General features: G+C 40.3%; 1 protein-coding gene and 3 gene segments (V, D, J or C); 3 read left to right on the top strand and 1 right to left on the bottom strand.

Moving 5' to 3' along the window:
• Window positions 1-15,751: 15,751 nt before the first annotated feature.
• Window positions 15,752-16,253, top strand: LOC105945045. The segment is given in 2 exon segments: window positions 15,752-15,800; window positions 15,907-16,253. Coding segments are annotated over 2 exon segments (396 nt in total).
• Window positions 16,254-33,528: 17,275 nt separating this feature from the next.
• LOC101599257 lies at window positions 33,529-34,319 on the top strand. The segment is given in 2 exon segments: window positions 33,529-33,577; window positions 33,988-34,319. Coding segments are annotated over 2 exon segments (381 nt in total).
• An 18,833-nt stretch (window positions 34,320-53,152) lies between these two features.
• On the bottom strand, window positions 53,153-60,349 carry LOC101607714 (putative speedy protein E7). Its single transcript, XM_004672527.1, has 7 exons — window positions 60,133-60,349; window positions 56,279-56,386; window positions 55,903-56,100; window positions 54,401-54,459; window positions 53,966-54,051; window positions 53,307-53,481; window positions 53,153-53,212 (listed from the first exon to the last, which is right to left on the bottom strand). The coding sequence occupies exons 1-7, from the start codon at window positions 60,347-60,349 to the stop codon at window positions 53,153-53,155; spliced, it is 903 nt and encodes a 300-aa protein (XP_004672584.1).
• An 8,961-nt stretch (window positions 60,350-69,310) lies between these two features.
• LOC101607419 lies at window positions 69,311-69,811 on the top strand. The segment is given in 2 exon segments: window positions 69,311-69,365; window positions 69,489-69,811. Coding segments are annotated over 2 exon segments (378 nt in total).
• Window positions 69,812-72,089: the final 2,278 nt, after the last annotated feature.

Below are 72,089 nucleotides of genomic sequence, written 5' to 3'. Positions count from 1 at the left end.
GAGTATGTAGTGGAGACGAAGTGGAATAGATTAGTGATTTTCTCACTGTTCTTATGAGGAATATACCCATAACCCATAGCATATCAGAAGTTATTATTGCTTTGATATATATTTTTATATAGACATATATAATGTATACATAGATAATAAGATCTAGTATATAATGCAAAATAAATTATGCAATATGTGAAACCATAAAATATTATATATAATAAATATAAAATCTCATATATAATATGATATAGACCACTAATGACTAAAACATTCCTGAGGATGAATTAAACCATCTAGCAAAAACATATGGCTTATCCCAGAACACAGGGCTCTTTCTTGCATTCCTTGCTGTTTTTCATTTTGTCCCCCTGTCATTAGGTCCAACACCCAGTAGCAGTATATTTGAAAATTTAAGTTCATTTATTTTATTATGTTTTGGCTTTTGTGTTAGTGTAGTGGGGTGAGTGTGTGTGTGTGTGTGTGTGTGTGTGTGTGTGTGTGTGTGTGTGTGGTCAAAGTGTATTTGACACTCCATATACTTGGAGGAGAGGGGCGCTGCTGGCCTGCCATGGCTGAAGAAGAACACTTGGTATCCATTTCACTGCTCTTCTGTGTGGCCTTGTTTTGAGCTGGAGTCTCCACTCTTTCCAGTACTTGTGGGGTTGGACCATTCTAGCCCCTGTGCACGGCTTTGGACTGGGGAATTATGTGGGACATGGAGATTCAAACTCAGCTTTCCCATGCTTCTTCCAGAAACACACTTATGCACTGAACTATCATGTCTACTGATTTTTCTTTAGTACAACCATCTGTGCAAGATAAGACTTTCTTAATCATTTCCCCAGAGGTCTTTGTCCACTGAGACTAATTACAAATATATGGAAAAATAAATAAAAGAAAGCTTATCTTGGAGTATGGCAACAGCCTGGAGGTGGTTTTCTGTAAGTAGGCCACATGTTAAGTCCCTTCCTCACAGTTCTCTGTTTTCATTGCTCCCTTTTGTATGTGGAGTTGCACTGTGTTTTTTTTTTAAACATGTTTTTGTTGACAACTTCTACAATTATAAACAACTGACTGTGAGAATACCTTTTCCTCTTCCACTTTCACCTTCATAATTCCATTCTCCATCATAGACCAAATGACTGAACAAGTGCAATAGTGTCATGTCTGCTCTGCAGGAAACCAGTGGCTCTCTAATTGGACTGAAGGTCCACTCTATGGGAGGAATACATGCTTCATACTGAAAACCTAATCAAAAGCCTATGGTGGCGAGGTTATGAGCCTTAGGGGTATAAAGCCTGCTCTTGTCTGGGAAAATGTATATATTACTCTCACCAAATTGCGCTGACAGAACTATACTTAATGTCCATACTCATATATTAATGCTACTCTCACTTCTGGTTACAGAAGCTTCTTTTTCAGATGGCAATGACCACTGGGATGAAGAATGTCCAGCACTGAAACATCTCATACCCACCAAGGCTCAGTATCCATTGTGGAAGAGGTGGCAGAAAGAATGCAAGAGCCAAAGGAAGGGTACCACTCCTTAGATACTACTGTCCACACAGAATTTGGCCTCTATATCCAAGACCTCTCAGTACCTAGCAATATCCCCACAAGACCCTCATAGTAGGAGAAAAAGATGATGACATCAAATTAAAAGAAAGACTAATGGAGAGAGGGAGGGGATATGACAGAGAGCAAAGTAAAAGAAGGTAGTGTGAGATGGGTGGGAAATACCATGGTTTTTTGTTTGTAAGTATAGAAGTATAGAAGTTGTCAATAAAAATAGAGATAGAGATAGATAGAATTGTAAAGCAAATGCTGTCTTTTCTCTGGGAGTTAAAAGAGCCTTCTCTATGATCCCGTGTTTAAAATATTCCAAGAAAGGGACAACAGTTTCTACCATATTCACAAAGCCCATGAGGATGGACACAAAGGACAGAGTGGTTTAGCAAGTTTGAGTTCCAGGCTAGGTAGGACCCCCATTCACCTGGACAAACTGCAGCTCCTGTTCCATGAACCCACTGATTGCTCCCAGGGTCTGGAACCTAGTAGGAGCCCTCATACATTGAGCTCCATACCCAGTGTTGTGGGTTCTGGTTCTGGACCTGAAATGAAATGAGCCCTGAAGGGTGAGCATAGTCTTAGTGCATGTCCTGGTATGTCCACCTTCAATTCTCCTGGCTGTCACAATGACTAATGTCCTCACACACATCAGGCTTGACCTAGGCTCAGTACTCCATTGCTTTAAAGAATTCTGTTGTCAGACTAAGAAATTCTTTGCACAAGCCTTTTCAGTGTTCCTGCCCAACAAAAGCTGGGTGGTGCTCACCTTGAAAATTGGATGAAATTCTTCCATATCATATGCTATTGTAACTATCATAGGAAAAGAAGTATGCTTGTCCTTAATTAAGTCTCCCAGCCTCAGGTAGGAAGGACAGGAATCGTTACAAGAGAGGAAGCACATGTTAAAGATAAGTTCTGTCAAGCCAGGCATGGTGGCACACATCATTATTCCCAGCACTTGGGAGGCAGAAGTACAAGAATCACCATGAGTTCAAGGCCACTCTGAGACTACATAGTGAGTTTCATGTCAGTCTTGGCCAGAGTGAGGACCTACCTGAAAAAACCAAAACCAACCAACCAAACAAACAAACAAAAAACCAGATATGTTATATGAATAGACTTTCTGTGGAGTGATCCATCTCTACAGGGCCACCAGATAGCATGGACCATGTGACTGTGGAACAACTGCTATGTGCCACATACAGCAATGGAATAAGATTTGTTTCTCTGTGGCTCCCTCCTTTAGGCACCTTTCTCACTAAAGAATTGGCAATGTTTCCTCACTGTTTTCATGATCTCAAGTCCCTTTCTTTCTGTCCACAGTTCATGGACCCTTTAAGGTTTCAAGTGCTCCATGGCAGTGAACCACGTTTTCTCATGATTCATGGCCCAGATGGAGTTTTTGAAGCTTCATAATTGGGAGTGTGGCCATAGTGACACCTACAACCCAGGGAGGCGCTCACAGGCCAAGAAAGAATTGAACTCTGTTGTAAACATGACCAGACGGCCCGACACAATTGAAGTACTCCACCGCCATGGAAAGGAGGTATTGTGGGAGACAGATGGCTGGTAAGAAGAGACAAGAAGAGAGCAGTAGGCAGAGGTCAGGTGATCTGTTTGACTTAGGAGCTTTCATGGTTCAATTACCACACCACCGTGGGTTCCTGGGTCCTTGCTCCATGACAGGCTGTGCTTCGCCTGAAGGCACCCAGGCAACTGGGGTGGGTGAGCATGCAAAAGACTTTGAGTGTGCAAAAGGGAAAGGTTTTCGGGAGGAGTTTCGGTGTGAACAGCTATCTCCATTTACTGTCAGGATAATAGGTTTATAAACATCTGAGGGCAGAGGGAAGGGTCCTAAGGGGATTGGTGGCTCTAAAAGCTGCTAGCTTATGCCTAGGGGTATTCTTTCCAGCATATAGGGAGTCAGGTGCAACACATAGGGAGAGAGTCACGTGATCTACAGAGGCTTGCAGGACTGTGTGAAGGCTGCTGCTTATCAGGAGATTTGTAGGCAACTGGCCAAAAGTCACAGGGCTATAGGCAAAGCCTAAGTTCAGGTGTGCCAGGTTTGGAGAGGGAGTGGCCTCCTGTAGCCCGGGGTTGTGTACATTTATGGGCATGATTTTCTAACTCACTTAGATCATCAGAAAAGCAGCTTCATGTGTCCTTTCATCAAGAATATTTAATGTAAGGACCAATAGGATTGCTGTATGTGTTTTAAGGGGAGAGGTGGCCTCCTGATCTTCAATGGTAAAGTTCTACTAATCTTTTTAAGAAATTAACTCTATAAGGAAGATCACTCATTCCACATAACCAGGGATGCCTCCATCTGTGTCACATGCACTTCACTAAGTCCTGGGTGACATTCGAACTAGTTTCCCACATTCCCCAATTCTCAGCATTTACTGGCTATGAGAACCCACCCAAAAAATTAGAGGAGTCTTCTAGATCCTCAGATACATAGCTGGGTTTTCTCTTTTAATACATCCATATATAAGTCCTCCAACTCTCCTCCACCTCCATGCTTTCACCACTTACCATTGCCACTGTATATCCAGATGATTTGAAGTCACTGCTGTTCAAGTTATTTCACACTAAAAAAAAGAGAGGTTTTTGACTCCTGTGAATTTTATGAAGCCACAATGACACTAGTAACTAAAGTAAACATACACACACACACACACACACATACACACGGTAAATATCTTATAATGAAGACATTAAATAAACTAGTACGACATAGAGGCCTTTTTATGTGTATGTACTATAGGGTATTGTGTAGTGTATGCGTGTGATATGTAGTGGAGCGTGTGTGTGTGTGTGTGTGTGTGTGTGTGCCAAAGGGGAATGTTGTTCCCTCCATATGGTTCACATTGCATATGACCCTCTTCTGTCTCTTTCTTCTACACATCATCATCTCTGAGACAAAATCTGATGCAGCTGCAGTGGGGGCCTGAGAACTGTTTTCCTGGGAAACTGCAGGAATAAAAGGCAAGTATGTCTTTCTACATGCCTATATCTTGGATTGTTCTTCCTATTTTTTTTTCTTCTAGTTGTTTTAGAGTTTCAAGTCTTATACTCAGACTGTTGATCCATTTGGACTTGAGTTTTGTATAAGGTGAGAGGAGAAGCACCAAATTCATTGTTCTGCATGTATCAATTCAATCTCTCCAATGCCATTTGCTGAAAATGTTATCTTTCCTCCACTGAGTGTTTTTGACTTTTTATCAGAGTAGTCAGCTGTGGTTTCTTACACTTATACCTGTATATTCAATTTCATTCCATTGATCTATGTGCCTGTTTTTATAGCATTATCATGATGTTTTAATTGGATTTCTATAATTAGTGAAGCTAAGATTGTCACCTTAAAATTTAGATATAGATCAGTTTAATTTCTCAAGGTCTGGTTTCTTATAATCCCAAAAAACACATATTTCAGTTGGATATCATGTTCCTCTATAATCAATTTTAGAAGCAAAGTAATAGTAAAAATATCACAATTTTGACACATTTTTGAAAAAAAATCTTTACTTGTTTAAGAAAGAAAGGAGAGAGAGGGAGAGGGAGAGAGAGCACACCAGAGCCTCTAGCGCCTGCAAAGAAACTTCAGGCACATGCACCACCTTGTGCACTGGGCTTACATGAGTGATGAGGAGTCAAACCTTGGCCTTTAGGCTTCACAGGCATGTGCCTTAACTGCTTAGCTATCTTTCTACATGTATTAAAGGCCTCAACATAAGACCTGAAACTCTTAACTGCCTGAAAGAAAAAATAAGGAGGGGGGCGGCAGGGAATCTCCAGATACAGGAGTGAGTAAAATCTTCCTGAATAATACCCTGGTACTTCAGGGAATTAAACCATCAATCAACTAGTAGAATCTTATGAAGCTTCAATGCTTTTGTACAGTCAAGCAATCTATTTAAAAAGTGGGACAGAGATTTGAATAGAGAATTCTCAATGGAAGAAATACAAATGGCCAATAATCACTTAAGAAAATTTTCAATGTTCTTTGCCATAAGGGAATTGCAAATTAAAACAACTACTGGAGTCCACCTTACTCCAGTCAGGATACAATCTTTAAAAATATAAAATGACAATAAATGTTGGCAAAGATGTGGGGAAAGAGGAACCCTCTTTCACTGATGGTGGGAGTACAAATTTGTATAATCACTAAGGAAATCAATATGGAGAGTACTGAAAAAGAAGAAAATAGCACTATCAACTGACCCACCCATTCCTCTAGTGAGCATCTACCATAAAGGCCCCACTCTTCACTGCAGAGAAATTTGTTCAAACATATTTATAGTTGCTCAATTCACAACAGCTAGGCAGTGGAATCAACACAGATGGCCATCATTTGGTGATTGGATAATGAAGATGTGTTACATATACACAATGAAATTCTACTCAGGAGAAAGGAGACATGATACAATGAGATTTGTAGGGAAATGAACATATTTGGAACAGATCATACTAAGCGAAGTCACACAAGCACCTGAAGATAAATGTTGCATATTCTCCCTCATCTGTGATTCCTAACCTGGAACTGGTTGAATTATAAGCATACCTTCTAGGCAAGTTGAGCATCAGATAATAGGAATGGAAGGTTGTCAGGGAAGAGGAATGAGAAGGCATGGTAAATACATACAAAACTAAATTAAAAAAAAAGTTCCATAGAAACTTTCTCTTGGATAGAAGACTAAATGTATAACTCTCAACAGGACTGTGCAGGAATTGTCTGCCAAGAAGGGTCCTGGGGAGGGTTGGATAAAGCCTAACCCTAAACCACTTGGCTCTGGCTTGCAGCTCCCAGTACCAGAAATCAGTTGTAATCCACACTGAGCTGTTGATCAAAGAGACCAACAAGGTTCCCCAAACAAGACAGTTCTTTCAAAGCACTTGATTACCCACTTGAGAAAAAATGTAAGATCCTGTTGCTGAAGATACCACATGCTGCTGACACAGAACATTGAGAGATCCAGATGGAATCTGGAAGGAAGCCAGTTCTCAAATAAGCTACCCTTATAGTACTGGAAAGCACTACATGAGCTCCTGAGGAAAAGTGGCCAATAGCCTGGTATTCTAACAGGGGACACAGCTACACAGAAGCAGTCAACCTGAAAAGATAGGCATTCCTATGCAATAGTGGCAGCCATCCTAGGTGGGTAATCAATGGGTCTCTGATTGGCTAAGTGATCTGCTCAGTGGAAAGAAACACTTAGTTGGAACATGGAACCAAGCCTAAATCCTATGGAGTCCAAGATCATGGACTCTAACAAGAAGCTACTACTAGTCTTTAGCTTAAAGAGAGCTAACCAACTTAAATCTCTCTTAATTAATAATACATATCCTTTTGGACCTATGCTAACCTCAGACTCCTTTGGATAATCTTTTTTTGTTTTCTTTTTCAGAAGAAAGCTACAATGAGGAGATAAATTACCCCTTGTACCTCAGCCAGGGCTCAGGTGAAACCACAGAGTAGTTGGTGAGATGAGCAAGAGTGCTGCTTCAATAGTAAGCCTGTCAACCAGCACCAGGGTTATGGAGACATAGAGGATACTCAAAATGCACCAAAAAAGAAATCCAGTACATGCGAAGAGCACAACACCAAAGTAGATTTAAAACACACCACCATGCTTCAGTGAATGTTGCAGAAGAGGGTGCAGAAAGAATGAAAGAGCCACAGAGTGGAAAGACATATCCAGAGCTACTTCCCTCCACTTACAGTGACTCACTCTTGTTCTTACATTTCATCAACTGCAACCCTAAGGGGAACACCAGCAATCCCACTGAGGTGGGTCCTAAGCAAAATGGGGGCAGCAAGGAAGGAAATGATGCTACTAACTTATGATGCATCCGTACAACTTTCAAATTAATAATAAACAACACTTATAGGATATTATTGTCTGATCTTTAGAGTCCTGTAGCACTCAGACCTCACTCTATGCATGGCCTTCGCTGCAATTAAGCTCAACCTGTATTGTTCCACTTATTGTGGACAGTACATGGTCTGACTGAGTTGACAAAGTATTTCAAGTATGGTAGTGACTATGAATTGGGTTGTATTCATAAGTTCATTAGGCATTTTGAAATATTGTACAAAGTTGGATGAGAATCTCAATTTTTAAAAAATTTTTATTTATTTATTTGAGAGCGACAGACACAGAGAGAAAGACAGATAGAGGGAGAGAGAGAATGGGCGCGCCAGGGCTTCCAGCCTCTGCAAACAAACTCCAGATGCATGCTCCCCCTTGTGCATCTGGCTAACGTGGGACCTGGGGAACCAAGCCTCGAACCGGGGTACTTAGGCTTCACAGGCAAGCGCTTAACCGCTAAGCCATCTCTCCAGCCTGAGAATCTCATTTTTAGTAGCGATTTATTTTGATAGGAGAAAGCTTGATCTTAGAAATATAATAAACAATGGTCTCTATAGTTTGGAAGTACATCCCCAGTGTGTGCTTACCCATCCCTCATTTGTACTCAACTGTGGCTGAGGTTTGCTAGAAAGGCCCATCTTTGCATCTACTTCTTATATTGTTCTTGCAGAGCATATCACAGTGCTTAACTGGGCTTTCTACTAATAGTATCCAATGACAAGTGATATTATTGGGCTCAGAGCTTCTTTAGGAATGGGAATTAGCTTGGTTCTTCTGTGATATTTGACTTTGTCATCCATGGTTAACTTAGCATATAGTTGGAACAGATACAGAACAGCTTCTCATTTCAATGAGAATAGAATGCTCAGGACCACTCTGTAGGTATCTGGATGTCTTCTGGGACATTCTGGATCTGCCTTCAGGAAGGAACCTTATGAATGGGGCAAAACCAATATCCCACTCAGAGAAGTCTCTGTGGAATCAAAAGTGTATTCATTACCTTTACTATTTCCTTAAAACTGAAGGTGGAGTAAGCCAGGCAGCCCTGAAAGGACCTTTGAGGAGAGCCTTGGTTCAGGTCATCTGCTATGCAAATGCTCTCCAAAGACACCTATGCTTATTTAAGTCCTAGATATCACTTGGATTTCAGAGCAGCCCTTACATATAACCAGTTGTCCACATCTACTCCTCTTGTCTTTAGGTTCAGAAACTGTGAGACCTGTGGAGATCCCAAAATGGGCTTATTGGCTATACTCCTCTATTTCCTGGTGATGGGTTTTCAGAGTAAGTATATTTTCTCTGCAGATATTGACCTGGTATATTATTTCCTGACCCAGAGATAGTGTTTCAAGTGTACCTGTGAAATCACAGTGTAATGTATGAAATTGTTTTGACTTAACTCTTATAAGTAAACAAAGGCTAACAAGGAGGCAGAGACACTAGCAGCAGTAAACTCATCCTCTTCCTCCTCAAGGGATCTGTGGTGCTTTGTTCTCTTCTAATTGTTTGAGATATGTTATGTATTATGTTGCTTGATTGGGATTGTTCTTGCAGGCTGCAGGGGACAGATCATCCTGACGCAGTCTCCAGAGACCTTAGCAGTATCTCGAGGTGTCTTTGTCTCCATCACCTGTCAAAGCAGCATGGAGCTAGGCACCTCCATGGCTTGGTATCAACAGAAACCAATGGAGGCTCCCCGGCTGCTCCTATTTGGAGCTTCTGCGCGGGCTGCTGGAACGCCTTACCGGTTCAGAGGAACTGGTTCTGGGCTTGATTTTTCCCTCTCCATCCATGGAGTGGAGGATGAAGACACTGGGGTGTATTACTGCCAGCAGCACTTCACTCAGCCTCTCACAGTGACAGATCCCCAAGCAAAAACATCTTTCCTGGACCATAGACAACTAATTCGCTGCAGAGACACTTTCTTCCTGCAGGAGGCACAAGTTGAGAGAAGACAAGAGCCACAATTGCAAATGAGCATATTCTCAGTGTGTTATCTGACTCTGTGGAGCAGAGGTAGGCGGAAGAGCTGTGTCCCCCTATTTCAACCAAGAGAAGATGGAAAGGGTTAGAGCTGAGCTGTGCTCTATGCAGAAGCTTTTCCTGAGTTAATGAACTAGGGTTTCCATGATCTTTTGTAGTGTAATTGAACCCCTCACACTTAGGGGGTTAAGATGATTTAGTATGTTTTGCAGTTTTGTGTTATGACTGAGTGATTGCTCTGCCCATTACACAGCTGAGGCAGCTAGGCCATGTGGGCTGGTGGTTTGTCATTGCCACACCCACCAGTCTTCAAGTTGGGTCTAGCAACTGGGCTACTTAAATTCTACTTTCATCTAGGCTGACTGTTTAGTTAGAGTTGACATTACTTATTGTTAGGGCTTTTATTGAAAGATATGTGCCAATCATTTTTTTATCATCATACTTGAGTGCTTTTATTGACACCTTACATAATTGTAAACAATGTCCCATGGTAATTCCCTTCCTACCCTCACTTTCCCTTTGAAACCCCACCCTCCATCATATCCCACCCCCCTCTCAATCAGTCTCTCTTTTGTTTTGATATCATGATCTTTTTCTTCTATTATAATGGTCTTGTGTAGGTAGTGTCAGGGACTGTGAGGTCATGGATATATAGGCCATTTTGTGTTTGGAGGAGCTCGTTGTAAGGAGTCTTACCCTTCCTTGGCTCTTATGTTCTTTCCACCACCTCTTTTGCAATGGACCCTGAGCCTTAGAAGGTGTGATAGAGATATTGCATTGCTGAGCACTCCTCTGTCACTTCTCAGTACCATGGTGACTTCTGAGTCATCCCAAGGTCACTGCTATCTGAAAAGAGAAGATTTTTTAACCAAAAGTGAAAGTAGCATTAATATATAGGTATAAACATTAAGAGAAGTGCTTAATGGGCAGTTTGTTGAGCATAATACACACATTCAGCCAGACAGCAGCAGACATTAAACCCTTAGGGCTCATGACTACTCCCTGTTGTGGGTTTTCAGTATCTGGGATGTATTCCCTCCAGTGGAGCAGGCCTCCAGTCAAATTAGATGGTGATTGCTTTCCCCTATAACAGAGTGCCACTATTGTACCCCCTGGCTCATTTGGCCTAGCTGGCTAAATATAAAGCTTGTAGTGTCTACTGTTGAGTACCTTCACTGGTTACTTCTATCTCTCCCTCCCATTGAACTGCATGTAGCTTTTTTCTAGCTTTCTGTCAGCTTGTCTACATTGAAGAGGTTTTAAGCTCAGCTCCAGAAGGATTTGTCAGTGACTTTGCAGCCCAGGAATTGGAGTCTTCAGCAATAGGGTCTTGCCATCTATTCCTGGTGGGAAACCAAGGGCTTCAGCAATGGCCTGTAATGTTTTGGGGGTATCAGAGATCTCCCTGGCCAACAACTCACTGGAAGGTATTCCATCCCTGGCACTGAAAATTTTCTATTAACAGTTTATGGCTCCTGAGTGTTCCATTGTCCCCCCCAAAATGTAGGTTTCCATATGACTTATTTATATCCTCTTCGATCTGATTAACCTCCTTCCACCTTTCCTTTACTCCATCTGTTACCCTGACCTCACTTAGGCCTTTTTACCCCCATTAATCTGCTCTTCTACTTACATATATATAATACCAGCCTATTAAATCCCCTATCCTGCATTTCTATTCCATTTATATCTCCTTTCCTGCTCACTGGCCTCTATTACTGAGCTTTTTCTTCCCTAATTGTTTCAAGCCTTGTGTTCCATTTTCCTCATACTTATAGTTGCCTGTGAACTGAATTTATAATAATATTTTTCCTCTCCCTCATTCATTGGCTTGTACAGTGAGGTTTGTTCTTTGTTATTGTGTCATGGAGGCACGTAGGATGACTGGGCCATGAAAATAAATGGAAGGGATGGTTTTGGGCATACCCTTGCAGTCTCTACATATTTGGAGATCAGAGCATAATCTGGCTTCTCCTTATCTCTTGGAAAGTCTGCTTTTCATAAACAACCTGAATTCCTCTGTAGGAAGGAGTTCCCATTTAAAAATTAAAGTTTAAATTGATTCTGGAATTCTGGATGGTTAAGCTTGGACCTAACCTTGGTGTCATGGCTGTTTACTTCTTGTGCCAGCCCCTAGCTCTGACCAATCAACCCTCTCTGACTCTCAGCTGAGTCTTTAGGTAAAGCCTACCACAATGAAGTTATAAATAGATCCTTACCAGGTGGTAAAACTTTCTTCTTAGATTTACACGTATTCTGAATTTTCAGGTTCCTGGTCTGGTAAGCCCAGGCTGAGAAGAGGGAGACCCCTAACCACTACTCTCATAGGGGCTCTTGACCCCTTCCTGCCTTCCACATGGAAGAAGCTCTCTGTACTTTCTTCTTTTTCCTCTAAATATCTCTTTTCATGTTTCTTCAAGGCCCAAGTTCACTTTCCACATGGACACTTGGAGCACTGGTGTATTCATTTCCCTTCCATTGATTCCATGCTTCCCTGAATAAATGTGATAATTTAGTAATTATCCTTACTGGTTTTGTTTTATCCTAATTTTCTTTTTTCTTTTCATTTTATTTATTTCTTTTTTTTAATGGACATAAACTCAGGGTTTGAAGTATAAGGACTCTTCCTGAACTGCTAAAACCCCATTACATCATGACTTTGTATGTGTTTATTCCTTTTCTATATTGCATACTTTTAAATATTCTGCAATGATAGCTTGGTGTCAGTTTGGTGGGCATGATTTTTTTTTATTTATGCTAATATTGAAAAGCCTTTATTTTTACATTGGTGTGATAATAATATTTTGGCTGGATATCATAATCTTGGTGAGTAATTCTTTTCTTTCAGAGCTTGAAATATATCATTACATGATCTCTTAGCTTTTGGGATTTCTCCTAAGAAGTTTGTTGCTTTCTGAAAGAAAATTACTTTGTAAGTAATCTGTCACTTCTCTCTTTCTCTGTCTCTGTGCATATATACTGTGGTTTATCCACATGATGCACCCATATGGCTTCCCATATACTCCCCGGCAGTTGGGTATGTGAGGAAACAATTCAAGGTAACATTCAAAACACCCACTTCACAATCATGCATATGCAATGATCCAGCAACGTCTGATTTGCTAACAGACATGTTATTAATAATGTTCAAAATCTTGCAATAATACTTTTTTCCTTCATAGTTCCATTATATATTTCACTAGGTGTGATTATAAAGTTTCTATGTTTACTAAGAAATTTAAAGATCTCAGTATCAATGCCTACTTTTTACCTATTAAGTATTACTTTTAAGTAGTACAGTGTTTTGTTTTTTTTTTAAGTTCATGGCTACCCTAAAATGTTTCAGTGTGGTATAATGGAAAGAGCCTGCATGCAGGGGTTAGAAAAAATAGGAGGAGAAACTAGTCTCAGGTGCTTTAAGACTTAATATATCCTCTGTGTGTCAAAGAATGCAAAGTGATGAGTTCTAGGGCTATTGAAAGCACAGCTGTGCTTTTGAAGAGATTGGACATCTATTATGGGAACTGAATTCCTTTTGACATTAAAGACCAGTTGAATATTTAAAGGCACAGTATAAATCTGGGGGTTTACCTAGTTAATTTTGTTTCCTTACTTTTATGAGAAAGAGTCTACCTATACTCTCTTAAACACAAAGACATATACGTACCAGAAAAATAAGAGCTTTTCTTGCAAGCACAGGGAAAAACTCCTCTGATGTGAATGTGGCACCAGATGGAACTGAAGCCTATGTAGACCACTGGCTCTTCACCTGGTAGGCCAGACATGCCCAACTCCTCACTGATTTCATATTTTCTTCAGAACTCATTTCTGCCTACCAATATCCTTATGAAGAGGCTTATCAGTACATCTGGCTAGAAAGAGACTCTACAGAGCCTGGATTAAACACAGGTGCCCTGCCTCCACTCTTTTGCCTTCTGCTGTTCTGGGTCACAGGTGAGGAAATGGACTACATGGAACACCCCTAGGTGATAGGAGGTCTTTCCCATTGATGGAATCTATACATGGTGTCCCATCAATGGAGGAAGGGTTCTGAGTTTAGGGGTCTGGGACATCCAAAGTCTGCTATAGGAAAATGGAATGGGCCTAGATATGCGGGTCAGAAAAATTGGAAAGCTAATAATGTCATTCTATTTTTCTTCCTTAGCTACCAGTGAAAGTCCTGTGCATCAGAACCATGTCAAAGGGCAAGTCAGGTTATTGTATAAGGTCTGGTGCCCACACAGTATATTAAATGCATCCATAGTGTGGGACTCAGAGGGAAGATGACCCTGTGCTGCGGTAGGTAGCATATAGAGCAGCAGGTATCTAGTCAGAGGAGCCTCCCCTCATCCACAAGACATCATCAGAGCAGAAAGATCAATAGAGTACTCACATGTATGGGGAACATTGGTGCCTATGTCATGGCTCTGACAAGTTTCAGAAGCCAAATGAAAAATGGGAAAAGTTCATAATACATTGGAAGGTGTATTAGTAGTAATGTAGGTGTGTGACATGTAAGGGGAATACTCTTCAAATAAACTGTGTTAACAAGGATAATAGGAGATTTATATTACAGAGGGGTTAATCAAATATTTAAATGCAATAATAATAATTGACAAAGTACATGCTAGAGAAAATTTATAAATGGTGAAAGAAGGAATGATAGAAAAATGTAGTTAAAATAGTATAAATTTCTCTCTTTATATAGATATAGATTGAAATTTGTTTGAGTAGATCACATACGTATATATAGATTAATAATTCTATAGATAGACTACAGAAGCATAGAAACATATATGATATGTAATATCAGATGTAATATGATATGTAAAAACGTAGCCAAAGTTCAAATATTTCTCTAAAATAATGTGTCACAAGACACAGTGAAAACATCTCATACACATGTTTCCTTTTGTAATATTTATGTCTATGAAAATACACTAATAATTCTTGGAGAAATAGTACATTTTAGGTCTAGGAAAGGAAAATAGCTGATGACCTTGGACAACCTACTGTTGGAAATTAAGGGAGTTCAGAGAATGCTTTGTAAAAAGAGCAAGTATTAGAATCATCATGAATGAGGACCCCATGAACAATGCTGGGGAATTTTGGCTATGACTATAAACTCTGGTGGATGATAGTTGAACCCATTTGGACATAACTCATTTCAAAGAGAAAACAAGTACAGGAAAGAAGCATGTCAAGGAGCACCTACAACCAGGATGAAACTGAATGTACATGATCACCTACATACACACACACACACACACACACACACACACACACACACACCACATATAAAAACATATGTTAAGCATGTTATTAATAACAGTTAACTTAATTTCTAATAACCTTGATATATACAAAGCTTCATGTTGGTTTCTATGTTAAGTACTGCAATCCTTAATATAGTAAGGATCAATTATTAATGATTGTGCTAACCATCTTTTTCATAAGAGAAAATATTGATCTATATGTCAAGCAATTTCTAAGATTTAGTTTTATCTGTTTTTCAACTTCTTCTAAATTTCATTTGTTTTTTACCATCAGTTTTCATACAATATATCTATCTATATGTGTGAATACTCAATATTTTGTAAGTCAATTTTTAAAATCCAAGGAGATGAGAGCATTTAGAATAGATCATAAAAATCTCTCATGAAGCAATGAGAGGTTTATCATGGTAGATGCTCAGTTTCTGAGCCCTTTCAGCTAAGACATGACATTTTAATATGTTTTATATTTTTACAATTTTCATATTTTCTTAAATCTACAAATGTATACTTGTATCTATAGTTGTCTGTGTATTAAGGTATGAATGTATTTGTCTGTCTGTCTATCTATGTCCCTATGCATCATGTTCATATCTTTTCTTATGCCTTGTGGATTATGCTAGTTATCCATTTCACAAAGGATTTCAGGATGTAAATCCAAAAGGATAATGAAATGTCTTTGGCCTCAAGAATTTCTATAGGTACCAAAAGCAGAAAGCTTCTCAAAGTTCCTATGGAATCTGAGGACATGATTCTCTAATATGTCACATTCGATGGAATATTAGGAAGAAAAACATGCATGGAACCATATGAGGAAGAGCACTGTATAGTTAATTCATTTTATTCTGTAGTGCCCAGCAGGAAATCTCTGCTTTTTAGATAAATCTGTCCTATTTGTCTCAGGTCTGGGATACTTTGTAGCTCAGCCCCGATGATAAGTAAACCAGCCCCTGCTGATTTGCATGGAAGCAGGTCACAGCTCACTGAACTGATAACTTCTTAATATATGGGATACACCCTGAAAGGGGTCATTCTCAGTGAGGACCAAGCAACAGCATGAGGGCCTCCACTCAGCTCCTGGGTCTCCTGCTGCTCTGGCTTCCAGGTAAGGAAGTATAATATATTACTGCCCAGTGTGATCACTACATAGTCCTTCAGAGAAGTCCTATTATAACATGGTTATAAGTGTGGATTTGTGTGTCCAATGTCAGGTGCCAGATGTGACATCCAGCTAACACAGTCTCCATCCTTCCTGTCTGCATATCTGGGAGACAGAGTCACCATCACGTGCCAGGCAAGTGAAGACATTAGTATCAGTTTAAATTGGTACCAGCAGAAGCCAGGAGAAGCTCCTAAGATCCTGATCTATTCTGCAACAGAACTGGCAAATGGTGTTCCATCAAAGTTTAGTGGTGATGGACATGAAACAGATTTTACCCTCAGCATCAACAATGTGGTGCCTGAAGATGCTGCAACTTATTACTGTCAGCAACGTTATGACACCCCTCCCACAGTGATACAAGTCATAACACAAAACACCTGGGTAGGGGCAGTGTGAGGCTGGGGTGCCAAGCTTTTCTAAGTGGTTTGTGCATAGGCTGAGAACATTTCTCAGATGTGGCTAGGCTTTGAGTTTCTTGGTGGTTTTGTGGTAAGAGGACACTGATGGTCTTCTGTTTTCTTGGTCCCTAGGCTTTAGGACTATGACATGCATTTCTGTTTGTCACGCAAAGATAAGTCACCGTGGGTATTTTGCAAGTGAACATTGTGTTCATCAGAAAATGAGAATTTAAGCCATAACTTTTGTGAAAATGTAATGGCTATACAATCAATGAGACACAACATGTTTAAGTACATGTATATATGGTGGAAACAGCAATATGTGCTGTTATCGAATCTGTGAACTAAAAACTCATCATTTCTTTGTGGTGAGCCTTCAGAGATTGGGTGTTCTTGCTGACAAATATGGAGATAAAAGAAGCGTTGGATTCTGGTCCTCCAGCAGCAGCAATGTGCTCTGTTGCAGATGGGAAGATCTCAACATTGTGCTCAGAACTGTCTAGAGTAGCCGCAGGTAAAAGAGCAGCCAGAAACAGCTCACAGGTGACTCGCCATGCTCTCCCCTCTGCATATGCTCCCCGCAGCAGCTGACAGATGGCAAAGAATCCTCTCCTCCCGACTCCTGCATGCCAAGTAGGTTTCAAGCAGGCTCACTACTACAGCTTGAAGCAGTTATGTCTTCTACAAATCCATGCATTGCAGCCGGCTGGTGCTGTTACAGAGAAGTTGTGGGAAACTGCTGCATGTGACATCTGGTTGAAGGAAGTAAGTCACTAGGAGAATACTCTTGAAGGTTATACTGGGATGTCTGTTTTCTAGCCATGAAACAAAGCCTCTGAAAACATGAGAAATATTAAATGTGTTATCTCCTTATCTATTGTCTAGTAAGTAATTGGTCACAAAAATCATTAACACATACACACAGAGAAGGAAGATCTGCATTTAGTCAAGATAACAAAGTTCCCTAAGTGATAAAGAAATATGCTTTAAAATTTATTTCAGCTAATAAGATCTTTAAGAAAAAATTATTTCAATTTATATAACCATATATTAATGATATTATATCATCCTTTTAATATTAAATGTAGTAATAATTATTAGAAACTTTAGTTCAATAAATATTTTGTGTACATGTGATAGTTTTTTTGATGCCTCAGTTTGCTTATGTATGATGGGTAGAAACATCCTAAACCAGGAGCCAAAACAAGCAATTTCTTACTTTCAGGTGCTGTTCTTGATTATTTATCATGCCAATACAAGCCTACTTACAAATCCTTTATAAACTATGTCTGACCTATAGAAGAAGGCAGATGTTCTAATTAATAGGTTTGACTTCCCCATATGCGGTTGAGATAAATAATGACTTGCAATGGAATAATTGGTGAAATGTTGGAGGGTATTGTGGTCTGAAGGTAAAATATCCTCCATGGACTCATGTGATGGAGTACAGATGAGGGGCTGGCAGGGAGGTTTGTCTAAACTTTAAGAGGTGGTACTCTACTGAAGGAAGTGGGTCACTCCAGGACACATCTTACAATTGTATAGTCTAGCCCCACGACCTGCGAATTCTCTGCTTCCTGACTTTGTTTACAATGTAAAAAGTCAGCCTGCCTTTCCTTCCCAACCATGGTGGAAAGTATACCCCTGAAAGTATAAGCAAAAACAAACTCCTATCCTTCAGTAAGTTGTTTCTCATCAGGTTTTCCTCTTAACAATAGAAAGTGGCTAATACAGACCACAAGATACCGCTGTTTAATTTTTCAAAATATGAGATTAAACATGGCAAATGTGTATTAGTGGTGGAAATGCAGAAGGGTAGATGGGGAAATACAAGCTCCTCTCTCCATAGAGCATAAATCCTCAAGACACCAGAGAAGGAGTTGAATTTCTCAGGGAGTTGCAAGAAGTCATGTTTTTAGTACGTAGTGACAGGATGTTGTATTTCTTAGAGCAGCAATAAGAGGTGCTCACTTCTCTGCAGGAGACAGTAGGTGTGTAGAGTCTGCAACAGTAAGCTCTCCTTCCACAGGCTGCATGAGCAGTGTACATTTGGAATTGCTTCCAAGGGTTGACTTGCTCCCATTCCTTTACCAACATGTTCCGCACAATTTAAACACACACACACACACACACACACACACACACACACACACGTACATAAATACATATGTAGGTTTTTCAAGGTAGGGTGTCATGCTAGCCCAGGTGATCTGGAATTCACTATGTAGTCTCATGGTGTCCTTGAACTCATGGTGATCCTTCTACCTCAGCCTCTGAGTGCTGAGATTAAAGGTGTGTGCCACCACACCTGGCCCAATTAAATACTTTTATCCTAAGTGCACATAACTTGGCAAGAAAAATTAACAGTCCATGCTTAAGGTATCATACAGCCTCCTGTAGTTAACAAATAGTGATATTTTCTCAATAGACCTACCATAGGAAGTCAACATGAAAACATACCCTATCATCAAGTCTTAAGCCAAACAAGCACAAGGGGTTTGCCACATGTCTCCTGATGAATTAATAAGAGAAAAAATAGATTTTCCTTCAGTAGTTTAGTATCCTCCCCCTTTTTAACTTTTGTCTAGGTTCTGTGCTTGCGTATACTGACTAAGTAATGTGTTGATTACGTAGACTGACTCAAAAAAGAAATTGAGGAGGACTTGAGAAGATGGAAAGATCTCCCATGCTCCTGGATAGGCATTATTAATATTGTGAAGATGACAATCTTACCAAAGGCAATATATAGATATAACGCAATTCCAATTAAAATCCCTACAGTGTTCTTCACAGAGATAGAGAAAATGATCGCAAATTTCATATGGAAAGGCAGAAGGCCTCACATACCCAAACATATCCTCAGCAAAAGAAATACCTATGGTGACATCACCATACCTGATCTAAAGCTATACTACAAAGCCATAGTAATAAAAACAGCATGGTACTGGCATAAAAACAGAGTATAGACCAATGGAATAGACTTGAAGACCCAGATTTTGGGTCAAGCAACTATAGCTACTTGATATTCGACAAAGGCTCGAACGTTATAGGCTGGAAAAAAGATAGCATCTTCAACAAATGGTGCTGGACAAACTGGATAACCACATGCAGGAAACTAAAACTTGATCCACACATTTCACCATGCACTACACTCAAATCCAAATGGATCAAAGACCTCTACATAAGACCAGAAACTCAAATACTACTGGAAGAAAATTTAGGAAGTACTTTCCATGATATAGGAATGGAAAAAGACTTCCTGAACAAAACCCAAGTGGCTCAAGTTCTTAAACAGTCACTCAACCATTGGGATCATATGAAGCTGAAGAGTTTCTTTACAGACAAGCATATAATAAGCAAAGCCAATAGATTACCAACAGAATGGGAGAAAATATTTGCGGGTTATCCAACTGATAGAGGCCTAATCTCTAGAATCTACAAAGAACTCAAAAGTCTAAACTATAAGAAGACAAATACCCCACTCACAAAATGGGGTGCAGAGTTGAACAGGCAATTCACAGAGGAAGATATACAAATGGAAAACACTTAAGAAAATGTTCATCATCCCTAATCATCAGAGAAATGCAAATTAAAACAACTATGAGATCCCACCTTACCCCAATAAGGATAGCCAACATCAAAAATCAAATGAAATAAATGCTGGCGAGGATGTGGAGGAGCAGGAACACTCATTCACTGTTGGTGGGAATGTAGGATGGTACAACCACTCTAGAAAGCAATATGGAGACTCCTGAAAAAGGTGACTATAGAAATAGCAACAGACCCAGTTATACCCTTACTGGCCATCTACCCTAAAACCTTCAAACCAAAGGCCAGAGAGATTTGCTCAACCATGTTTGTAGTAGCTCAATTCGTAACAGCTAAAAGCTGGAATCAACCCAGATGTCCATCATTAGAAGAATGGATAATGAAGATGTGGTATATCTACACAATGGAATTCTATACAGCAGTAAGAAAAAATGACACAAAGAAATTTGAGGAAAAATGGTGGAACCTGGAACAGATCATTCTCAGTGAACTTACCCAATCACAGAAAAAAAATTCGACGCATAGTCTCACTCATCTACAATACCTAACCTGAATGTACCCAAGATACCTTACATACCTAGTAAGCACCTCATGGACTAGACAATAGGATGGATGGGGAGGGCAGGGAGGGCATCGAAGGGTGGAAAACAGTAATCTGGACCCAAATGGTAATGGTACCATGAAATTCTACTTCCTAAAAGACAGACCAAATGGCTGAACCTTCACTAGACCCTTACAGGAAACACCTGAACCACAAGACACTGGAGAGGGTAGGATCAAGACTAACCTAAATCTTCTACATCTTCCCTCCCTCCCTCTCCCCCCCCACACTCCTCTTTAACTCTGGTATATTAGTTATGTTTTTCCTCAATTTCTTAGTGGGCACTGACCTGTAACCCCCACTACCAGCTTGGGGCTACCACCCACAATGAGCTTTTGATCAGAGAAACCTACATGGTTTCCCAAAACAATGACAGACTTCTTTCAGAGTACTTGATGACCCACCAATGGCCAGTGGCAAGACCCTATTGCTGAAGACTCCATACACAGCTGACATGGAAAATGGAATGGCATGGCTGGAAGCCAGGAGACAGTCAGTCCCCAGACAGTCAGCGTGTCTAGTGCCAGAAGTTGCTACATGGGAGACTGGGGGAAATGACCAATAACTGTCCAAGCAACTCATTGTCTAACCTAATTAGCAACAAATAACCTGATGTGATGCCGACTCAAGTGCAATAGTGGCACACAGCCATGGTGGGGAACCAACTGCTCTTGATTTGGCTAACTGATCCCCTCAGTGGTACAGAACCCATAGTTGGAGCTGGGAAACAAGTCAGGACCATATCCAAACATAAACCCACTCTCCAATATCAAGCTACCATCTATCATGGGGTACAAGAGGGCCTACACCTATCAAACTCTCTATCAAAAAAGTAAGTGTTATCTCAATTTTCCGGGTGCTAACTTACTCTCCGTTGGAGAATCTGCTTCTCTTTTGCAGATAGATGCAGATCCTAAGGAGAGAGCTGCCCCAACATACCTCAAAAGGGGCCCGACCAAAACTAAGGACAATTGGTGAAACAAGCAAGGTTGATGTTTTCCTGATGAACCGGATACCAGCACAAAGGGGAAGGAAACCAACACAGAGAAAATTCAGCTCCTACCAAATCAGAGAGACAGAGCTCAGAGGCCCCCAACACCTCAGCACTGAAGCAGACCAAAAAATGAACCCAACATGGCGCTTGGAAATTTTGCAGAAGAGGGGGCATAAAGAATGTCAGAATCACATGTTGGGTCATGATATGCAGAGACATTTATCATACCAATAGCTGTGGGCTAACTCCACAATGCATGACCCCTTTACATCAACAAGGAGTGTCCAATGGGAGGGGTAGATCATGGATGAGGCTAAACAATGGTACCAAACTGCTTGTATTTTCTGAAAAGAAAACTAATAAATTAAATTTTAAAAAATAACTGCCTAGCATCTTTTGTAATATACACAAGCAAGAATGCAGGTAAGTTTCATTCTGTTCATTTTGGCAATAGCTGAATTTATGAAAGTTCATATCTGAATTGTAGCATGATTCTGCTACTTGGAGTTCTGGATAACAAGTCTTCATCTTGGTTAGATTCTGGTTAGGTGTTGTAGATGAGTGAGACTATGTGTCAATATTTTTTTTCTGCGATTGGGAAAGTTCACTGAGAATGATCTGTTCCAGGATCAACCATTTTTCCTCAAATTTCTTTGTGTCGTTTTTTCTTACTGCTGTATAGAATTCCATTGTGTAGATATACCACATCTTTGTTATCCATTCTTCTAATGATGGACATCTGGGTTGATTCCAGCTTTTAGCTATTACGAATTGAGCCGCTACAAACATGGTTGAGCAAATCTCTCTGGCCTTTGGTTTGAAGGTTTTAGGGTAGATGGCCAGTAAGGGTATAACTGGGTCTGTTGGTATTTCTATAGTCAGCTTTTTCAGGAGTCTCCATATTGCTTTCCAGAGTGGTTGTACCATCCTGCATTCCCACCAACAGTGAATGAGTGTCCCTGCTTCTCCACGTCCTCGCCAGCATTTATTTTCATTTGAGTTTTTGATGTTGGCTATCCTTATTGGGGTAAGGTGGAACCCAGCAAGCAGTTCATGGACTAGACAATAGGATGGAAGGGAGGGCGGGGAGGGCATTGTAGGGTGGAAAACAGTAATCTGGACCCAAATGGCATTGGTACCATAAAATTCTACTTCCTAAAAGTCAGACCAAATGGCTGAACCTTCACTAGACCCTTACAGGAAACACCTGAACCACAAGACACTGGAGAGGGTAGGATCAAAACTAACCTAAATCTTCTACATCTTCCCTCCCTCCCTCTCCCCTTCTCCCCTCTATCTCTCTCCTGTCTAACTATTGTATATTAGTTATGTTCTTCCTCAATTTATTAGTGGACACTGACCTGTAACCCCCACTTCCAGCTTGGGTCTACCACCCACAATGAGCTTTTGATCAGAGAAACCTACAAGGTTTCCCAAAACAATGACAGACTTCTTTCAGAGTACTTGATGACCCACCAATGGCCAGTGGTAAGACCCTATTGCTGAAGACTCCATATGCAGCTGACACGTAAAATGGAATGGCATGGCTGGAAGCCAGGAGACAGTCAGTCCCCAGACAGTCAGCGTGTCTAGTGCCAGAAGGCGCTACATGAGCGACTGGGGGAAATGACCAATATCTGTCCAAGCAACTCATTGTCAAATCTAATTAGCAACAAATAACCTGATGTGATGCCCACACAAGTGCAATAGTGGCACACAGCCATGGTGAGGAACCAACTACTCTTGATTTGGCTAAGTGATCCACTCAGTGGTACTAGACCCATAGCTGGAGCTGGGAAACAAGTCAGACCATACCCAAACACAAGCCCACTCTACAATATCAAGCTATCATCAATCATGGGGTACAAGAGGGCCTACACCTATCAAACTGTCTATCAAAAAAGTGTTATTTCAATTTTCTAGGTGCAAACTTACTCTCCATTGGAGAATCTGCTTCTCTTTTTCAGATAGATGCAGATCCTATGGAGAGAGCTACCCCAACATACCTCAAAAGGGGCCCAACTGGAACTAAGGACAATTGGTGAAACAAGCAAGGGTGATGCTTTCCTGTCAACTGGATACCAGCACAAAGGGGAAGGAGACCAACGCAGAGAAAATTCAACTCCTACCAAATCAGAGAGCCAGAGCCTCAGAGGCCCCCAACACCTCAGCACTGAAGCAGACCAAAAATGAACCCAACATGGCTCAGGGAAATTTTGTGGAAGAGGGGGCAGAAAGAATGTCAGAGTCACATGTTGGGTCATGATTTGCAGAGACATTTATCATACCAATAACTGGGGGCTAACTCCACAATGCACGACCCATTTACATCAAGAAGGAGGGTCGAATGGGAGGTGGTAAATCATAGATGAGCCTAAACAATGGTACCAAATAACCTGTATTTGATGAAAAGAAAACTAATAAATCAAATTAAAAAAAAAAAAAACACAAGTCTTCATCTTGGGCTTGTATTCAGCACTGAATTGTCCTTCCTAATCTCTTGCTTTTTGCCCACCACATAATATCCCTTGAAAACACACACCACACACACACACACACACACACACACACACACACACACACACACACACACTTGGGGATGAACTTCCAGAATGAACCATAAGATTAAACTGTTGGAATAGTTTTTATGAACCTTTCAAATAACTATCTTGAGATTATTGCTATGAGATTCTAGATGCTTTACTTGTAACTTGCCCTAATGTTAATCCTAAAAATATGTCATCCACCTTCCTAAAGCAATGTGACAGGGTTTCCTCCTTGGTGCACCTTTGTCCTGAACAGCACAGATGACCAATATTGACAAGCAATGTCTAGAGATACTGACTGATCTTAGGCTCTGCTCTTTGTCCAATTTACACAGTCACCTGTTTGGGCTCTCATCTCAGAGAAAACGTACATGACTAAGAAATGATGACCATAGCATCGAAGGCAACAAGGTCAGTCACTATGGGCCATCAGATCTGTTGAAGACAACATGTGGGCCTCATGTGACTATATTTATAATCGCAGTATATATGTGTTCTGCATCAGCAAAGTCCAGTATGTTATGGCCCCAAATACCTTCTTTGAAGAAATGATTAAGGATTATTCAAAGTTGAAAGTTCATTACCTTTACTCATACCCTGTACTACTTGTTCAAGTCTTACTGGATTTTGGCTATTTAATAAAAATGCCACTGTGTGCCTGCATGCAGAAGAAGCCACAGCCATAGGAACATCAGAATAGCAGTGATACCAGATGGAGCAGGTTTCCTAATGGCCAAAACCAAACTTCTGTTCAACTTCTTTTTTCCTCAGGGTGCTACCTGAGGCAGTTTGCCCACCATTGCTTGGGAAAATTCTGAAGGTCAGTTTATCTCTCATTTTCTTCTCCTTGAAGCAGTTTCCCACTTTTCTAGAGGAAAACTCTAGAACTTGATCTTACAGTTTTTGTGATATACCTCTCAAATGGGGTATTGATGCACTAAGACTACAAACTACATCATAATGCCAGTGATTTTTGCCCAGAAGTTACTAGAGAATTGGAGTTTCTGTTTTGATTTATTAGTTTCATACATAAAAGACCTTCTAAAAGTTCTTAGAAGGGAGATTGAGAACCATTTTATTAGAGTTTGACTGAATAGCGGTGGCAAGCTGTGACTCTCGGCAGCTGCCAGGATGACAGAGACGTAGAAGAGAGAAAAAGTTGCATTGAAGGAGAGTCTGCAATTTAATAAATTAGCAAGTTAAATATATGAGGTACAGTAAATTACATTTGGAAGATGTTTGCTAGGAGAAAGAGACTTTTTGCATGATATTTTTGCCCATTTTTCATGTGCAAATGAATTTTAAATGTTATAGAATTTAAATGGAAATTTATATTTAAAAATATACATTAAACCTACCAAATCCACAACTTTAGTCCTTTTCTCTGTTGCTATAGTAAATACTTGATCCAAGTATTTCATAAATCAAGAGTTTAGCTTAACTCACATGTTGGTCACTGAAAGCTCTAATTTGAACTGACCTGGATAGTTTTCTTCAGGTGAAGACATTATTTTCTGCATCATGATATAATTCATAAATGGGCAAGAAACCATGGGCATGCAGAAGTGACCAAGCATGCATAGCATGTGACCTGACTTCTTAATGATGCACTCTTCTGACAACTGACTCCTGGAAACTTGCATTAATCCTATACCGATGCATCATTCCAATTAATTAAGCTCCTCCTACTGCCCCACCTCTTAAGGGTTACATCACCTCTGAATCAGACAGGGAAATTAACCCCCACTAAATAAAATTGAAACCTGGCAACTCCCAACTTTACGTTATAAAATTAAGTGTGAAATATTTTAGAATTTTTTCAGACAGGATAATATTCATAAAACCACACTATACATTTTTTGATAGTATTAATAAATATTTATCCATCAAGTTTGTTTTGGGCATGAGTTTTACTCCAATAATTTCTCCTGAGTCACATGAGTCGTCAATATTCACCATCTTTCTGGTTTGGCTACAGAACACATAAAATCTAGAGAAAAGCTTTTTACCTGAAATAGTGTGCCATGTGAACTCTGTCTATATCAGCCAACTAATTAACATGAAAGTCTAAAAAATGAATATGCTAATAGTTTTAGTGTACTTAGTACTGATTAGTTACTAATAATTTTTGTGCAAACATAGACATTGATTTTTGCTTAAACAAAACTATTTTACTGTAATTTATAGCCTTAGTTTAAATATTTATTTAGTAAGTAATTCATTATGGTATTAAAGAGAGATTATATCAAATTTTTAAATCATAGTAAAATTTATATCCCTTCTAAAAATGGGCGTCTATATTTATAACATACAAAAGATACACTAATTATAAAGACACACATAAGTTAAAATTAAATGCATGTAAAAGGAAAAGCATAGTAACATGTAAAGTCACTGCAGTTGAGAAGTCACACAGTGGCCTGGTTAATTTGTCCAGGAGGAGGGGTTATGAGCACAAAACTGAGCCAGTGATAATGGCTGGAGAAGGTCATGGCACTGAGTGGGAAGACAATTGTCACAGGGTGTATGTCACTGCAGGAGTGAGAACTGAGCTTGAGGGGATTTCTGGAAATGACGGCTTCATCCTGGATGAAGGGTGAGAAATGCTTCAAGTGTGTCATGAAGACATTTTCTTTGTGTGACCCATACATAGTTCTTACTGCTCAGAAGAAAAACACAGCAATGAGTAATTTGGCATCCTTTGTTTCCCCCCTAATCTATTTATGGAGGAAACAGTAAGCAAGTATCTTCTTTCATTTGGAACAAGGGCTTTGCAGAATGTGCAGAGAAAGTTTTCCCATCCTATATTGTTTTTCCAGGATATAATTGTAAAAATTCACTGGCATTGATTGTAACTTCATCAATCATTGACCCCTGAGCCAGCAAAGCCAAATCTCATTTCTCTAACTACTAATTTGTACTAAGAACCCTTTTATCACTTGTAGGGCCCCTGGGGTGATTCATGGTCATCTTGTTACCTGCACAGGCATTGATCCAAGAGGAAGCACCAGACTGTGCTGGCGGCTGTAGAAACGCTCGTTCTTGCAGTGTTTTCCCACAGCCATTGGAGTGTGTGAATAGCAACCCGGTGAATCCTCCTTAGTGTGCAGACTTTGCCCTGAACAGCATAGGTATGCCGCTCAGGGCGTTGGTCCTAGGCTGGGTGTAACTTAATTTTTTTATGAAAAATTTGCCATACTGCATTGTTACTTTTCTGGGCTTTTTAAAGGGATTACAGTTAGATATTTTGAGTCTCAGATGAGACTTTTGACTTTAGGCTTCTGAGAATTTGGGTGACTGAAAAAGGCTGTGGAAATTTTGCAAGTGCAATAGTGGTACACAGCCATGGTGAGGAATCAATTGCTCTTGATTTGGCTAACTGATCCCCTCAGAGGTACAAGACCCTTAGCTGGAGCTGGGAAACAAGTCAGAACCATACCCAAACACAAGCCCACTCTACAATATCAAGCTACCATCAATCACGGGGTATAAGAGGGCCTACACCTATCATACTGTCTATCAAAAAAGTAAGTGTTATCTCAATTTTCCAGGTGCTAACTTACTCTCTGGTGGAGAATCTGCTTCTCTTTTCCAGATAGATGCAGATCCTAAGAAGGGAGCTGCCCCAACATACCTCAGAAGGGGCACAACTGAAACTAAGGACAATTGGTCAAACAAGCAAGGGTGATGTTTTCCTGTGAACTGGATACCAGCACAAGGGGGAAGGAGACCAACACAGAGAAGAATCAATGCCTACCAAATCAGAGAGCCAGAGCCTCAGAGGCCCCCAACACCTCATCACTGAAGCAGACCAAAAATGAACCCAACATGGCTCAGGGAAATTTTGTGGAAGAGGGGGCGGAAAGAATGTCAGAGTCACATGTTGGGTCATGATTTGCAGAGACATTTATCATACCAATAACTGGGGGCTAACTCCACAATGCAAGACCCATTTTCATCAACAAGGAGGGTCCAATGGGAGAGGGTAGATCACAGATGAGCCTAAACAATGGTACCAAACTGCCTGTATTTACTGAAAAGAAAACTAATAAATTAAATTTGAAAAAAACAAAAAACAAAATGAAAATTAGTTTGAATGAACTTTGCATAATGATATGGACTTGAGTTTATTGGAACAAAAGAAAGAATGTGGTGATTTGAATGGAAAATGTCCTCCAAAGTCTCATGTGTTTGTAATTAAGCCTGAAGCTTGATTCTCAGCTACTGGAAATTTTGGGATGTGGAACTTTGCTGAAGGAGTTGTGTCCCTGAAAATCAGCCTTTAGGCATTATAACCCAGCCCTGCTTCTGCACAAAGCTCACTAGTTTTGTTTCTTTTCTGTTACTGTGGAGTTGTAATGGCTAGATGCATGTCTTGACATGTTTGCTTACTATGATGAAACCTCTCCTCAAAACTACAAGCTAGGGGCTGGAGAGATGGCTTAGTAGTTAAGCAATTAACTGTGAAGTCTAAGGACCCCAGTTCAAGGCTCAATTCTCCAGAACCCACGTAAGCCAGATACACAAGGTAGCATATGCATCTGTAGTTCATTTGCAGTGGCTTGAGGCCCTGGTGGGCCCATTCATTCTCTCTCCCTCTCTCTCTCTGCCTCTTTTTCTCTTTGTCTGTTGCTGTCAAATAAATGAAAAATAAAAACAAAACAAAAACCTCTAATTTGGGACTTGAGCTATGGCTGAGCTGGTAAAGGTACTTCTTTGCAAAATCTGATGTCCTGGGTTCTATTCCCCAGTACTGATGTAGAGCCAGAAGAGGCACATGCATCTAGGGTTCTTTTGTAGTGGCAGGAAGTCCTGATATTCTAATTCTCCATTCCCTCTCTCTCTACTTCTCTGTCTCTTTGCAAATGAATACATTAAAAAAATAACTTGTAAGCTGGAAATAACCAGATTCCTTCAATTATGTTTCTGGCTGGTTGTTTTGTCCTAGTAATAAAAGAGAAACAGTAGAAGACTGCATTTGTTATATAGATTACTTTTCTTTAGAAAATCAATTTTCACCATGTCCACTTTTTCCCATCCATTCCATGAACATATGAGTATTTCCTTTTTTTGGATTTTTCAATTTTTTCTCCAGAGTTTAAATTTTTTTCTTGCATCAATCATTTAACTTATTTCCTGTGTGTGACTATTGTGAATGGATTAGTTCCCTCATTTATTTTTGAGTATGCTTGTTCGTGGCATTTAAGAAAAGTGTCAATTTTTGTGTGTGAATTTTGTATCTTGCCAATTTCTGAAAATGTTGGCCAAAAGAGAAGCAACTCATGGTATTTGAAAGAAGACTTTTTTTTCATCAAAAGGAATGTGAGTTCAACTATACATTTTAAAGGACACATTATATTATATGATGTTTAAAATCATTTCAATATATGTAAATTTTTAATAATGACTAAATCAGTATAGCTAGCATATCTATCTATGTACCATTTACATGTGGTTATATTTAAAGTCATTTGGATATGCAATCAAAACTAGAGATACTAACAAAGAGGAATTATCTGGTTCACACTTATTGTCACATCTTGTATAAAATCCCTTTACATGGAGTTCTCACATCTCTGTGAGACGTTCTGATTTGGATATGGAGATGTTGTCAGCTGAATGTACATTAGAAAGCTGAATGCCAATGTCCATCCCTGTCCATATGATTCACCACAGATGCTAATCGTTGACACATATTCTTTTTCCTTCTGCTTTCAAATTTTCAAGTAGCCTCCTTACTGATAACCTGTAATTTAAACACAGAAGCAAAATTGTTTATAGTAGGATGCTTCCTGAATGATACTGAAGGTAGAAAATCATCATCCAGTGGCCATATTGACCACTATTTCCAAACTATCATAATTTTGGCAGCCGTAAGTATGAACCTTGAGTTACAGTGGAGACCTGACGATTTTTTTTTTGACTGCATATTATTTTATTTTACTAATTACTTTGCCAAGAATTATATAAAGCCTATGAAAGACCAAGTTCTTCAATCTCATATGAGGAGGATTTTCTTTGAGAGTTCAAGGACAGTGTGGCTCCAAGCTGACATGTGGGTTATGTATCATCTTGATATGTTTTTAATTTTAGTTCTACAGTTTTCAAAGGGTCAAGTCATGTTATCTTCATTGCAGAGGTCAGTGAACTTGCCAGGAGTATAGAAATTCCAGGGAGAACTTCCAGCTCTGGATGGAATTTTCCCCAGTCCATGGGTAGCCCATTTGAAAGACAGAATAGGAATTCCAGAAACCTTGCCACTGGTTACAGATGTCAGACTTAGAGTTACAGGATTTGATATTTGCTCTTTTTGTTCTAGAAAATGCATTTGTTCAATCTTTCCTTACAATGCCAACTTTTGCATAGTTTACTCTGTGCTATAAATGTAGTTTTTGTTTTTTAGGTTCACAGTTAAGAGGCCATAGGCTACGGTGATGTTTGCACAGTTTTGAGGTGAAAATGCTATGGAGATCTTTAAGGTTGGACTGAATACATAGAATTTTACATCATGAATGGTTGGGAGTTTATGGGAACTAGGTGGTGTGAACCGCATTTCCTCACAATCTAATGTCGTTTGAATGCTTGGTTCCCAGCTATGGCAGTTTGGAAGATAGAGCTTTGTTGGAGAAGATGTGCTGTTGGAGGCAGAATTTTGGTTTCTGTAGACATGTCTCCTTGTTCATTTCACACTCCTGATGCTTTTCCCCACCTGCTGTGGCAGAAGTGATTTCCAGCCTCCTGTCATGACATGCTCTACCCTGCTGCCATCATGAAACTTCTCTTCCAGACTGGAATCAAAAATAAAAATCTTTTCTGCTATGAGCTGCTTTGGTAACTTATTTCTACCAGCAATGAGAAGGTCACTGTACCAGTCATGGCCATTTTAGCCTAAGAGCCCCTTTTCTCCTCTCTACTGAGAGTTTCAGCTTCACAGGCCATGGCAGTGAGTGACAGCTGCATATTCCTTGGCACAGACACTTAGATTTCTCACTGACCTCATGACTACAGGGACACTCTGTTATGTCTTGAGGATAAGGTCAGATCATTCCCAACCCTGATTAGGTTCTCCTAAGTTGAGTTCATGGGGAAGGATTGTGATGGCTCAAGCAATGGTATGAAAATTATAGTAGGGCTTCAGCCTTTAGTATCAATAAGTATTTATGTAAAGGTGGCTGCTCTAATTCCAGTTAGATGTGTTTCAGAAATCCCCCAGTCAGGTCTCTTTGTAGGAAATAACCCATCAGTGAGTGTCTTGATCCAAGGAAATCCCCTGTCCCTGTTAAGCAACCACTGAAGAATGAGGAAGTATCTATCCTCAATGTGTCCATAATTTTATCAAAAAACATTGTTGATTCTCCAAAATATAGTATCATATTATTCCCTCAATGACTCCCCAATCCACAGCATGCAGTCACACAGAGAAACTGTCAATACAATTTCTACATGTATTTCTTCATTTTATTATTATTATTATTGTGTTATTTTTGAGGTAGGGTCTCACTCTGGCCCAGAGTGACCTGGAATTTACTATGTAGCCTCAGGGTGGCCTCCAACTCATGGTGATCCTCCTACCTCTGCCTCATGAGTGCTGGGATTAAAGGCATGTGTCACCATGCTGGGCTTTATTATTTTGTTCATCAAAGTTAGCGCCACATTTCAGGGACACTTCTGCTAGTCACATAGGCACAGTGGGTGATCAGTATCATACTCTTTAACCTGAGAATTAAGTATAAAGTGTGAAGGGAATTTATGTGGCTTCTGGTCAGTTTGCTGTCCATGGCACTGCATGAATATTCACAATAATGGAGACAAAGATTACTTTACAATATCAGGGATATGGTACCTTCTATCAAAAATTTATACAGAAAATGTCATTAAAATAGGTTTATTGATTTATTTAGGAGACAGAGAAAATGATTGAGACACAAAATCAGAAAGAGAGAATATGGGCATTCTATAGCCTCATGTCAGTGCAAACAAGCACCAGATACATGGAAAATTTTGTGATCTGGCTTTGCATGGGTACTGGGGAAAAGAACGTGGCTGGCATGCTTTGTAATTAAGTACCTTTAACATCTAGGCAATCTCTCCAGACCAAAATTTTAATTCTTATCATATTTTCCATGATACTATATATTTAAGAATTATAAGTAATAGAATTTCATAAGATCAGTTTGAATCTTTTTAATATTTATGTTCATTTCACATAATGAGAGCTGCACATTTATGGTTTGGCTCATGTCACAGCGTCTAATGTGTACCAAATATTATTTGAAGAATAGCTGTTGGTCTAAAAAGGCATGCCAGTATTCTGAAACTGATTTTTTTTCAAATATAAGCATGATATTCTAAAAGTATTAATTATTTAAATGTCAATCAAAATTTAAAAATAAAGCAAAATAAAACAAGCAGCCAGTTGTGTTGATGCACACCTTTAATCTCAGCACTTGAGAAACAGAGGTAAGAGGATCATGATGAGTTCAAGGTTAGCCTGAAATTATATAGTGTATTATAGTTTAGCTTGGGTTAAAACAAGGCTCTACCTCATTAAACCAAACATATATAAGTAAATTAATCAAATTAAATATATACCAACCAATATGCAGGGTAACTTAAAAAAATGTCCTGAAACATAGACTCTCAGAGCAGTGATTACTGAGAACCTGAAGTGCCTTTGTTCAAGTCTGAGGCAGCACACCTCCTCTTAGCAAACATTCCAATGAAAGTCAGAGAATGTCCCAGACACAGGAACTGGTAACACTGAGACTTAAAACAGTGAAAATAGTTCTTTGCTTTTGCAGTGCATGTGGTCCAGTCTGAACTCACTCATGGGTTGTTCAGGTCTACAGACAGACTGAAGTTTTCATACACAATAAGAAAGAAAACACAAAAAGCAATCAGAACGTGGTTCAATATCTAAACAGAAAAGAAGATTTGAGGGAAAATTTCTGAGAAAGAACCTAAAAAAATTCTGCTTTGTTCATTCTATTCCATTGAGCAGGAATACTTGGGATATATAATATAGACATTGTTTGAATTATATATATGGTATAATGTTCTTTTTATATTCCATTCTACTTGCCTTAAAAGAAATACGACCCCTGCATTTGTAGGGGAAAAGGAAACAGTAGATGCTGTAAATACTCTGGCAATCAATAGCAATTGGCTTCAATGCTGTATTATTATCTAGACAAGCCAAAAGAGACCTATGTTGGGTGACATTACATTTTCCAAGATTGACTGTACCGACACCTCAATATTGTTGAATCTCAGCTGCTGTTTCTGGGTGTCAGGCATCTGTGCACCATGTTACCTGACAGATCAGCACTCTTACACAGGAGTCCTCCTCCAACTCCTATAGGCAACATGGACTGTACGGGTATTGATGAAAACACAGGTGGCATCTCACAGCACTCTCATGGGAGCACACCCAGCACTCACCCTGGCTCTTTGTGCACTGTTGCTCCCACCAGGGGATTTGCATGTTTCTCCCTGGGGAGGACCTTCCCTTGCTATTCTGAGATAAAAGATCAGCTCAACTTGTGACCTGACTGACCAGGACTCTTCAGTTCCACTTCCCACCATGAGGTGCCCTACTCATCTCCTGGGGCTGATGATGCTCTGGATCCCTGGTAAAGGCAGAGGGAGAGGAGGAAGGGGCATATGAGGGGCTGTGAGCTCTAAGGATACTCTCTCACAGATGTGTTTTGTCCATATGACAATTGTGTGTGTGTGTGTGTGTGTGTGTGTGTGTGTGGTTTCCTCCAGGACGTGTATGAGAGAGCGCACAGACATATGAGAGCAAGAAAGAGTCCAGAAGAAGCAAGGACATATAGATTGGAGAAGGCTTTGGCTCTGAAGCACATTTCTCTCCTGGAAGGATCTACCAAAGACCAAGCTATTCTTAGAAAATATCTTTTATATTGAGTATGGATAGAACAGGACCCAAATGCACAAATAAAGTAGAAGGAAGTAAAAAGCAAAAACACTTAAAATGTTTCAGATCTTTAATCCATAGCTTTATATTTTATTGCAATTGCAGGATCCATTGGTGATGTCGTGATGACCCAGACTCCACTGACCCTGCCTGTCACACCAGGAGAGCCCGCCTCCATCTCCTGCAGATCGAGTCAGAGTCTCCTACATAGTAATGGATACACATATCTACATTGGTACCTGCAGAGGCCAGACCAGTCTCCAAGGCTCCTGATCTATAGGGTTTCCAATCGCTTCTCAGGGGTCCCAGACCGGTTCATTGGCAGTGGGTCTGGGACAGATTTCACACTCAAAATCAGCAGAGTAGAGCCTGAGGACATAGGAGTTTATTACTGCCTTCAAACTATACATTACCCTCCCACAGTGGTACAGCCTTGAATAAAAACCTATCTGTCTAGATACCACACTTGTTGCTCATCTGTTGGGCAGCACAGTAGATTCTCTCAGGTTGTGAAAGAGTCAGATCTGCAATGCCTCAGGAGAGAAGATCACAGCTGCTGCATCTGCCCACAAAAATACCCTGCCAATGCTACATTTTTTGGCATTACATAAGTGACCTTAGTTTGACAGGAGCCCCAGTGCCCTCAGAAAAGCCAGGCATGAAGGCTGATGAACACTCTTTCTAATCACTCTGCCTTGTGAACACACATGAAGGAAAGTTGATGGCTACTCATCCTAATCACCCTGCCCTGTGCGCACACACAGGAAGGAAAGCTGATGGTCAGTCTTACTAATCAGCCCTGACTAGTGCACATGCAATGATGAAACCCATTCATATGTGCAGCCATACCACTGAGGCTAAAGGTAAGTCATAGTAACAAAAATTCAAGTATACTTTTAAATCTACTTTTGCAATTTTGATTTTTTTACATTGTTTTTGATCAGATTGACCTGTTGGTATTTTAGGTTCAGCAGGAAGATAAACAAACATGCCATTAGGATTTTCTTTGGCTCCTCTGCCTATATCTTGTAATTTCTGCTTCCTCTGAGCATACTTTCCCATCTGTGTGGAGCAGGCACAGCACTGGACTATACGCTCATCAGAGAAGCATCAGAAAAAATCACGCACATTCCTGTTTACACATTTCTGTAGAAATTATGAAAAATATGCTCCAAGAGAAAATTCCCAAACTCAGCATGTTTACAGGGATGGGCTTTTTTTTTTTTTCATTTCAGATTTAGAGTTCAAAAATGAAGAAACAAGTCTGAAAAACTCAAACAACATGGAACTGATTTTCTTACAGACATCTTGAATTACTAATAAATAAATCAATAGCGGTTCCACCTCCCTGAGGTGAAATAATATTCAGTAGATTTTGTACAAAGGGGAATAAATGGCATCACAAAGGGCACATACACCAGACAGTAGTTAGCAGAGCACAAAATTGTGGCTCATGTTATTGTTGTAAATCTTGTGGAGTTGCAATTAAGCTATGACACTATTAGAAACTGAGATGGTCTTCTTATGAACAATCTCAGAGTTCAAGAAGCTATTGCCTGGATTTCAGGGGTTTACCCTTTGCACTTGCAAGCACATAAGGAAGGGGTGCAACTTTCAGGACTACATTTGTAGTGACAGTGGTGGACACCAATATCCTAGACCTCCAGGTTCACTGCTAGTCACTTATAGTTACTCCTCATTCTGCAAGAGGTATACATCTTCTAGGGATATTTCACTTATTATACTCTTCATTTTTATTATGCCTTTTGAGAAATATTTAAGTATGTGAGATAACCATTATGTTACTACTGATTATCATAAGCAGTATACTAATCTATTGTACAGAATGATGGCACAAGAGCATTATATAAAATCATAAGCATGAGTCAACTCTAGATTTCATCACTTATTGTTATCTAAGTAGAATATGATGGTTATAACATGACATAATTAAATTATGATGTATTTCTAATAGTATGGTTTTGTGAGTTATTACACCATTGTGTCTGCATGTGTATATTTCATTATTTTTTTTTATCAAATCATCAGTGGACTCACCTATGAATAGCTTCAGTATTTTTGTTATTTCACATAATGTTGATATGAGCATAAGTGTACTAATATCCAGACTGCTTCCAGACACACTCTCCCTTGTTCAACCATGCCTTCATCTCTTTTACTCAAGACACTAGCAGGATCACAAACTCAATATCAAAGTAGGACAGTAAGTGCAGTGTGACAACAACTGAAACATGTGTTCTTGTGAATACACAGTCTTCTTCAATATTGAGAAACAGCGTTCTCCACACTCACTGACAACTTTGTAGTGTCATGTATATTACAACGGAGGATGAGAACCAGCTTCCTGGGGTTAGAGGTCAGCAGGTACGTCCGTGCCTCAGAACCTGTGAGTCCCTCAGAAACCCTGTACAATGGGTGAAACACTATCATTTCAGACTACTAATGATGAGGAAAAAGAATTGGCTAGAGAGTTTATTTGTCTGGAGTCTTCTAGGGGATAGAATGACCCCTTTAATAGATGGATGGTCTATGGGTGTGTAGCTTCACAGAATGAAGCTACCTCTTCTGCATGTAGAGGAATCCATTGCCAATCTCAGGATCACAGTTGAGGGAGACATGATGAGGGTTGTGTCCAAGAAGGTCAGCAGCCTCCATGTGTAGAAGGAGCAACAAGTCAATGCTTGTGACCTGGGGACAACTCTTTAGTATTCCTGATCTCCCAAGCTTGGACTTTAATTTTCTGTACTGTCACATGTGCCAACACCCACATTCATGGACAGCCTGAACCACTAATCAGAGTGGTATTGACCCATTTCTCTGCCCTACCCCAGGTGAATAGCTCTGTGGGTACACCACACACCCACTGTGGTCTAGTGGTCAATCAGTTTTAAACCTTGGCTCCTGTACACATTGTTAATATTTTTTAAAATTTATACATTTGAGAGAAGGAAAAAAGGGAGGGGGAGAGAGATAATGGTCTCTCCAGGGTTTCCAGCAACTGAAAACGAACTCCAGATGCATGTGCCACCTTGTGCATCTGGATTACATGGGTCCTGGAGAGTTGAACCAAGGTCCTTTGGCTTTGCAGGCAAGCACCTTAACCACTGAGCAATCTATCCAGCCCCACATTTTGGAGAGGGTGAATCAGCTTAGGAAAATATTCTTATAATTTGTTCACCTCTTGCTACAATCTGAATGTCCCCCAAGTCACACAGTGATTGGATTGGCCAAGCGGATGTCATAAAGAAATAGCCTTCTGGAGGTGATGATGTCATAAGGACAGAGCCCTGGACTTGGGGGTTAAGGTCCTTGTGAGAACAGCTTCATGCAGTGCTCATCCATTTACCCTCCAGCTTCCCACACAGTGAAGACACAGGTTCCAGAAGATTCTTCAAAGCAGAAGGCAACGGTGCACACTCTGAACTTGTTGGTGTTTGGATCTTGATGTTAGTCTCCAGAACTGTGAGAAATAGTTTCCTATTTGAAAATTGCTTTTTCTTGAGTATTTTGTTACAGAAGCATACACAAAAATGCCATTTTTCCCCCTCATACTTTAGGGACAAACCCCTGATGGGTTTGAGGACATTGATATAGGGAGGCTTATACCCAGGTGAGCTTGTAGGAGTGGTCAAATTTAGATCACTCCTGTGGTTTGTCTCTATACACTGATGTGTTCCAGAAAGAGCTTTAGGCCAGAGCTGCCCTTGAATTTTCTGTTTCTTCCACTATGAAGCCCATAGTCTCTTCTTCAACTCTGTTGAGAGATTCCTGGGAGAGCTGAGACCACTGCTACCTGGGAGAGCTGAGACAGTTGTTTCTGTAGCGAAAGCCATTGTTACCTAGAAATCTGAGAACAAAGGATGCCTGGATGCATGGAAATAACTGAGGTCAGAGAATCAGTTGTCCCTGAGTGAGCTAAGAGCAACTGTTTCCTGTTTGCACACAAAACAACTATTATGGGTCAAGCTGACAGCATTATTACCTGTATGATCCAAAACTTTTAATTCCCTAGAGGGAGCAGAGACCTCTGTTATCAATATCAGTGTAAAGTTCTGTTCCTGTGTGATCCAAGACAACTATTACTTCAGGACACTGTCACTTTGTAAGTAAGCTGACTACCTACCACAGTAACTGGGAAAGCTGAGATTCACAGTTACTTGCAAAGGTAAGCTGGCTGTTAACTGAGAGACCTGTGATCATTTATGGAGCTCAACTAGCGCCCACTTGCTTGATCTGAGAGCCAGTGTATTTGGGTGAGCTCAGAACCTTTACTACTTTGGTAAATGGACACCACTCGGGGGAAGGAGGGAGAGGGAGGATGAAGGTGAGACCATTGATTCTTGTGTGAGAGAGGATGTGTTACCTGTGTGAGCTAATACAGTTACTTTTTTTTTTCATAGGAACCACTACTGCCTGGAGAATTGAAAGCCATTACATGCATAAGCTGAGAATCTGTTACCTGGATAAGTTTACAACCACTGCTGCCTGTGGTAGTGAAAACACTCTGACATACAGTGACAGAGGCTACCACACCGTGTGAGTGAGAACTACTGCTGCCTACTACTGTTGCCTGAGATGTCCATTACATGACTGAACTGAGAAAAGTTGTAACTGGGTGACTTAAGACACATTGTTATTGGGCAAGCTTGCATCTCTTAAGTGGACTTGCTGTGGCCACAGTTAACCAGGGGTTCTGAAGTAATTGTTACCTAGGGAAAATGGGAAACCCTTTTATGTGACAGAGTGGACAATCACTGTTAGTAGGATGTCTGAGAGCCATATTTATATAACTGAGCTAATACAAACATTCTTTGCTGATTAGGCTAATCAGTACAAGTGTCTCAGGTCAAAAATAAACAAACAAACAATAGGGCTGGAGAGATGTCTTAGCAGTTAAGGAACTTGCCTGCAAAGCCTAAGGACCCAGGTTCAATTCTCCAATACCAACCTAAGCCAGATGCACAACTTGATGCCTGCATCTGGACTTCATTTGCAGTGTCTTCTGGCCCTGGCAGCCCTCTCTCTCTCTCTCTCTCTCTCTCTCTCCCTCTCCCTCGAAAAGAAAATAAATAAAATATTTAATAAAATAGATCACTGTTATCTGGCTAAGGTGAGCTGCTTTGGTGAGCTGTAATCTTCTGTTACTTGTTAGAGCCAAGTAATATTGTTAGGTGTGTTGAGTCCACAGCTACCTTGGTGATGTGAGACAACTGTCACAAGTGTTACCTGGGATAGCTGAGACCAGTTCTACTCAGAATGTAATAGACACACTAAGAAAACTGTTAGTTTTTATTTTTGGTGTTATTCACTGTTAAGGGAGGTGGAGTTGAGAACTGCTGCTACCTAGGTGAGCTGAGAGCTACTATCAGCGATGGGAGTGGGATATAGGTTTCATGGGTGACTTCATAAGGACTATTCACATGTGAATTGAGAACTGTCATAATTCAGGTGTGCTAACACTATGGTTACCTGGCTGATATACCTTGTTTACTCTGCACCCCAAGTGCTGGGTTTAAAGGTGTGAACTACCACACTTGACATATAGTTATAAATATTCCAAGGAAATATAGACTGGTTTTTCCAGAACTTCTTTGGGGGATCTCCTGTCAGAACCAGGTCCACAAACACCAAATGGGCCATGTGTACATTGTGTTCATAAGCTTCATTTTATATGCACCTTTTAATTAAAAGGTTTATAATGCAAGAATAATTTTTGTCACATTTGTTTGTACATTGTGTTATTTTTGTCTCTACTGTTACATGGCTGTTACATGGAAGGCATTTGGTTTTGTCACCATTTTGGGTGAGACGAACATGCTATTGCTTGGACAGTAATGGTTTCAATTGTATTAGGAAGTAACACACTATTATTGATTACTTTTTAAATGGTCATTCAAGAATGGGAAAATGTGCATGGAGAAGAAAGCCCAGGAGGATGGAAATAGACATACACTCTGAATAAAGAAACAGATGTGTGCCTGGAGAGATGGCTTACTTGTTAAGGTGCTTTCCTGTAAAGCCCAAGCACCCATGTTAAATCTCCAGATCCCATTAGGTCAGATGCACAAAGGTGAGGCAGGTGCAAACTCACACATGCCACTAGGTGGTGCAAGTGTCTGGAGTCTAGTTGCAGTGGCTGAGGCCCTCGAAGGCCAATTTTCTTTCTCTTATCTCTCTCTCTTTCAAGTTCACACACACACACATATCTTGAACTTTACTGGAGGAGATGTGTTGTGGGGGTGGACATAGGGGTGTTACAGCCTACTACTCCTTTCCGTCTCTACTCACCCAAAATGTGGCACATGGGAAATAGGTCATAGGATAACCACCAAAAAGGCAATTAGGCCACCAAGCAAGCATGCATTACAAAATCCATATAGTTGTGCCTACAACTGCTTTTGAGAGTTTCACATGCTGTGTTGTACAATCTACAGGTCTGGGGTGGGGACATTTAAGAGAAACTCAAGTGGGAGAGCTGTCTGAATGGATAAAGCATGGATATCCTAGCTCAGACCTCCTGAGCTCCAAGAGCCACATAGAGTACACTGGGTGTCCCTGGATGGGAGGGGGGAGGAAATTTGGTTTATAACTCCAGTAGGCAAAAGATGGGAAACCTTATTATTCCCCCCAAATCCACTTTTGGCAGGATGCACACCTCCACTAGAAGAGGAGGGATAGGGTGGGAGATAGCCTGAACTTAGACCCTTCTATTCTCCATCACATTTCAGATGTAAAAATGTGCCTCTAAGACAACCACAAAGTCTCCACTGCGTGTCCTCCTTAAAATCTGGGCCTAATTAGACCCAATGAGTTTTAGAAAGAAGGCTTTAATTGTCAGATAATAGGCCCAGTGTATCCTCTAGAAAATTGCTAGCATTTTGAATTCTCTACTAGTTAAAACCTCTTTCACATTTTTCCCTGACCCATGCTCAGTTCCCACATGGGGTGTCAGACTACATGATCCAGCCTCCTTTCTTGGTTCTCAGACATCACTTCATTCCTCTGACTCCCTTGAAAAGTTGTATTAAAATATTAACTAGGGCTGGAGAGATGGCTTAGTGGTTAAGAGCTTGCCTGTGAAGCCTAAAGACCCCAGTTCGAGGCTCGGTTCCCCAGGTCCCACGTTAGCCAGATGCACAAAGGGGCACACGTGTCTGGAGTTCGTTTGCAGAGGCTGGAAGCCCTGGCGGGCCCATTCTCTCTCTCTCCCTCTATCTGTCTTTCTCTCTGTGTCTGTCGCTCTCAAATAAATAAATTAAAAACTTTTTAAAAAATTAACTATCCTTCCCTATATGTTTATTTCAATTCTTTGTTAAAATAAGTAAAGACCCAAGGTTTGGAGTTTAAGGATTTTCCCAATCCCAACATCCAGTTATAGAGCTGGAAGCTGTAAAATTTGACAGTGGTCTTAAGGAGGGAGATATAGAAAAGAAATAAAAACATACTTGCAGATCTAGGGTCAGTGATGGAGTGAGTCTGAAGGAAGCTGTGGCAAGAGAGGGGTCATCAGAGAAAGAGTGAAGTTCTCTTCTAACATGAATGATTTTAGGAAGTTACAAATTTTAATTTACCATCTTTACCTTTTATTGTTTCTAGTGTCATGTCCTATATCACATCTAGTGATGATCTAGTTCCCATCCCTTCTGCCTGTGTCCCTTGGAGACAAGAGTCACAATTAATTACTAGGCATGTCAGAGTAGTCATTTATATAGGTTTCAGCAGAAATCAGGAAGAGCTCCTACTCTCCTAATGTCTTATCTGTCCTTTGGGACATCTTTATTATCATTACTGATGAGTGGTAGTGAAGCTGGAATAGATTTTATTCTCATCATAATAAGCTTCAGACTGAAGATGTTTAAACTTGACTGTCAGTCACTAAGGGAAGCAGAAGTGTGAGACTTGGTTGCTCTGGTGGCTTCCTCCTTGCACTTTTGGTGGAAGGTTACAGGGAAGCTCATCTCTGACATGTTTTCCTCCTTCTTCTCTGTCTAAGACTGAAGATTTGGTGGTGCTCTACTGATGTAATAAAGGGCATGATTCATTATATGTAATTCATATCTGTCCCCAAACACACCTGTGGGCTGGATCTCAGGATCTACCATCAGTGACAGACATGTCCCTCAGTGCACAGTTGGAAAGTTAGTTTATAAGCTTAAATAAAACACATCTGATAATGGGGTGTCATACATTCAATTTAACACATATTACACACCTAAGTATGCACACTCTCACATATAAACATGCAACACTCATGCATGTACACCAATGATTCAAGAAGTAGAATCTGTAATTAGAAGATTTTGCTGTGCATCTGTAGTAGGTGAATCACGTCTGAAACTAATACAAACAATATATGTATACAGTCAATATGTAGGCAATATAAGCAAGAATGTGGATATTAAACAATAGGTAACATAATAAAAGGAAATAATTGCTTAGAGAGCATCGCAGTTTCAGAGAATACCTCTTTCTTTGTTGTGCCAGGCCTGCTTTCCTGCCCTCCTTCACTTCTCTCATGAAGAAGTGGGGAACCTGCTGCTCATCTTCAGTTCCAGACATTCAGACCGGACTGGCAGGTATGGAGTGCAAGGAAGAATCCAAACAGGTTACCTGTTGTGACTCATTTCTGCTTAGGAGTCAGCCTTCCTTTATTCAGTTTCCTAGACCTAAGAATGACCAACACCTCAGAGTCACCTCCACACCATTAGGTACGGTCATCCATAGTGTGTTGAGTGCATATACATTCTTCATATGCATTTCAATATCTGAGGCTCTAACATGACCTCACCTCCGCTTGTGTGACCTTGGTAGCTCTATAGTTTGAACTCACCACATTGTGGGGTGACTTTGCCTATGGTCATAGCTTGAATGTATTTTGTCTACTATATTTTTTTCACATCAGGTAGTGCTTGGTGTCCATATGGGTCTATGCTTGTCTTGGATATGGCCTCTTTCTTTACTAATGGGGAGTCTTGAGGTTTGATGATGTGATTTTGCAAACTGTTCTACTTTTTTTTTGTCAGAACAACTTGGCTGCAGATTATGGAGTGACTTTTCATATAAGACTTGAACCAACCCTGGTTCAGCCAATTACAATTCAAACCAAGTCTAACGTATAGAAACAGTAAGATATAGAAGTGTCACTATAGGAAAATGAGTTATGCAAACATTGCTTTCTTGCTGAAAAGCATGACCAAGCTTTTACAAAATGTTATCACTGCATCTGGGCAGCAACTCTCTGAAGTTGGTGTAGTGCTCTTGAATCTGAGGATCTGGTCCACCGCATATCGGCCCTCTGACTGGTGCTGTCATATCTGAGTGTCCAGATATCTATGTGTCAGGGTTCACAAGTTCCAGGAGCCTGAGACAAAGGCCATGTTCACTGGTACAGTAGAAACTTACCAACAGATCTGCCAGCATGAGTTGGGTTGGGTTAACAATCAAGTATGACATTATTAGTAGTGAGGTTTATTTGTATTTTCTTTACAACTTTTGATTCTAGTGGCAATACTGGATCTGTAGAATTCAGCCTCCTACTTAGTGTATTCATGGGAGAAATTCTACATCATTTTCCACCAGGAGAATATAAGGAAGTTTCAAACTCTAGGCATATGTTACATCTACTTGAGAAAGGTGGAACAGTAGCTTGAAAAGAAGTATGGAAAAATATAACCTGCCATTTTAAAAATTGCAACTATTTTCTACAACATTGAAAGTGTTGGCTCAGAACAAAAACCCAAGAAGAAGGAAAAAAAAAAAAAAAACCTACTTGATAAAGAAATAAATCAATCCAATCAAAAATGGAGTGAAGAAATGAACATACAGTTTTTAATTGGAATAATACAAATGGCCAATAATAAATATCTAGAAAGATGTTCAACATGTCTTGAAATGCAGATTTAAATTATTTAAGATTTCATTTCATTTTGGTTAAGTGGCTGTAAAGAGAAAAGCAAATATGGGCTGGAGAGGTGGTTTCATGAATAAGATACTTGACTACAAGCCCTAAGGACCCAGGTTTGACTCTCCAGAACTCACCTAAGACAGATGCACAGAGTGGGGAATGCCTCTGGAGTTAGTTTGCCATGTCTTGAGTCTGGTCAACCATTTTTTTCTCTCTCTCTTTCTCAATAAATATGTAAAAATATACAATAAAATATTTAATCAAAAAGGCAAATTACTACGAATTCTGGTAAAAGTGTGGAGAAAAAGGACACCTCAACTACTGTTATTTGGAGTTCAAACTTGTACAGCTAAAATAAAAATCAGTATGGAGTGTTCTCAAATATCTAAAAGTACATATCCCAAGTGATCAAGCTATATCAGTCCTGGATACACTCTGAAGACCTCACATTTTACTACAGAAATAATTGCTCAGCCATTTTTGCAGCTATTGTATTCTTTATAAGTAGGTCATAGAATCAGTCCATATGGTCAACTGATTAATGAAAAATGGAGATGCAGTAAATATGCTCAGTGGAATTCTGTTTGGTGTTAAGGAAATGTAAAATAATGAAGATCGCATAAAATAGGCAAAATGGGGAAAATAAATACTAAATCAGATAAGCCAGGCTCAGAAAGACAAACATCACATTTTCTCTCAGATATGCAGATCCAACCATGGAGTAGGTTGATTTGTTTGTAAGTCATATAGTACAACATGAGTCCTGATAAAGAAGCTGGAATGATGGCTCAGAGGAGGGAATATGTCCTGATATGGAAGAGATGTCCCTAATAAACTCATGTTTTGAATGCTTTTTGCCCCAGTTGATGATAACTTGTGAGGTAATGCCTTTCCAGTGGTGATATATTTCTGGGTGGTGGGGGAACTTTGAAATTTTTCAGTCTCTAACTTAACAGGACAGTTTAATAGATTTCTCTGCCCCCCTTTTTTTTTCATTTTGCTGTGGCAGAGGTAGTATACAGATTTTGCTTATGTAGTGCTTTCTCCTGGTAACATAAAACTGCCCTTATAGACTATAAGACAAAATGAATATTTTCCACATACCATCTGCTTTTGATTGGAAGCTTTGTAAGAGTAATGAGAAAGTAACTCCAACAGAACATTTATACCAGAAGTGAGTCACTTGCAGTAGATACCTGCCTGCAGTTTGCAGCTTTTGGAACAGATCTGTTGAAAGAATGCAGAAGGATTTGAAAACTTGGCTTAAGAGTTGGTTTGCAATACAATAGGCAGAGTTTCATGGACTAACCTGTGTCAGAGTTTGAAAGATCTAAATGCAGAAATAACTATTTAGGTTTGGCTTATGAAGAGAAGAAAGAATGTTTTCTGGACTGTGCTACAGGGAGTTTTGTGATAGGCTAGCTTGGGTATGCTAGTGTTTTGAGCACTTGAGCAAGGTTACATTTATAATTAATGGGCAGGCATGAACAGAAGGATATGGCATTAGACATGAAAGTTTTGTGCTAAAGATGCCAGGTCTGTTCAGTTGCAATTGTTTATGTGCTTGCAACATTTGAGATAGGGCCAGCTGTTATTCACTGGGACAGCACTGGGACACTTTATTTGTATTTTAAATTTTTATTTATTTATTTATTTATTTATTTAAGAGCAACAAACAGAAAGAAAGAGGCAGATAGTGAGAGAAAGAGAGAGAAAATGGGCACACCACAGCCTCTAGCCACTGCAAACAAACTCCAGATGTGCACTCCTCCTTGTGCATCTGGTTAACATGGGTCCTGGGGAATTGAGCCTCGACCTGGGGTCCTTAGGCTTCACAGGCAAGCATTTAACCACTAAGCCATCTATCCAGCCCACTGAGACACTTTTTAAAGTATGCTGCCTGTATCTTTATATTAAACAAAGGCTCTAGCAATGAAAACTGGAAAAAAAGACAGCACCTTCAACGAATGGTACTGGAAACACTGGATAGCCATATGCAGGAAAATGAAACTAGATCCACACATATTGCCATTCATAAAATTCAAATCCAAATGGATCAAAGACCTCAATAAAAGACTGGAAACTCTGCTACTACTGGGACCATAAATAGGAGGAGCTTTCTGTGATATAGGAGTGTGAAAAGACTTCCTGAGCAAAACCCCAATAGCTCAGGAAATTAAACAACCACTAAACAATTGGTATCTCATGAAGCTGAAAAGTTTCTTTTTTTTTTTTCTTTTTTCACAGACAAACATACCATAAGAGGAGCCAATAGATTACTCACAGAATGGGAGAACATTTTTGCTGGTTATACAACTGACAGAGGCCTTAATTTCTAGAATCTAAAAAGAACTCAAAAAATTAACAATAAGAAATCAAACAACCCATTCATAATCAAACAACCCATTCATAAAATGGGGCAGAGAACGCAACAGGGAGTATTCAGAGGAAGAAATACAAATGGCAAGCACACACTTAAGAAAATGTTCAGCATCACTAACCATCTGGGAAATGCAAAAGTGCCACTTACCCATAACTGATGGCTAACCCCAAAATACACGACCCACATTCTCCAACGAGGAGGGTTTCAGCAGAGGGGGAAGGGCAGAGAGGAGGCTAATGATGGTACCAACATGACTGAATACACTGTGTACATAACTAATAAAAGACTATGAGATTACACATTACAAAGCTAGCAAACATTAAAACGTCAAATGAAATCAAATACTGGCAAGGATGTGGAGAAATAGCAACCCTCATTCACTGTTGGTGGGAATATAAGATGGTATAACCACTATGGAAAACAATATGAAGGTTCCTAAAAGGTTGATGATAGAATTACCAACAAACCCACTTATTTCCTTGCTGAGCATTTACCATCAAAGCTCCATGACTCAGTTCAGAAAAATTTGCTCAACCATATTTATAGCTACTCAATGCATAACAGCTAAGAACTAGAATCTTCCCAAATGTCCATTATTAGATTAATTGATAACCATGAGGGAGGATTTTGAGTTGCAGTGGAGACCCTAAGAGATGTGCCAGGACCATAGAATGGCTTTCATGGAGAGCTGTCAGGTCAGGGTAGTGTTTTAATCAGCCTGTGAGCAGCCAGCTGTAGGGGTGAAATTTGAATCCCTGTAATTATATCAGTGCTCACATATGTGGGATTTGGAAGTGTGAAATGGCATCATTTGCCCTGTTTGAGATTTTACATTGGTTTAATTTCCCCAAGCAATGACATCATTTGCAGTGTGAATATTTTTTCTGTGCTAATTATATGTTTTTGCTTTGACATATTCGAAGGTAGGAGAATGTGAACAAGGGGAAGATTGAACAGTATTGGAATTGATAAAACCTTGGGAACTTGTGAAGTAGGACTGTGCTGCACTTTCCATTTCATTGCTGGAGAAAAAACACCTGGAAAAAAGCAGTTCATGGGAGAAAATAGTTTATTTCAGGTGTACAAATTCCAGGTGCAGATTTGTCATGTTTGAAGAAGCTGACTCACCCCATCATATAAACACAGTAGAGAGCAAGAACCAGCACCACAAGCACAAATACCAGAGGTCAAGCTGACTCTAGACGCCTAGTCAAACTGGACTCAAGATCCATTCTGAATGAAATGATCTTCCATTCAGTCTTATGCCTGATGAAGGCTATGTAAAAATCTAAATCTGCATAAAAAATTCCACAGGCCATGAAGTATATATATTTATATTCAAACCACAACAGAATGAATCCATTGCATTTAATATCATAGATGGTCATTTGTTGATGTGGGAAGTTTTTTAAAGTGGTAGTTTGGCTCAGATGTCCCTCACAAGCTCAAGTATTTTGAATTTTTGGGTGCCAGCTGATGGCAACTTTGGAGCGAGAGCCTTGGCTAGAGAATCTGCAATTTGTAGATGATATTGAATACCTGGGAGACCCAATATCCATCAGTATGATAAGAAGTTCAGGCTCACTGTTTAGCACAAAGTCATTTATCCATCTCATCTTCAAGACCCAGGGAGCATTATAGCAGAAGTGGATTAAACATGAGAGCCTCACTCACTGCTACTCTGACAACCAACTCCATGGACAGGGCAGTTGACACTGAGGACAATGAAAATTTAACAAAGCAGAAAATTAGAGGAGGCCAAGATCCCAACACTAAAAGGGCCTTGTACCACCCCTCCCAGGCTCAGGAAATCCTGTGGATGAGGGAGATGAGAAAAGGTAAGAGCCACTGCAGGAGGAGGAGGTGTGCTCAGAGGCATTGTTCTCCCAACAGCGACTTAGTGGTGCATTCAAGCCCCGCAAGGACTACTGACAACTATTGTAGAGAGCCCCATTGGGATGAGGGCAAGGAGAGGCGACGTACGGTAAGACACGATGGGTCTATGATGAAGTAGAAGAATGTTAAAATGGGTTAAATTTCTCAATAAAATATAATGAGACAAAACTGTATCTGAAAAGTTAATGTGGTGTACATCATAAAGAAGAAATATTGGAAGAACACAGGTCATTTCTGGTGTTACCGTGATGTTTTCTGCAGTTGATATGCAAAATTCAGGTTTCCTTGAATTACTTCAATGATATTATTAACTTGCTTCAAAATAAAAGAATAGAATAGAAAAGGATGATGGGAGCTGTGGGGCCTTTTGGGTGAGGCTGAATTTGGCTACCTTGAAGCTAAGAAGACACCCATGGCTGTGTGTGGTAGATGTGGGAAGGGGGTGAAGTGGCAGTGTTGGCTGTATGTGCATCTCCATGCTTGCTTTGAGAGGTCTTGCACACAAGAGCAGTTTTATGGCATCATGGAAGTTTAGGGTTTAATGGGGAACGTTCGTCAGCGTGTACAACATAGGGTGATTGGGATGTTATCCTGGAACAAGTAATTAGCATCCATCAAAAACTGCTAATGTGCTAACTACAGCAGCTGCTTTGTCTGGTCAGCCATGGAGTCCATAGTTAGCATGAATTTGTTGATTCTGACTTCTTATTTGAGTTCATCCATGTTTACGAATGTGGTGCTCCTGCACTTCTAGCTACAGCTTCTTAATACGCAGGGGCCTCCCTGACCTGTGTCCACCATTGTGGATCTGCCCCAGCTAATATAAACATTCACTGTCAAACATTTTCTCGTTGCAAATTGTTACCTAGGGTATTGTCACCTAAGTGAAAGCTCACTAACCAGTCCTCATTACTGTAAAGGAGCTGGATGCCCAGCTCTTCCTGCAGCACAGCTCTGGCAATGTGAGTACAAATGTTGTATTCGTATAGTCTAGGATGAATGATTCAGTCTCTTGTGGATTACTTCAACATTTTTAGTTTTCTCCAATCTTTTAGCAACCTCTTCTATGCATGGATTCCTAGTACAACTTGCCATTCTTTTTTTTTTTTAATTTATTTATTTGAGAGTGACAGACACAGAGAGAAAGACAGATAGAGGGAGAGAGAGAGAATGGGCGCGCCAGGGCTTCCAGCCTCTGCAAACGAACTCCAGACACGTGCGCCCCCTTGTGCATCTGGCTAACGAGGGACCTGGGGAACCGAGCCTCGAACCGGGGTCCTTAGGCTTCACAGGCAAGCGCTGAACCGCTAAGCCATCTCTCCAGCCCCCAACTTGCCATTCTTGTAAGCCATGTTTAAGACACACCCTAGAATGTAACTCTGGGAGAGATTGTTGAACTCTTCACCCATTAAGCAAACTACCTTTCCCTTTCACTTTCCAGGCTGTAAGTAGACATAGAAAAATAGAAATGTTTGAGACATCTAATCTTTGGCAGTCACAGTTGGAATCAGAGTTTTATAACTAAAAAAGCAACCAGGAAAGAACAAGAATCACTTAGTAGAGAGCACTTATGAAGTCTATGATCCTACCCATTGTGAGGCACCTGCATAGTGAGGCCAGTGGATAACCTGGATATAGATTGACAGGTGCTGGACCCCTCCCCTTTTTTGATACAGTATCCTCAATGGCTCAGAGCTCATAGGGCTCCCTAGGGGTCTTTGGGACTCCACCTCATGGCCACTGTGATTTTCAGAGTAAACAAACTTTCTTTTAAAAAATGGTTCGTTATACATTCTTCTATTTATTTGAGAGAGACAGAGATATAAACACACACAGAGACAGAAAGAGAGAGAGAGAGGAAGAGAGAGAGAGGCACGCCATGGCCTCAAGCATATGCAAATGAACACCAGAAGCATGTGCCACCTTGTGTATCTGGCTTATGTGGGTCTTGGGGAATCAATCCTGGGTCTTTAGATTTTGCAGCCACATGCATTAACTGGTAAGCCATGTCTCCAGCCTTTTACTTGATTCTTATTGTGGGGATGGGGGGTTGTAATTCATGTTATCTTGATTTCAAGGAAGCACTTTAACACTTTCTCATCTACCAAGCTGTAAGATAGCATTTTAAATACCCCATGATATTTTTATTTCATTTTGTTCTACAATTAACCTTATGGTTACCAGAAATTCTATCACAAAATACATCATTTTCTTGGGAGTTGGGGACAGAACACATTTTGTCAGTCATATTTTTCCAGAAAGAATCTTCATTTTTAAATTTTATTTGAAATATTTACACACAATGACTGTACATATGAAGTAACCCCAGCATTAGAAGACTAGCCTAGGTCCTCTTTAACAATGTTTAATGCCTCTGCACCGCCTTGGTTTTCAGTGGCTTAGATACTTAAACCTTCCAGCCTCACGGTTACATCCATCAAGGACTATGAAAGTGTTTTGAACCTGGGTTTCCCTTCCTTTGTTATAAAATGACACTATTATTTTTTATTTTAGGATTGGTTATTTAGTGTTGGCTTTGCTCTCCAATCCTAGTGTTTAGCACCTCTCAACCACTCATGTATTTTCCATAGTTAGGGCTAGGTGTGTTTTGTGGGTTGATCTGAGAAATTTTTAATACTAAACTAATAATTATTAATAAAACATCAAATCAAAACAATATAACCAAAACAATTTAAACAGTATAACATAAACAAGATAAATATAATTAATAAAAAGTAAAAGCACTGAGTAAAATAAGTAAAAAATCAATAAAATATAACCACAAATAATACAATCAATCTCATGTCTCCCAGTTGTATGTATCATGTACTATATTCCTTATGTGAAATGTCTTTTTGGTCTCATGTTTTTGTTGCTTGCAAGTCCACTGAATCTTAGTTTTGGCACTTGGTGCTCTCCTGTTTGCCCTCTTATTACCTGTAGCCTGCCTCAAACTGTTACTGTCCAGTGTTGGTGGTGTCCTGAGAACTTTGGCCCTTCACTTCTATTATTCATAAGGCCCATTTGATTCGATTTTATCATCTGTCAATATGGATATTTTTATCTGGTAGGGCATGTGGTTGCAAGTATGTCTTTCATATCCCCATCTCAGGTCTACGTCCCAGTATCTCAGAGCTTCCCATCAGCCACTGCTAAAATTTGATTCATAGACTGTCTCCTCAGTAGAAAGGGCTTCCTGGGATACTTTGGAAGATTTTCCAGGAAACACTCTGAGCAGAGATTCTCTGCAATACTTTCCTAAGAAATTGTTTAAACTCAAGCCTCAGTTGTTTCTCCCCTTCTCATATCCTCTTCTTTCTCCAAATTGTAAAATTTAGCTTCTTCCTTCAGGATTTTCTTCCTGAATGGTCCAGGACTCCACTGAGTTTTCTGCTCTGTCTCCTGTCCTCAGTAGCTGGAAGGTGTGGATGCCTTAGGTGCTCTTCCAGGTTAGATATTATGGAACCTTTCCCCCAGGCTACCCAGAGGATAGTGGTGTTCTTTGTTGGCAAACAAATGCACACTAGGGGCAGTAATTCACCTTTTTTTTTTTTTTTCCTATATTTGTTTTTGCCCTGGTGCAGGCTCCTGAGATCCATGACATTCATGGACCCTCCGTCTTGATTGTCTGAGTAGAGCTGCAGATGGATGTCTCTGTGTAGCTTCCTGGAGCCTGGGATAAAGACATTGACTTCTTTGTAGGGGTCGGGGATTGCGGGAGTGGGCAGGAGCTATAAGAAAAGAAGGAAGTTTCCATTAGAGCCATGTGGAAAGTGAGCTCTTGCAATTCACAGGACAGAGTGTGTGATGGGAGAGGCACTGGTGTATCAGTAGTTCTCACTGACTCTTCCCATGAGTGATAAAATTAATACCATCCAATACTCTTACTTATTTGGAATTAAATGATGTATAAGCATATAGATAGATGATAGATAGAAAGACATAGTAATTTTTACACTCCAATATAAAGCTAACAATCTTGTGGATGAATTAGACCATCCACCAATCCTGGATTATCCTAGAAGCCGGATTTTTATTGCTTTCCTTGTTATTGTTCTGTTTTCTTTCTTTTTGTAACTGTCTTGAACTCTCCCATATCCAGCAACATGATGGAAATCCAGTTTTTTCTGTTTGTATTTTTGCTCGTGTGTGTGTGTGTGTGTGTGTGTGTGTGTGTGTGTGTGTGTGTGTGTAGTGAGCACTTCTTGTGGGAAGCTGCTGACCTAATGTGGGTGGAGAAGAACACTGTGCATCCTGTTCTATTGCTCTTTTGTGTGGTCTTGCTTTGAGCCAGAGTCTTAATTGATTTCCACACTTGTTGGGGTTGGCCATTCTAGAATATCTACACCACTGTGGACTAGGTAATTAAGTGAGAAATGCAGATGCAAACTCTGGTTGTCCTAGGCTTCTCAGGAAATCCATGTATTCACTAAACCAACCCTCTGTCCCATCAAGAGTGTTTTATTGCTTGTTTGTTTATTTCTTTTTAGTAAAACCATTTGTCCAAGAAAAGAATCTCTTAAGGATTATACCCAAGGACGATACTTTGGAAATTAATTGAAAATATAAAGAAAGTAAAATAGAAGAAAGCACATGCTGTAGCATGTCAACAGACTCAAGGTTATTTTCTGTAAGTCATGTATTACATATTTCATCATGGTTCAATTTTCTCACTACTCCCTTTTGGTACATGTAACCTCACCTTTTTATTTAAAGAGATATGTAATTCCTCAAATTTCCTCTGCAATGGAAGAGGAGACTTCATCAAATACTTTATGGATCCAGGTCAGTTCAGTTTGCTTTGTATTGGATGTAAACATGGCCCTTCCTTTAGGAATGAAAAGAGCCCTCTCTATGCTCCTCTGGATTAAACAAACAAACTAACAAACAAAATCAATGAATGACACAAAGGATTCCAACCATGTCCACAAAGCTCAGGGTAAGGGAGGGACATGAAGGTTAGTGTGGCTCAACCAGTTTGCACCCCAGGCTCAGGCCTCCAGGCACCTGGATAGAATGCAGCTCCTCTTCCACTATCCCGTTGATGGTTCCCAGGCTCCGGGAACCTAGTGGGTGCCCTCACGCACCCGGCTCCAGACCCAGTGTTGTGGATTCTGGTTCTGGATCTGAAATGAAATGAGCCCTGAAGGGTGAGCACTGCCCTTGTTCCCACCCAGGTATTCCCACCTTCCCACTGTCCTGGCCATCACCATGACTGACCTCCTCACACAAATCAGGCTTGACCCAAGCTCGGTATTCCAGTGCCTTAAAGAACTCTGTCTTCAACTTAAGAAATTCTTTGCACAAGCCTTTCCAGTGTTCCTTTCCCAGCAAACACTGGATGATGGTCACCTTCGTAATCGGGTCAGATTCTTCCATGTCACATGCGATGTAACTATCACAGAAAAAAGAGAAGTGTGCTTATACTGAAATAGGAATCCCATTCTCAGTTGGGACATGCAGGAGAAGTTACAAGACAGGAAGTGAATGCTGAATATATGTTCTGTGAATGGAATGTCTGTGGAATGACCCATCTCTACAGAGCCACAAAGAATCCTGGACTTTGAGCAGTGGAGCAAATGCTATGCTCCAGACAGGCCAATAGAATTACTTTTGCTTCCCACTTTTTTATTTGTTTCCTTTTTATTTCTGCCTTTAGCACCTCTCTCACTGAGGACCTAGGGAGGGTTTTTCAATTATTTTTATGATGTCAAGTTCTGTTCCTTCCCTTTCTCCACAGCTCATGGCTCCTTAAATGTTTCAAGTGTTCTGTGGCTGAAAACTATGACTTCTCCTGCCACTTGGCTCAGATGTGGCTTTGGATGAGGCAGGATTTAGGGTGTGGCAAGACTGAGACATAAACCCAAGCAGGTACTCACAGAGCGAGGAAGAAGTGGATCCTGTTGTACATGTGCCCAGGCAGCCCGACTCTGCCGAAGTACTCCACCACCATGGAAAGGAGGTACTGTGGGAGACATGGTTGGTGAGAAGTGGAGAGAGGCACAGTGGACAGAGGTCAGGTGATGACTGAATGTAGGATTTCCTTTTACAATTCCCACAGCAATAATGTCACTCAGAGGAAGCCTTGCTGAGGCTCTTAAGTCCCTTTCTCTTTTGGATTTGAGCCAAAGAGTAAGCCAGAAAGGGATTGTTGTCCCAGGAATGATGTTGTATCTCTCCTTCCTCTGACCTTGAGAGCAGATTCCCACAGGGAATGTGCTTGTCTGTCATAATAGGTCTTATTTTTTTCTGCCTTGCAATAGGGAACTGTGACTCTGTAGACCCATCAACCCCCCTTTTGACACTGTAGGTACCTTGTCAGAGACTTTTAGGGACTTATCAGATGCCAAAAAGCTCTGGATAACTGGATCCTCTGTAAAGTAAGAAAAATTATGAATTGTTAGAGTTCGCATATGAGACACTGATTTGGAATTTGTGAACTCCTCTTACAGGGGAGGCTTTTCAAGGCCAGAGTGAATTCCCAGCCTCTCCATCTGAGCTCTTCCCTGAGGGGGGAATAGCTGGTCTCTCCAGGAAGCTTTGAACCTTACAATCCAGAACTGTGCCTCCTCTTCCAATTCATACACAGCTATTGACATTTGTTTACATTTGTTGGTATGATTCTTCAACATGGTTAAAGATGCAGCGTGATATGTTTCTTTACTGATCAGACATTACCTGACCCTCAGAGTCAGAAAACTGAATGTGATCTTAGGTGTCTACAATACTGGAGGCTATCACCTGGGTATGCTCTGACTGTGTGTCATTCCTGTCAGTAAGGATAGAGTACTTATAGATACTTGATTGTGTTGTCCCTTTTCTATTATGAGTGTTCACTCTGGCTGGTAAAAACAATGTTTGCTCCTCCACCAGAACTCACCTATAATCCAACAATTCCAAGAAATAATCATTTTCTCGGAAATACCTGAAAACATGGAGTCGTATGTATATTTTGCTCTTTCCCAGAAAAATAACACTAGTATGTCTGGTGACTTCTCCAGTCTTCCCCCAAATCATAAGACTATTGGCTTATAACAATTCTGTGATAATGAGAATATTCTACTGTCCAATATAGGAGTTTCACATATATGTGGGTATGAAAAATTGAAAAAGCAGCTCAGGATATTGAGGAACTAAACTTAAATCATTGTTGTCAAAAAGCCAGACATGCACACCTTTAATGCCAGAACTTGGGATGCAGAGGTAGGTGGATTGCTGTGAGTTTGAAGCTATCCAGAAATTAAAAAGTGAATTCCAGGTCAGCCTGGGCTAGAGTGAGACCCTTTCTCAACCCCTCCCCCTCAAAACTGTTTGTTATTTATTTAAAGTGAATGTAAACAGCAGGGTGTGATTGATCCTGGTGCATGCATAGTATTCCAATCAGGTTTCTAACCTCTAGTACTGTTCCTTTCCAATTTCTCCCATCCTCACCCTCACCTACTTCTATTGGTCACGAACTTCTCTGCCTTGTGTGCAATAAGCAACATGTGAAAATATTTATAGACATGTGTTTTGTGTTTCCAATTCTACTTCAAACACTAGAAAGTCAAGGTGTCATGTGTCCACTCATCACAAATATGTAACATCAAGACTGGTAGGAGCACTTGTGTGTTATAAAGGGAAAGGTGTCCTGGATCTTCAGTGGTGAACCTATGTTCAGCTTTCTATGAACTAGGATCCATATGGTGTATCACTCCTCCACATATCCAGGGAATTTTCACACTGAGTGACATCCACTTTTCTAAGATCTGTGTGACATTTGAACCAGTGTCCCATATTCCTAAACTCTCAGCATTGACCAGCTCTGAGAACCCACCCAAAAGACGAAAGAAGGCTTCTAGGTCTTCAGGTCGGTAGCTTGATCTTCTTTTTTTATACATCCATACTTTAGTTCCCTCTGTACAGTTGACACTCCATATGGTCCTCTTCTGTCCCTTCCTCCTACAGAACTGCAATCCTGAGACAGCCTCTGATGCAGCTGCCCTGCAGGCCTGAGAGCTCTTATCCTGGAAAACTACAGAGACAAAAGACATATGAGCTCATATGAGACCACCTAGAGGAAACTTGCAGCTAGTATGAAATTATGATTTTACCTCATGAGGACAAGATGACCAGTGGATACTAAGATATCAAGTCACTTTCTTTATGTACATGATAATTTAGGGACAACAGTGGATACACACCTGACTTACCTTCCGTCAATCTACTTTTCATCAGGCCTCTCATTCTCCTTGCTCTTTTCTCAGGGGCAACAGCAAGAGACTCATAAGTAGTTGACTGAGGTCTACTGCTTTTTGAATCTGCATGGAGAGAAGACCCATGTTACCATAGAAGCCCACCTGGCCAGTGCTGGCTCCTGTCTTCAAAGTCATTTTGAGGTATTTTCTGTGTCACTGGGACATGGAAGGAATGGCCTTCTTTCCCTTTGCATTTATCTAAGAAACTGGCTGGAGGTGGGTGACTTATGTACCTTTCCTTGTTAGGGAAAGTCTTCTTTTCCTTCCCCCTGTTCTCACATCCTTCAGTCCAGAGGACAACCATGTATCGTTTACTTTTCTGCCTGCCATACCTGCAGAACAAATCAGAAAGTGATCTCTTGGCTCACTGACATAACCCTTGAGATGCACCAGTATAACATGACTTAGTAGACCTGTGTGGGATGGAGGAGAGATGTGGTAGGAGGTCAGACAGCTCCCTCATTGTTCATTCATGTAGAGATGGTAAAGGAGCAAAGGATCAAAACCTCCCTTCCCTTCAAAGAGTATCATTTCTTTTGCGATAATGGCATGGAGTTGACACTGAACAGCTAAAATAGACCTGTCTTCTCTATGTCCAAAAATAAATAATTCTTCCAGTCTGATTCTAATCATATTATGCCTTATGGACTAACTTGTTTTGAAAACTGATAATTGTAGCTGCTAATGTATATGAAAAAAGAAATAATGACTTCATAAACAGTATCAATTATTTATACAATGAGAACTACCACAACATTCCAAATAATGTATGATGGAGGGAAAAGAGTTCATTTGATTTACAGTAAGAAAATGATTTCTGTGTAGGATTTGTCCTGTCATGGTGGTTGTGGCTTTGGGCCTGTTGCCAGGAATATGTGAGTACTCACAGGAAGAATGGGTGCTGTCAATCATATTTTCAATGTTGTTGCAAGGATGACCTTAAATCTAGTTTTTCCCTCATCCTCTCTATATATTTCCACAAGAACTTGGTCATAGTGGCCACTGTTCTTATGGCTTCCTTTTTAAAGCCTCAGTGTTGACTACCAACCTTCTCAAGCCTCCCCTTCCTGTTTTCACTTCATTTTCCATTGTTCTCCCACATTCCCTTATCTTCTGCTGTTCCCAAAACCAGAAACATGTTTTCATTATTCAACATTCATTATTCAACTTGAGGTCAGTATCCCCTAACACCCATAAGGATCTTCCCATGAACCCGACATAGTATTTAATATTCACTGTAGTGTTGTCACTGGGGACACTCACCGACTGAGCACCTGCAGGGTGATGATTATATGGGCTCCCAACCTTATACTTATCCACAGCACACCCTCACAACTGTAATGTTTACTGAGGTATCTAAGGGATTGAGGTCAACTGGCTCCTAAGATTCTGAAGGCCCGATGACATCACACCATTCCAGCCTGTCTTGATCTCTGGTCTATTAAAGTGACAGTACCAATTGAAAAGGCCAGGAGACTTAAAAGTGAAGGTTGGTCTAAGGTATGTATACTAGATTCATTTCTTATCCCAATTTTACCTTTTCATTAATCCTCATATTGTACTTATTCTAATCCATTAATTATTATAAGTGATATATCCATGCTCCATAACTGAGAAAATGACACAATTGTATGTTGATTGATCCTCTGCACTTCATGTTATTAATACTCTGTATTTCACTGTCTAGTTTGCGTTCAAATTGAAGGTATGAATATCATGACTACATCCTATCTGGATCATGGTGTTCCCAGCACTTCATCTCATTCTTTAACTCTTACGTTCTTTCAGCTACTCCTTCTACAATGTCTGCGAAGCTGTGAATACTGAGATGAAAACCTTATATAATTATTAACACTCATCTGTCACTTCTCAGCAATATGTAAGTTTTTTGATTCCCCTTCAGTCACTAACATCTGCAATATCAGGCTTATCTGACCTAATGTTAAATCAACAGTAACCTATATACATAAGCACAAGTATTTCAAAGGTGATTTGATGCATATCCATTTATACAAACAATAGTAGTAGTTCCCACCCACTGAAGGACTTTGACCTTCTAAGACATAGACTTTTGACTAAGTTTGTAGAGCCAAACATGAGTTCCTTTTTGTGGGGCGGGCCTCAAATTCAAAAAAGAGCAGTTGGTTTGGCCCACAAGTGATGCCACTATGGCATTAGTAGGTCCATCTTGCCTATCAGGGTCATTGTGCAGTTTTCAAGCTCTATTACTGGCTAAGATTATTGGTTCTTTAAATCCCATCAAAAGGTGAATCTCCCTTAACAACTATATGATTGCTGTCATTAGGTAGGAGGCCTCATCTCTGTTCCACTTTGATGTCTGTGCCCTGAGACCAAAGAATTTCAGTCTTCAGCAGAAGTGACTTATCTTGTTCTGGAAATTAAATTAGAAGCTTTTTAATTATATCAATATTTAAATGCCTTGATTTGAGTGAAATGGACCATATATTTGTAACAAAAATCATAAGCATACCTGTATACCTTTGTATTTAAGATCTTTTAACTTAATGTTTATTTCCTAAAGCAAATTAAACCCTACGTGTAATAATAAGGGTATTTAAGTAGAAGAAAAAATGGTATCAATTGATGTTAGTGTAGTGACATTACAAAGAGGTAGCCATTGAAATAAGTCTTTTGAAATTAGTTTGTAATATTGCTAACTAATGAGTAGGAGCAATGAACTTCACATAAAATTTTAGATGTGAGACTAGTATCACCAACAAAGTTATTGGTTAAACCTGACATGCATAATACACCATATAGAAGCATCCATATGGCCGCATGCCCGAATTCTAATTTAGAAACCAAGGAAGGGCATGGACAGATGTTTAAGTTATTAAGACACTTGCTTTAAATGCCTAGCCACATCAATTTATTTCCAAGTATCAAGACTTTGAAAGCTGCAGGTTTTGGGGTGCACTGCCTTCCACAGGTTACCTCACTTCTCAAATGCTTAACCAGGTAGTCTGCACCAGGGCCATACTCCAACTAATGTGGTAATACAGCCAGCTCTGGAGGGGTCAGTGAAGTTGGAAGGAGAAAGCTGTGTGACCACATCTGTTCCTGAACTGCTTATCTCCTACAATTTTATTGCATTGTCCTCACTTGATCCAGTACATTCTTCATTCCCACAAACTCATCTAGTCTGGTTGAAACAAAAGTGACTGAATTTACTCTGTGACTATTATGTTTTTCAGACCTCATAATCCATCACTGGCCTTTTCCCTTTAACTGGAAGTGTAACTTATTTAGAAGCAAAGTCACCTGTGCATTCTATACAATTATTTCTCATGGTATATGGAATATGATGGCCTTTCTGAAATTATTGCAATCCTCCCTTAGGCCTTTCAATAAATGTGTGAATTCCCTGTGGACTACTTTCACCATCTGTAGTCTCTTCAGATCTTTTAGGATCCTCTTCATAACATGGATTCTCAGCGCTGTCAGCCACGGTTAAGACATAATATAGAACATAACACTGGAAGAGATAGTAGAAGTCTTCAACTGTTAAGTAAAGTCTTTTTACCCTTTACTCTCTAGGCTGTAAATCATAAAAGAGAAAATAATTCTGAGACATCTGACCTGAGGCAGACAGTTGGGGTGGGAGTTTTGTAGCTCACAAAACTACCAGAAGGGACCTAGAACCACCCCATGAGGGCCCTGTTTGAACTCTGCTTTCCTGACCATTGTGCAGCAAACTGTTGATAACACCCATGGAAGGTATTTTAAGGTGTGGCTATTATGTGTTCTTGGGCTTTTAGGTACACTCTACTGGACTTTTGTTTTCTCACATTCTATCATTCGTAAGCAAACTTCAAATACAAGTGTGAAGTTATCCAGGATGTCTCTAAATATAACATGTCCACTTCCGTGAATGAGTCTCTGATTCTGTGCTTCCACTTCTTTCATTTTCCTTTGCAACCTTGCACACAATCTACAGCATTCGATAGTTATGTATGTGTATGTGTATCCGTCCATGCTGTGAATGTCCTCTGTGTGCTGTTCCATGTACGCATATGTAGACCTGCATGGTGAGGCCAGTGGATAACACTGGATGTAGTTTGTCAGGTGCTGGACATCTCCCTTTTCTAATACAGTGTCCTCATTGGTCCAGGGCTCATAGGGCCCTCTAGGGTACTACTGACTCCACCTCAACAGTCCTGGGAGTTCTGAAGCACGTGGTGGTTTGCTTCATTTGTCCCCCATAAACTTAGGTTCTCTGGATGTTATGTTCTCCAGCTGATGGAAATTAGAAATTAAAGCCTTCTAGAGGTGGTGTATTGTTGGGGGCAGGCTCATGGGTGTTATAGCCAGTTTCCTCTTGCCAGTGTTTGGCACGCTGTCCTGTTGCTATGGTCTACCTTATATTGGCCAGGGGTGATGTCCACCCTCTGTTCATGCCATCATTTTCCCTGGTATCATGGAGCTTTCTTCTCGAGATTGTAATCCAAAATAAAGCTTTTTATCCCCACAAGTTGCTCTAGGTTGGGTGTTTTCTATCAGCAATATGAACCTGACTGCAACACACAATAACTGGATTTCTAATGTGGGACCTTGGAAGCTATTTCAGGTTCTTATGGTTTCAAGGAAACACTTTAATGACTGCGTCATCTTACAAGCCATGGGGTACCATTTTGTATACCACATGATGTTTTGACCTTGTGTTGTTCTACCTGCATAAATACTGGTACATTTTGTTTCTCAAGAGTGATTATTTTGTGTACCTGAGAACAGTAGGCATCTTCTTCCCTGTTTTTCACCCCTCTGAGGAGAACTTGATATGTGCTCATTATCTGAGTGCTGTTTGTACAAATCTCAACCCTGTGAGTGCAAACATTGGACATTCTCTCACAGTGGCTTGCTGCCAGCAGATATACTGATTTATGACTTGAAAGAACTCTGAAGTTCTTCCTAAGTGGTAGAATTGATTCAGATTTACTTCAGCCAATGACTGCTGGAAAGATTTTGTTGTTGTTGTTCATTTTTTATTTATCTATTTGAGAGCAAAAAACTCAGAGAGAAAGGCAGAGAGAGAGAGAGAGAGAGAGAGAGAGAGAGAGAGCGCAAGCGAGCGCACCAGGGCCTCAAGCCACTGCAAACGAACTCCAGACGTGTGCGTGCACCCCCTTGTGCATCTGGCTAACATGGGTCCTGGGGAATTGAGCCTTAAATCGGGGTCCTTAGGCTTCACACGCAAGTGCTTAACAGCTAAGCCATCTCTCCAGCCCTGGAAAGATATTTTATATGTTACTGCTACATAAAGTTGATTTCTGTAGTTGATTTACCTTCTCATTATTGCCATAAAGCAAGTAATCAAAGCAGGTGATGGGAGGAAAGTTTTTATTTATTTATTTATTTATTTATTTATTTATTATTTATAGTCTTGACAGGAAGCTTCATGATGGCAGGGAAATAATGGCATGAGTTGAGGCTGGACGTCACTTCTGCCACAGCAGGTGGAAAAAAGGAGAGAGTGGCTACTGAAACTGGCAAGCTAGGGACTAATAAAACTCAAGCTCCACCCCTAGAAGAAAAGTCCCCATATCCAATCTGTTAGCACCTGGAGATCAGAACATATGAGTTCGTGGGGGTCCTCCACTTCAGAGTATCAAGCAATCAAATTTGGGATCCCATTATGTTCAATTTATTTCAATAAAACATTTCATTAAAATATTGAAAGTTAACTGCTTTGAATATTTACAAACTTACTCCAATAATGGTAGCAATTCTGACTTCCCTATTCATTCTACTAGAAATCAGCAGAACCTCAGACTTTGCATATACTCCGTCTCAAAGCTCTTTTGCATGGGTAGTAACCACGAAATCAGTTTATGCAAATGAAGCAGTCGTGAGGTAGCTTTTGGAGAGTACATGTGCGAAGACAGCATGTCAACTCTGTGGTCATCTTTTCCAGCTCCCTCTGTGTAGCTTTAGACACTTTCTGTGGGTTATTTCGTTCTCACCTTTTTGGAAACATATAGATTACTATTGTATGTTTCAGCATTTAAATCAGTTTAGTAACTATAAACACATAGTGGAATGGACATCTGACTGGTGTTTATCTGGCAGAAGAGAACATTAATAGTAGGCATGGTAAGAGCTATTGACATTCAAATGAAGTGAGAACATTGGTACCTGAATCATCTGAGAACCTTTACTGATCACTACTAACTTTGGGGATTTGAAACCACAGTTAGTTATACAATCTTGGAAGGCCTTTTCCTGTTCAATAGACATCTATTGTTCCTTACTTCCTTGAGTGGAAAAATTTTTAACCTGGATATAATGAGGATAATTTCACCTAGGGGATTTAAAAACATTGTTTCCAGGGTGATGTTGGAAAATCCACACCTTTGTGAAGTGAAATTATTGACATCTTGGAGGGCTAAGATCACCATTAATTGTATGTGCTAGAAATCTCTGTTATCTGTTTGTGAAGGTGAGAACAACTCTTACACAGAAGTGCAAGGAGCATTCTTATCATGGATAAGAGAGAATTACCATTTTATAATGAATTATGATCATTGATAACTGAAGTTCCTGAGACCACAACATCCTGTGTGAGCTGAGAACCACTGTCAGATGTGGAAGCTGTGACATCAGTTAATGTTATGTCCTAATAAGTATTTAATCCTGTTGAGTGTAGAAACATGGAATATTGATGAATTATAATGTTTACATGGGTAATATTCTTCCTGAGTGGTCTGAAGTGTCCCAGATGACAATTATCAAGGTGAGTTGATAATTCATCATTAATCAGAGTTGCATTGTCATTAGGAAGACTTGAAACTATTATTTCCTGGTTGAAAGAACCCTAGAAGATGCTTATATTGTAAACTAATATGCAGTGTCTGCTTTATGGCTGATCACAACACTTATTTGGGATGAGACCGCTGTTAGGTTTCTGAGCCAGAAATGATATTTATTTACTGTGTAGAAAAATACACTTAATGTTCTCAGCTGAGACAACATGAATTTACCAGGAACTATTTTATTTAAGTATCTAAAGCTATTATTAAAATGTTATGTGGCAAAACTCATACCTGGATGACCTGTGATCCCTATTTTTGGTTGTCTGTTGTAGCAGACAGCTTCAGGTTTACTGAGATGAACTTCCAGACCAGGCACAGTTATGGAGGAAAGGATATTTATTGAAGCCTATAGATCCAGGGGAAGTTCCATAAATGGCAGAAGAAGCTGGCCTACCTTCACAGGACCAAGCAGAGAAAGAGAAGTACAAGCCAAAAAGCCAAAAGCCACATAGCACAGCACACTTCAGGAACTCCAGCTAGGCACACTTTACATATCTTTAGATTTAAATCTGAAACCCACCATCATACCTTAAGATCCACCCAGTTACACTGCCTAGAGCCAGGTGGCAGCAGATGCAAACTACAAACAAATAAACAACTGAATGTATTGGGGCCATCTATTCAAACCACCACATTCTGCCCCTGGCTCCCAATAGATTTATAGTCATCACACATTGTAAATTGGACTCAGTTCAATTTCAAAGGTCCCCACAGTCTTGACCAATTTAAGATATTAAGGCCTGTAAAATCAAACAGATTAAACACTTCTAACATATAAAGGCACAGAGTAAACATTTTAAACTGGCATAAGTCATAGCAAGGAGAGACTAAAACAATGCAAACTCAACCACCATCATACAAACATCAAACTTCTGCAGTTCAAGTCCGATACAACCAGAGACTGACCGTCTCCAGATTTTCCAATTCTGCCCCACCAGCTGGACAGAGTAGCCAGGGAACACTTCCATTTCAGACCAACAGTGCACTTTATGGTAGCGCTTGCATAGTCCTGGTATATCCAAAATGTCTTGAGGTCTTCATGCAAACCACAGTCCGTCTTCCAAAGGCTCTTTCAGCCTATCAGGGCATCATGGCCTGCCTCATGCCACATCTCAGCGGCAGCTCCTGGAACTATGTGCAATTCATGACCACTCCTCACATTTTCCATGCTTCTGAATCCAATACCAGGTGTGCAGGACACAGCCATATTCTTAATTCACAGACAAAATAAATCATAACTTTGTAAAGCAGGTTCCTTCTCTAATCAACTCTTTCCAAAAGTGTTTGCATTTCTATGATAGTCTTTCCTCAGGCATCCTTTCCATGGTAAAGCAATTAGACCATCTTCCTTTAAGATAGCTAATGTGTTTGACAATAGCAGATTCAGTAACCTAAAATGAGTCTCAGTGCCTGCAATTTTAACTTGCTTGAGGTTTTCAGCTTAAAATCTTAAATCTCTCAGTCCAATATCTTTAGCCAAAAACATCAATTCATTACAATTTTTTTTTAAATCTATTTATTTATTTATTTGAGAGCAACAGACACAGAGAGAAAGACAGATAGAGGAAGAGAGAGAGAATGGGCGCGCCAGGGCTTCCAGCCTCTGCAAACGAACTCCAGACGTGTGCGCCCCCTTGTGCATCTGGCTAACGTAGGACCTGGGGAACCAAGCCTCAAACAGGGGTCCTTAGGCTTCACAGGCAAGCGCTTAACCGCTAAGCCATCTCTCCAGCCCAATTCATTACAAATTTAACCTTGATCAAACTCTCTGAGCCTGGGCAGCAGGACGCAGCCAGCCCTTATGCCAGTAGTCCAGTTCCAACGAAGTCTTCCGCAGTCTTTCCTTCCTGTTAGAAAACTGACAATCCAAGTCTCGAAGTTCAATGTGGTCTTCACTTAGTATTCTCAGACTCTCATCAGAATAGTCCATAAAACTTGCCTTACCACTCCAAAAGACATCTTCCTTTGCAAGCACCAAGTCCATGCCTATTCCTCCAAAACAAAGGTTCCAAAAGATCAACATCCACATAGTCAGGTTCATCTCAGCCCACTCCTTGGTACCAAGTTCTGTAGCAGAAGACTTTGGGTTTACTGAGATTAATGTCATGTTGGGAACCTTTGCTACCTGATGGATGGGAGAAGCAGCAATAGCTGGAAGGCATGAAATTACTTTTATCTGGCTGAGCTGAGAAAAGTGTTATGTCAGTGAGCTAAGAAGTATTTTCCTTTTGGTCTCAATACTACACTTTTTAGAAGTGATTCCATTGCTAGGTATGGGTGTTGATGTCCAAACACTTTGATCCTCTGACTTCAGGGATGTAGATGAAGTTGGATGTGATTGTCCGAGGCCTTGTCCAGTTGTGGAAAAGGGACTATGTGTGCATTTTGTCACTGAGTCTCTGCAGAGGAAGGGAGAGCTGTCCACAACCTGTGTTTGAACCTCCCCAGAGGACATAAGCACAGGGCAGCAATATGGTATTGCAAACCCTTTTCTTCCTCCTCCCACCCACCTCTCTGCTTTCAGATGAGGAGAGCTAGACCTGGGAGAGGGAAATGAATTATTCTCTAGGGTTCTCTGGAATCAACATCTTTTTTCCCTGGTACTCAAAGTTTTGTCAATATCTTTGTGGCACCAACAGTTCTGAAACAGAACAGACCATCTTCTTTTTGCAGATTTCCTGCATAACTATGTTCAACATCTACACTCAGGTGGTGACTGCCTCCATTCACAGAGACTGGTGCCACATTGATTTGCCTGCAGTTCCCGTGATGTACAGAGCTCCTATGTGGAAGGTGAGGATTCTCCCTTTGTCACTAAGTAAGGAATCTGAATGAAAGTGGTTTTCTTTTCTGTAAAGTGAGGAGAATGGCAGTTCTTTCTGTGCTGTGTTCTAGAGGGACAAACAGAAGACTTGACCTATGTGGCTATAGACAGACTTGGGATATCTGACCCAGGTACCTGTCAGGTGTGTTATCCAGCATTCTCAATGGAGTGTGGCTGTTAATAGCATCAAGGGCCCCCAAATCAATATGCCATGATGGTCTTCTGTTGTGATTGTAGCAAATATGTTTTTTTTCCTAGAAACTACATAGTTGTGCACTTGCCAGTATCCCGCCACCCCCAAGGACACCACTGTCACCTGCATTCCCTGAGTAAGTACTCAGACCATGCCAAGTTGGTTGTCTCATCTCAGAAATCAATGTGGCCATAGGAAGTGAGGAGAAGAAGAGAGGGAGCATTCTGATTACAAAATTGTTCTCTACTCCTCCCTGCATCTGGATGTTACCTGAATCCTGACTTGTAAAGAGAATGTTATAATCCAATTGATGAGCTTAAAAATGAACATGCATACTGACCTGCCAGAATAAGTTCAAACAGCACTCACTTGAGTCACATAAGAGCCTGGGGGCAGGGCAGTGAGATGTCTTAGAAACATACTTGGTGTGCCAGCTTGAGGAACTTAGTTCAGATCTCCAGTAGTCAAGTAACAGCCAGCATTGTGGCATGCACATGTTATCCCAGTGTTGGGGAGGTAAGGTCAGGTTGCTGTCCCGAATCTGCTGGATAACTAATCTAGTCAATTGGTTAGTTCAACTTTCAGTGAAAGACGCTTCCTCCAAAATCAAGGCAAATAAAAATAGAGGAAATCAATGAACTATGGTTTCCACATACATACCTACATACATCTATGCACTGGCACTCACCTTTGTGTCCACATATGCATACAAGCAACGTGAATCTCATACACATTTACACACAACATAAGTGAACAAAAAATTTACCTGATTCTCTCCAACGTCTTCACAGAATCATCCAGGAGCTGAGTGCTGGCTGTCTCTGCTCATGCTGATCAACCTCTGGAGAGCGGCTACAACCTGCACGTACCTGGGCAGATTTGTAATCCACCAGTCACATGATGATCAGAGTTTGCTTTATGTTGTGCTGTGAGGCTTACACTCTCCCAGTTTCTAGTGTGTGTCTCCTGCACATGCACAGTAAGGAAAGCACATGGACTAAAGGAGGAGGAGGAGGAAGTGAAGGAGCACCCATTCTGGACCTTTCCCTTGACCACCTCCTCCACAGAAAACAGAGTCTTATGTATGAAGGGTGACCACCTGAAGCATCATTGGGGTAGAAGAGCCATGTTCAAAGGAGAACCAGGAGCACTGAGGGGCAGAAGGCCCAGAGGAACCTTCAGGTGCCTGGCTGATAACATGTAGTTAGGATCCAAACTGCACCAAGGGAGCATCAGCATACTTGGATCCACAAGATTGATAGCAGTGCAAATGGTTGTTTGAGGTAATAACATTTATTAAATTCTTTGTTTTATTATAGTTGTTCTTTTTGGAGGGACTGTTGGTACTCAACAATAAACTAGTAGAATTCACTTCAACAAGGGCATGAGTTACGTGAAAATAAAATGATAGGGCTAGAGAGATTACATAGTGGTTAAGGCACTTCCCTGCAAAGCCAAACAACCTAGGTTCAGTTCCCTAGGATCTGAATAAAGCCCAATGCACAAGGTGGTGCATGCATACTGAGTTCATTTGCAGTGGATAGAGTCCCTGGCACATCAATTCTACCTTTGTTCTCTCTGTGTCAAATAAAGAAAAAATAGAATATTTTAATATAGATAATAGAATAATAATAATAGAAATGATGGTTTATTTTATGTGTCAGCTTAATGAGTCAAACATCATTCTGGATGTTTGTGAGAGTGCATGAATGGTCATCAACTTGATTCAGTAGGTCCACTTTCTCTATGTGGGTAGGCCTGGTACACTCAGTTGAAGGCTTTTTTAGATCATCAAGTTTGGCCCTTACCTAATTGAAACAATAACAACAACTGAAATATTTTATTTTAAATTAAATTTATTTATTTATTTATTTGAGAAAGCGAAAATGGGCACACCAGGGCCTCCAGCTACTGTAAATGAATTTCAGACATATGTACCCCATTATGCATCTGGTTTACATGGATCCTGGGGAATCAAAACAGGGTTCTTAGGCTTCACAAGAACATGCCTTAACTGCTAAGCCATTTTCCCAGCCCCCACAGAAATACTTTGATTAATAGCCTTCATGCAGGGATACTAATTTTATTTTATTTCCCTTCTGACTTGAATTGAGAGATAAGTTTCCACAGCCTTCACCCTGACAATCCTCTGGAACATGTGTCATCCAGTACCCTTGGTAACTAGGTGGCACTCACCAGGCTAGGTACATAAGGAAGGCATGTCTTGCTTGGACTTCTGGAATGCTCTGCTGTTTGAGAATTTCTGCTTCTGATCCTTCAGGCTGTACTTCAGAGATCCTGACTTTACCTCTCTGAGTTACAGCACAGTGCTTTCCATAGATGACTCCTGAGGCAGGGCACTGAAACGCCCATGCGGGGTATCTGCTGTGTTTCTTTAGCCCAGACCCTCAGACATGCCTCCAGCCAACATCTGTTTGTATCCTTGGGGTGATCTCCTCCAAGGACCTTAATTGACTGACTGACTCAGCCCCTTTGAGTCAAAGCTTCAGTCCAAGCTTTTTCTCTCCAATATTTATTTCCAGATTCTGGAAGAAATGTCCTCATCCATGCAGATATATCTCTAAAATCAGCAGGGGTCCATGCTCATTGTTAATTTTTACTTGTAGTATTTATTTATGAAATATGTATTTGTGTGTGGTATATACATGTGTTTTACTTCAATGTCACACTAAGGATATGTTTGAATTTATGTTAAGGAGAATCATGTGTGTCCATAGTAATACTAATTTATGATAAATCAAGGAACTGGGAAACTTTGTTGCATCTTCTTGGATTGTGTCCTGACAGGCAGTGCTATAGATGCAATAGGAATCAGGAGACACATTCAGGCCTTAGAACAGGTCAGAATACTATACTGCTCACACTGGAGAAATGTCATCCTTTAGTTTCCAAGACAAGGACTTTCTCTGCAGGCACATCTGTGCTGTTCCTTAAGGCAGGGAACACTTGGAGACACTGGGCCTTTACTGAGTAATTAAGTAGATTCAGCTCAGCAGCTGTGCCTAGCCCTGCCCAACTCTGCTGATTTGCATGTGCACAGAGCACAGCTCACTGCTCTGAGAACTTCTTAATAGGCTGCTCACACCCTGTGCAGGAGTCAGTTCCCATCAGTTCACAGCATGGGCCTGCGGACTCCTGCTCACTTCCTGGGGCACCTGCTGCTCTGGCTACCAGGTAAGGAAAGCTAAGCCATGGAATTTTCCCAAACACTAAGGTCAGTGCTGCTTTGTCTTTGAGGGAAATCCTGTCATCATAGTATTAACTGTGTGAATATTTTTTTTTAATTTGCTATCTCAGGGGTGAGATGTGACATCCAGATGATCCAGACACCATCCTCCCTGTCTGCATCTCTGGGAGACAGGGTCACCGTCAATTGTCGGGCGAGTGAAAACATTTATAATGCTTTATCCTGGTACCAGCAAAAACCAGGGGCTGCTCCTAAGCTCCTCATCTACAGTACATCCAGCTTGGCAGGTGGGGTTCCATCGAGGTTCAGTGGCAGTGGATCTGGGACACAGTATTCTCTTACCATCAGCAGCCTGAAGTCTGAGGATGCTGCAATTTATTACTGTCAGCAGAGGAAAAAGTTCCCTCTCACAGTGACACAAGTCATGACATAAACCTCCCAGGGTAGCAGAAGTGGAAGGCCGGGCTGCCCCAGCTGCTGTTTTGTGTCTTCACTTGCTTGCAGCATTCTGACTAGCAGCCAAATGCTGTTTGTCATTGGAAGTTTTTAGTAAAATGGCCTAGTGGGACATCTATGCAACTATACCTGTCCTCATTCCTGTGAGAAAGAGATTTATACTCCAGGAATCTGAATTTCACTAGCGTTTTTGATCCAGGACAACAGAAGTCACTACAGATACTCCAACTAGAGATGTTCTAATACAGGAAATTAGAGTATGGATAATAGCTCTAAACTTCCTTGTATGCTCTTGTAGTCATGAAAGTTAATACTTGAGACATGATCTCTGGTTCTCCTCAAGAGAGCTAAGTTCTCTGTGCCTGAAGGTGCAGGCTGTCTACTCATGCTGTCCTCAGACCTGATGAGGCAGCTGACAGTGTACTAGATGTTGGCAGTAAAAATACAGTATGCTCTCTAACCCTGAATTTTAATATGGGATAGATTTTATATATACATACATACATATATATATATATATATATATGTGTGTATGTGTGTGTGTGTGTGTGTATGTATATCTTTGTAGTATTTTCAACAAATCTGTTCATAAAAACCCTCAGTATTTATCCTAATATATAGAACAGAAAATTAAGCACTTCCTTAATCATGTAGCTGACTTTTGACACACATATGAATGAATTGACTAACGATAACCTTAGCTAGGAATATGGCTCAGATATTAAAGGGACTGACTTGGAAAGCCATTTGATCTTGGTTCAATTCTCTAGTAGCCTCATAAAGCCAGATGTATAAATTGGCCCATGTGCCTATAGCTCATTTCCATGAAAAAGAAGCTCTGGTAAGGTCCAAAACGTTTTTCTCTTTCTCACTCTTTCTCTTCCCTCTCATCTCCTCTTTCTTTTCTCAGACAATTAAGCATATTTTGAAAAAATAACAACTAAAGATAACAGGTATATTTTTTCTTTTTCCTTGATAGGTAAATATATTGCTACTCTGTTATTTTAATGTTTTTTTTTGTAATTAATATAGGTTATCATAACATCCCCTGGGTCAATACTCCTCACCTGTGATCAACAGAAGCCGGAGCTCCACCAAGTGATAAATATAAATTTATCTAGAGGCCAGTCCATCATGTGCATGCCACTTTAGAAGTTGTACATTGGGGTTGGTTACATATGTCAGTCGCAGTATATTCTCAACACCCCACTTGATACTGTAGCCTAAATTTTAACAAGAACCTGAAGTTTTATACAGCATTAGGACACTCTCTTTAAGGTTGTATGTATTTAGACAAAATCAGCATCATTTCCATGATTTAGAAATCTCTTCCACTTTGAACTAAGGTTGGTCTACAATAGAAAAGTAATTCCCATGCAAATTTTTCCTTTTTTAAAAAAAAGTTTTTCAAGGTAGTGTCTCTCTCTAGCCCAGGCTGACCTTGAATTCACTATGGAGTCTCAGGGTGGCCTCAAACTCATGGCGATCCTCCTACCTCTGCCTCCCGAATGTTGGGATTAAAGGCATGCACCACCACACCTGGATCTCCATGCAAACATTTCTAAAACATGAAGTTTAGAGCATTTAGTACCCACAAACATCCCTGTTCTGTAACACTCTGCTCATTGCATGGAAAGGCTTGAGGGAACTGAAAAGCTCCAAAGAGGAGTGGACATAGCTATTATCTATGGGCACAGCTTCCCTTCAGGTGTCAAGGGCCAACTTTGGCTTTGGCTTTCCTTCTGCATGGCAAGAGTGACATATATATATATATATATATATATATATATATATATATATATATGTATATATATAATTTTTTTTTTTTTTTTGAGGAAAGGTCTCACTCTAGCCCAAGTTGACCTGGAATTCATTTTGTAGTCTCAGGTTGGTCTTGAACTCACAGTGATCCTTCTACCTCAGCCTCCCAAGTACTGTGGTTAAAGGTGTGTACCACCATGTTAACCCCTAACAAGCTCTCCTACATGGGACCGCTCAGTCTGACACAGTTGGAAGTGCATTTTCTGAGGAAGCAAAAAAAACTTTTAATAGTGGGGGAAAATGGACATAAAAGAGAGGGAAAGAGATAGAAATAGAATTATTCCTGTCTACATATACTATTTACAAAGGAAAAGTTTGACATTAATCGTTTATTAAACTGATCATGATACCATTGTTTCTGTTCTTATTTGATGGAAGCTAGATTATCCTGATGAGCTATTACATAATCACAAAAATTCTCATTAAGATATTTT

This window comes from Jaculus jaculus, chromosome 6, assembly GCF_020740685.1.
Source record: "Jaculus jaculus isolate mJacJac1 chromosome 6, mJacJac1.mat.Y.cur, whole genome shotgun sequence".
Classification (NCBI taxonomy): Eukaryota; Metazoa; Chordata; class Mammalia; order Rodentia; family Dipodidae; genus Jaculus; species Jaculus jaculus.
This window is presented reverse-complemented; position numbering and strand designations above follow the sequence as displayed.

Coding starts and splice junctions, on each gene's coding strand:
- LOC101607714 (XM_004672527.1), bottom strand. CDS start 60,349: ATGGAACAGCACACAGAGGACATTCACAGCATGGACGGATACACATAC. Junction 53,482..53,965: donor ATCCACTTCTTCCTCGCTCT/GTGAGTACCTGC, acceptor TTTCTGTGATAG/TTACATCGCATGTGACATGG. Junction 53,213..53,306: donor AGCCTGATTTGTGTGAGGAG/GTCAGTCATGGT, acceptor ATTTCATTTCAG/ATCCAGAACCAGAATCCACA.